This window comes from Molossus molossus, unplaced genomic scaffold (genome assembly GCF_014108415.1).
Source record: "Molossus molossus isolate mMolMol1 unplaced genomic scaffold, mMolMol1.p scaffold_m16_p_12, whole genome shotgun sequence".
NCBI lineage: Eukaryota > Metazoa > Chordata > Mammalia > Chiroptera > Molossidae > Molossus > Molossus molossus.
This window is the reverse complement of record NW_023425347.1, coordinates 8896969-8969057: the sequence shown is the minus strand read 5'-3', so window position 1 is coordinate 8969057 and position 72089 is coordinate 8896969. Positions and strand designations below refer to the sequence as shown.

At 39.8% G+C, this 72089-nt stretch overlaps 1 protein-coding gene across 1 annotated transcript; it reads left to right on the top strand.

Annotated features, from left to right (window-relative positions):
• The first annotated feature begins 37496 nt into the window (after window positions 1–37496).
• ECI2 (enoyl-CoA delta isomerase 2) lies at window positions 37497–71005 on the top strand. The gene is made up of 10 exons (XM_036255812.1): window positions 37497–37544; window positions 42341–42503; window positions 45261–45359; window positions 45587–45775; window positions 47544–47613; window positions 63212–63314; window positions 64055–64175; window positions 68092–68181; window positions 69621–69764; window positions 70675–71005. The coding sequence occupies exons 1-10, from the start codon at window positions 37498–37500 to the stop codon at window positions 70828–70830; spliced, it is 1182 nt and encodes a 393-aa protein (XP_036111705.1). The 5' UTR covers window position 37497; the 3' UTR covers window positions 70831–71005.
• Window positions 71006–72089: the final 1084 nt, after the last annotated feature.

The window sequence follows — 72089 nt, the reverse complement described above, 5'->3', positions numbered from 1 at the left end:
ACAAACAAAAGTCCTGGACCAGATGCCTTCAGAGGTGAATTTTACCAAACGTTAGAAGAATTAACACCTATTCTTCACAAACTATTCCAAAAAATTCAAGAGTTGGGAAGGCTTCCAACCTTATTTTATGTATTAACCTGATTACAAAACCAGACAAAGATACTATCAACAAAAATTTTTGACTCAAAACCCTGATAAACATAGATGCAAAAATCCTCAACAAAATGTTAGGAAACTAAACTCAGCAATGCATTAAAAATATCATATGCCATGATCAAGTGGGATTTATCCCTGGAAAGCAAGTTTGTTTTAGTATCCACAAATCAATTAACGTGATGTACAACATTTTCTTAAAAGGATAAAAATTATGTGACCATAAAAAATAGATGCAGAAAAAGTATTTGACAAAATCCAGCATCCATTTATGATAAAATCTCTCAGCAGAGTGGAAACAGAGGAAATGTACCACAACATAATAAAAGCCATAATATGAAAAAACCACAGTTGCCCTGAACAGTTTGTCTCAGTGGTTAGTGTTGGCCTGTGGACCAATGAGGCTCAGGTTCAATTCCGGTCAAGGGCACATACCACAGTTTTGGTTGAAAACCCTAAAGATTCCACCAAAAAAACTATCAGATATAATAAATAAATTCAGTATATTAGCAGAATACAAATTAATATTCAGAAATTGTTTCATTTTTAAAATAAATTAATTTCTTTTTGTTACAAATATTTCTCCTTTTTCCCCCACTAATACCCCTCTCCCCTCCTTCCCTGCCCTGTCCGCAGCTTTGTTGTCCATGTCCATTGTTCATGCATACATGCATATAAGTTCTGTGGTTTATCTATCCCCGACCACCCCCTCTTCAAGGGATTGTCAGTCTGTACCCCACTCCCATGTCTCTGGGACTACCCCATTCCTCAGACTGTTATGTTCATTATATTCCACAAATAAGTGAGATCATATGATATTTGTCTTTCTCTGCTTGGCTTGTTTCGCTTAGGATAATACTCTCCAGGTCCCTCCATGTCATCTCAAAGGATAAGAGATCCTTCTTTCTTACAGCTGCATAGTACTCCATTGTGTATATGTACCACAACTTTTTTATCCATTCGTCTACTAATGGACACTTGGGCTGTTTCTGGATCTTAGCTATTGTACATAGTGCTGCTATGAACATAGGGGTACATATATTCTTTTTGATTACTGTTTCAGGCTTCTTAGGGTATATTCCTAGGAGTGGAATCACTGGGTCAAATGGAAGTTCAATTTTTAATGTTTTGAGGTAACACCATATTGTTTTCTATAGTGGCTGCACCAGTCTGCATTCCCATCAGCAGTGTACTAGAGTCCCCTTTTCTCCACACCCTTGCCAACACTTGTTGTTTGATGATTTGTTGATGGTGGCCATTCTGACAGGTGTGAGGTGATACCTCACTGTTGTTTCAATTTGCATCTCTCTGATGATTAGTGATGCTGAGCATTTCTTCATATGTCTCTTAGCCATTTGTATGTCCTGTTAGGAAAGGAGTCTATTTAGTTCCTCTGCCCGTTTTTTAATTGGGTTCTTTGCCTTCCTTTTGTTGAGCTATGTGAGCACTCTAGATACATATATTGGAATTAAACCCCTTACCTGATGTATCATTGGCAATTATGCTCTCCCATAGAGTTGGTTGCCTTTCCATTTTGGTGATTGTCTCTTTTGCAGTGCAGAAGCTTTTGAGTTGGATGTAGTATCATGTGTTCATTTTTTTCTTTGTTTCTGTTGCCTTAGGTGATGTATCAGTGAAAATTCTGCTGCATATGATGTCTGAAAGTTGTTTCCTATAGTTTCTTCTAGGATTTTTATGGATTCATGAGTCACATTTAAGTTTTTTATCTATTTTGAGTTTATTCTTGTGTACGGTGTAAATTGATGGTTTGGTTTCATTTTTTTGCATGTAGCTGTCCAATTTTCCCAACACCACTTATTAAAGAGGCTATTTTTCCCACCGTATGCTCTTGCCCACTTTGTCAAATACTAATTGAGCATATTGTCCATTTCTGGGTTCTCTATTCCATTCCTTTGATCTATCTGCCTGTTCTTGTGCCAGTACCAGGCTGTTTTGATTACAGTCGCTTTGTAGTATAACCTGAAATCTGGTAATATGATCCCTCCAACTTTGTTCTTTTTCAAGATTGCTGTGACTATTCTGGGTCTTTTCTTGGTTCCATATGAACTTTTGAAGTATTTGTTCTAGTTCTGTGAAATATGTCATTGGTATTTTGATGGGGATTGCATTGAATCTATGGATTGATTTGGGTAGTATAGACATTTTAATGATGTTAATTCTTCCAATCCATGAACAAGGTATGTGCTTCCACTTTTTAATATTTTCCTCTATTTCTTTTTTCAATGACCTGTAGTTTTCTGTGAATAGGTCCTTTATTTCTTTGGTTAAGTTCATTCCTAGGTATCTTAATTTTTTCTGCTGTGATGGTAAATGAGATTGTTTTTATAGTTTTTCTTTCTGTGAGTTCATCTTCCTTCTTCTGGAATTTTTTGAAAGAGTTGGAGAAGAATGGCTATTAGTTCTTCTTTGAATGGTAAAATTCCCCTGTAAAGCCATCTGAGCCTGGGCTTTTGTTTGCTGGGAGAGTCTTAATTATATCTTCAATTTCTTTTGTTGTTATTGGTTTGTTCAAGTTATCTATCTCTTTCCGGTTAAGTTTGGGGAGACTCTGTGTTTCTAGAAATTTGTCCATTTTGCTTAGATAGTCGAATTTGTTGTCATATAATTGTTCATAATATTTGTTATTGATCCTTTGTATTTCTGTGGTGTCAGTTATTATTTCTCCTCTTTCATTTCTGATTTTGTGTATTTGGGTACTTTCTCATTGAGTCAAGCTAAGGGTTCATCAGTCTTGTTTATTTTTTCAAAGAACCAGCTCTTTGTTTCATTGATCCTTTGAATTGTTTTTTGTTTTTGTTTTTTTGGTCTCCATGTCATTTATTTCTGCTCTGATCTTTACTATTTTCTTCCTTCTACTTGCTCTGGGATTTTCTTTTTGCTTGCTTTCTAGTTGTGAGGTTAGATAGTCTATGAGAAATTTTTCTTGTTTCTTGAGGTAGGCCTGTAGTGCTATGAACTTCCCTCTCAGAACTGCTTTCATTGCATCCCATAGATTTTGTGTTTTTGTGTGTTCATTTTCATTGGTTTCTGGGAAGTTTTTGATTTCTTCCTTGATCTCCATGGTAACACATTCATTGTTCAATAACATACTATTTAGTCTCCATGTTTTCAAATGTATTTGCATGTTCTTGTTGCAATTGATTTCTAGTTTCATGCCATTGTGATCTGAGAAGATGCTTGATATGATTTCAATCTTCTTGAACTTGGAGAGACTTAGTTTATGTCCTAACATGTGGTCTATCTTTGAGAATGTCCCATGTGCACTTGAGAACAATGTGAATTCTGCAGTTTTGGGGTGTAATTCTCTGTAGATATCTATTAAATCCATTTGATCTAGCATTTCATTTAGGGTCTATGTTTCCTTGTTAATTTTTTTTGTTTAAATGATCTATCCAGTGATGTCAGTGTGGTGTTGAAATCCCCAGCTATGATTGTATTGCTGTCGATTTCTTCTTTGAAGTCTTCCAGAAGATTTTTAATATATGTTAGTGCTTTTATATGGAGTGAAAATTTGTTTACCAAGGTTATTTATATCTTATTGCTACCCCAGCGTTTTGTTCCTTTGGTTGAAAGATTTTTTTTCATTCCTTCACTTTCAACCTATGTGAGTCTTTTGTTGTGAGGTGGGTCTCTTGTAAACAACATATGTGAGTCATGCTTTCTTATCTAGTCAGATATTCTGTGTCTTTTTATCAGAGTATTCAAACCATTCACATTTAAGGTGATAATTGATATGTACTTATTTATTGCCATTTTTGTTTAGTGTGGTTATATTTTTCTTTCTATTTCTTCTACTAATTACAGCAGTCTTTTTAGCATATCTTGCAGTGATGGTTTTGTGTTAATATATTCCCTTAGCCTTTTTTTTGTCTGAGAAGCTCTTTATTTGACCTTCTATTTTGAATGATGGCCTTGCTGGATAGAGTAGTGTTGGATTCAGATCCTTGGTTTTCATGACCTTGATTACTTCATGCCATTCCCTTCTGGCCTGTTGTGTTTCTGTTGAGAAGTCAGCTGAGAGCCTTATGGGGTTTCCTTTGTAGGTAACCTATTGCTTATCTCTTGGTGCCTTTAGGATTCTCTCTTTGTCTTTAATTTTTGGCATTTTAATTACTATGTATCTTGGTGTGGGCCTGTTTGGGTTTTTCTTACTTGGGGCTCTCTGTGCTTCTTGAATTTGAATGCCTTCTTCCTTCACCAAGTTAGGAAAGTTTTGTGTCACTATTTCTTCAAATATATTCTCTAATCCTTGCCCATTGTCTTCCTCTTTGGGGACTTCTATGATGCGAATGTTATTATGTTTCCTGTTGTTCCACAGTTTTCTTAAGCGATCTTCCTGTTTTTATATGTTTTTTCCTTTTTGTTTTCTGATTGGTTTATTTTTTTTCTACCCTGTCTTTTAATTCACTGGTCTGGTCTTCAGCTTCCTCTACTCTGCTGATTAGTCCTTCCAACGTGTTCTTCATTTCTGCTATGTCATTCTTCATTTCCTCTTGGTTGGTTTTCAATGTTTCTATATCTTAACTCATGGTGCTGATGTCCTTACTCATGCTGTTGAGCTTCCTCAAGATCATGGCTCTGAACTCTACCTCTGGTAATTTGCTTAGTTGCATTTCATTGATCTCATCTTTGATAGAGTCCTCTTGTTCTTTCATTTGGAATTTTTTTTCTTTGTTTCACCATTTTGGCTATCTCAGTGAGTTTTGGAGCCTGTTTGAATTTTTATTTACTAATAATGAACTATCAGAAAGGGAAATTAAGAAAACATTTCCATTTGCATCAAAAATAAAATATTTAGGAATAAATTCAATCAAGTAGGTAAAAGTCCTGTACTAAGAAAATTTGAAGACATTGAAAAAACAAATTTAAAAAAGATACAAATAAATGTAAGCATATACCATGCTCATGGATAGAAAGAATTAACATCATTCAAATGTCCATACTGCCCAAAGTAATCTATACATTCAATGCAATTTCTATTAAAAAAAACAAAAACGAAAAAAAACCAATGACATTTTTCACAGAACTAGAACAAATAATCCTTAAAATGTATATGGAACCACAAAAGACCCCAAATAGCCACAACACTCTTGAGAAAAAAAGAAAAAAATTGGAGGCATCATACTAACTGATACCAAAGTGTTGGCATAAAAATAAACACATGAATCAATGGAAGAGAAGAGAGCACCCAGAAATAAACTAATGCCTATATGATCAACTAATCTATGAAAAATGAGGCAAGAATTACAATGAAGTAAAGATAGTTTCTTAAATAAATGGTTTTGGAGAAATTGGACAGATACATGCAAAAAAAAAATGAAACTGCACTACATTCTTATACCATATATAAGAATAAATTTATAATTGATTTAAAACTTAAATGTAAACCCTGAAACCATAAAACATAGGCAATAAACTGTTTGACATTTTTTTCTTTTATAATTCCTTGGGTAAGAAAAACAACAACAAAAATAACAAATGGGACTATCAAACTAAAAAGGTTTTACACAGCAAAAGAAGCCATCAACAAAATGAAAAGACAACATGAAGAGAAGATACTGAAGAGAAGATACTTGCCAATGATACATTTGATAAGGGGTTAATATCTAAAATTTTTAAAGAACTCATGCAACCTAACACACACACACACACACACACACGAATACAATTTAAAAATGGGCAGAGAACCTGAATAGACATTTCTTCAAAAAAGATATACAGATGGCCAATAGACATATAGAGGCTCAACATCACTATTCATCAGAGAAATGCACATTAAAACTACAATGAGATCACCACACACCTGTCAGTATGGCTATCATCAATACATTAACAAACAACAAGTATTGGTGAGGATGTGGAGAAAAGGGAACTGTCATGCACTGTTGGTGGAATCGCAAATCATGCAGCCACTGTGAAAAACAGTATGGAGGCTCTTAAAAAAAAAAAAAATTTAAAAATAGGATTACATTATAACCCAGCAATGGTAAAAAAAACAAAAAACAAAAAAAACACTAATTCAAAAAGATATATGCACCCCTGTGCTCAATGCAGCCTTATTTACAGTAGCCAAGTTATAGAAGTGACTTAAGTGCCCATAAGCGGACAAATGGATAAGCAGGTGGGTACATATATACAATTGAATACTACTCAGCCATAAAAAATAATGAAAACTCACCATTTGCAACAATACTATGGAGATAGAGGGTATCATGCTAAGTGAAATAAGTCACATGGAGAAAGACAAATACCACATGATTTTACTTATATGTGGAATCAAAAGATTAAAAACAAACTGATGGTTGCCAGAAGGGAGGGGGGTTGGGGAGCTGAGTGGAAAAGATAAAAGGATTAAGTACAAATTGGTAGTTACAAAATAGTCATGGGGGTGTAAATTACAGCATTGGGAAATATAGTCAATAACATAGTAGTGATTATGTATGGGGCCAGGTAAATACTAGAACTATTGCAAGGGGGAGGGGTCATATTATAAATTATATAAATGTCTAGCCACTATACTGCACACTTGAAACTGATATAAAATAATACTGACTATCAACTGTACTTTTAAAATAAAAATAAATACAGTGGAACAGAACAGAGAACCCAGAAATGAACCCAAGGCAATATGCTCAATTAATATTTGACAAAGATGGCAAGAGCATACAGTGGAATAAAGACAGCCTCTTTAATAAATGGAGTTAGGAAAATTGGACAGCTACATGCAAAACAATGAAACTAGACCATCAACTTACAGCATATACAAGAATAAACTCAAAATGGATAAAAGACTTAATGTGACTCATGAATCCATAAAAATCCTAGAAGAAACTGTAGGCAACAAAATTTTAGACATCATATGCAGCAGAATTTTCTGATATATCACCTAAGGCAACAGAAATAAAGGAGAAAATGAACACATGGGACTACAGCCAACTCAAAAGCTTCTGCACAGCAAAAGATACAATCATCAAAATGGAAAGGCAACCCACTGTATTGGAGAGCATAATTGCCAATGATATATCAGATAAGGGGTTAATTTCCAATATATATAGAGTGCTCATACAACTCAACAAAAGGAAGACAAAGAACCCAATTAAAAAATGGGCAGAGGAACTAAATAGACACCTGTCCAAACAAGACATACAAATGGCTAAGAGACATATGAAGAAATGCTCATCATCACTAATCATCAGAGAGATGCAAATGAAAACAACAATGAGGTATCACCTCACACCTGTCAGAATGGCCACCATCAACAAATCATCAAACAACAAGTATTGGCGAGGGTGTGGAGAAAAGGGGACTCTAGTGCACTGCTGGTGGGAATGCAGACTGGTGCAGCCACTATGGAAAACAATATGGTGTCACCTCAAAAAATTAAAAATTGAACTTCCATTTGACCCAGTGATTCCACTTCTAGGAATATACCCTAAGAAGCCTAAAACACCAATCAGAAAGAATATATGTACCCCCATCTTTGTAGCAGCACTATTTACAATCGCTAAGATCTGGAAACAGCCCAAGTGTCCATCAGTAGACGAATGGATCAAAAAGCTGTGGTACATATACACAATGGAGTACTACGCAGCGGTAAGAAAGAAAGATATCTTAGCCCTGGCCGGTTTGGCTCAGTGGTTAGAGCGTCCGCCTGCGGTCCGGAGAGACCCGGGTTCGGTTCCCGCTAAGGGCATGTACCTCGGTTGCAGTTTGTCCCCGGCCCTGGTTGGCCTTATGGGTGGCAGCCACTCGATGTGTCCCTTTCACATCGATGTTTCCCTCTCTCTCTCTTCCTCTCTCTCCCTCCCACTCTGTCTGTACAAAAAATGGAAAAATGTCCTCGGATGAGGATTAAAAAAAAAAAGAAGAAGAAAGAAAGATATCTTATCCTTTGAGATGACATGGAGGGACCTGGAAAGTATTATCTTAAGTGAAACAAGCCAAACAGAGAAAGACAAGTATCATATGATCTCACTTATTTATGGAATATAATGAACATAACAGTATGAGGAATGAGGTAGTCCCAGAGACATGGAAGTGGGGTACAGACTGACAAACCCCAGAAGAGTGGGTTGTGGGGGAGAGATAAACCACAGAACTTATATGCATGTATGCATGAACAATAACATGGACAACAAAGCTGGGGACAGGTCGAGGAGGGATGGGGAGGGAGGAATTAGTAGGAGGGGGGAGAAACATCTGTAACAAAAATAAATTAATTAAAAATAATAAAATAAAATAAAAATAAATAAATAAAAATTAAGAACTCTTACAACTCAACAATAGCAATTCATTAAACCAAGAAAAATTATAAAGGACAAACACATGCTATGTGAATGTACAGAAAGATTTTTCCCATTAGGCAGACCTCACCCCCTAAACTTTAAGAATAGCAAGAATTAGCAGCCAGAGTTATTGGTTAACCATTATATTGTGTAGTTAACAATTGCATTGTACAGACCCTAAACTGCTTGCTCCCTCAGGCATAAAGGCTAACTGCAGATATCTGCTTCTGTATGTGCTTGCTTGCTCACAAACCTTTAGCCCAATTTTTTAACAGGGTCTAAGACAACTATATAAGCAACCCTCCCCCTAAGCTCGGGGCTGCTCTCTCCGCATAGGATGGGACAGTCGCCATGTGGCTAATAGAGCTCTCTTAATTTGAACCCAGTTCAGAGTCTGAGTCTTGTCTGTCTCATTGGTCTACAACACTTCCAACTTATATTAACTAAGAGTCTGGAAATGTTAACTTTAACTTCCATATTAATACCCCCAGCCTCTTATTATTTAACCTCGCCCCAAGCCCCTTATTCCAGAAAACCAAAGCTTATTGCTCCGGCCAGGTGGAACAGTATCCTGAAACCCCCACCCAAACCTAAACAGCCGCTCAAGGAGAAGAACAACTCTCGGAAAAACCCCAGCCCCGACCAATCAAGGACTACCCTGATTCCTTGACGGGGCACCCACCCACCCCATCCCTAAGTTTAAAAACACTTAGTCTGGCCCTGGCCAGTTTTGCTCAGTGGTTAGAGCATCAGCCTGTGGTCCAGAGAGACCCGGGTTCGGTTCCCGCTAAGGGCACGTACCTCGGTTGCAGTTTGTCCCCGGCCCTGGTTGGGTGGTGTGGGTGGTGACCACTCGATATGTCCCTTTCACGTCGATGTTTCTCTCTCTCTCCCTCTCTTTCACTATCTGAACCAAACAACAAAAACAAAAAACACTTAGTCTGTACAAACCGGCTGCTGCGCTCTACTTGGAGGCAGCCCGGCAGGTGTTTTCCTCAATAAACCTGCACTTCCTGGTTACTCAGCACCATCCCATTCTTATAAGGGGGTGGGTTGCTTATATAGTTTTCTTAGCCCCTGTTAAGAAATTGGGCTAAGGGTCTGTGAGCAAGCAAGCATGTACAGAAGCGAATATCTGCGGTTAGCCATTATGTCTGAGGGGTAAGCAGTTCTATTTGCACAATATAGTGGTCAGCTCCGGCTGATGCCTATCTCCCTCCTATCTAGTTCCTGTAATCCTCTTAGGGTTCAGGGCAAGGTCTACCAGTTTTCACAGTACTTTAGCTGTATGTTCTTTTGTTTTATTGCCCTATTGTCTGTCCTTCACATTCCCCACTGGTCTTGGAGCTAATTCAAATCCGTGAATCTAGATAAGTGTCTTCAGTCTCTTCTACCATGGCTGGTTTCTGGTAAGGAGTGCTCAGGACCATAAGCTTAACAGTCTGCATTCTTTCCCTAATAAATTGCATTAAGCAATTGATCAGAATTGGGCCACAGGTTAACATTAAAGGAGGAGAATTAAGAGGCCTGAAAGAGCAGTGAGCCATGGGGACCAGTCAAATAAGTCCTCATACCAATTCTTGGGGGCTGAGGCTGACTGGGCTTTTTCTCTTTTGCTCAACCGCTTTCTGACCAGGCTTAAGCTTTCCCTAATAACACCAGAGTGTTACAGGTTTATCCTAAGGCTAAACAGAGAAGAAATAAACCTGTGGAATAATGTTAGCAAGAATACATAAGTCTTTGGTTCCAACGGGAATGACACAGAGAGTCAGTCCTGAGGCGCAAGAAAACCAAGTCCCGAGGGGTGCAGTTAGGACCCAAGTCTCTTGTGACGAGGGGCTTAATGGGGTTAGGGTGGTAGTGTCCCCGCATAAGTCCACATAAGGGGAAGAGCTTAGGTCGTAGTTGCCGATGATGAAGCATGTCCCCTGTCCTTGTAGGACTCCGAGGGTCAGGAGAGGGCTCGTACCTTCATAGCAGTGGCCACCCTTGAGTGTATCTAAATTGGGTAGGTGCCTTACTGGTGATCAGAGTCAGGAAAGAGACTAGGAGGAAACCCTGGAGAGTTTTTTCTTCAAGGGATCCCTTGGTCTGCTGTAAGGCCCATTGCTCAGGTATTTGTTCAGGGTGTGCTTTCTTTACCTGAGTGTGGTGAATCCAAAATTTCTATCCTGCTACCTAAGAGTGGTGGGTGTAGTCAGGATAACAAGAAAAGGGCCAGTCCAGTGAGGCTCGAGGGAAGCAGGCTGATGTTTCTTGACCCAGACCCAGTCACCAACTGGGCGAAGTCATGCGGTGGTATCTGGGGTGTCTCTGGTTGGGGTCTGGCATCCTTTATTAGCTGTCAGGTCTGTTTTCTCAGCTGCTGGATTGCCTGTAAAGAGCTGAAAAGATTATGGTTTCCCAAGTTGGCTAAGACCTCATCCCCAATTTTAGATAGAATAGAGGAGGTTGGCCAAACATGATTTCAAATGGGGTAAAACCGTTAAGATAATGGGTACAATGCACACAGAGGGCAAAAGGAAGGAGCCTTATCCAGTTGTTGCCTGTCTCAAGGTGGAGTTTAGTTAAAGTTTCCTTTAATGACCTATTCATTCTCTCTACCTGAACTCAGGCCTGTAGGCACAATGCAATTTCCAAGTAATCTCTAAAGCTTTAGCTAATAATTTTGTGGTTTCAGCAATGAATGCTGGACCATTGTTGGACCCCAGAGCTAGAGGGAAGCCAAATCAGGGGACTGTCTCAGAGAGCAGTAACCAGGCTACCGTGGTTGCAGTTTCAGTCTTGGTAGGAAAAGCCTCAGTCCAGCTGGAGTAGGTATCTGTGAAAACAAGCAGATATTTATAGCCATATTGGCCAGGGGCGACCTCCGTAAAGTCAGTTTCCCAGTGGTCACCAGGTTCCTCGTTATCAGGTCCCAAGATCTGTTGTTTCCCGAGGGTGAGAGTTTACTTGGGCACAGGCAGGGCATCTCCTTATTTCAGATTCTATCCATCTGTTGCGATTCAGGACATAAAAGTCCCGGGCTATGACACTGGAAAGTTTAGTCTTGTCAAGGTGGGTGCCCTGAGGGAGCTGAGAGATCAGCTCTCGGCCTAGGGCTGCAGGCAAGAGGATCCTCCTGTGGGGGAGGAGCCTCCAGCCATGCAGCCCCTGGTTGCAGTTGAGCCTCCATCCAAGCCCTTCCTCCTCTTCAGTATAGGAGGGCCCCTTGGGGAGGCTTTTCCCTGGAAGGACAGGAAGGATCTCTAGTGGCCCCACGGGTCTTAGGGCAGCCTACTTGGCTGTCTGATTGGCGAAGGCATTCCCTTTACTTTCAGGGGTGTCAGAGTTCTGGTGGCCCCATCACTGGATAATGGCCACTTTTGTTGGTAGCCAAATGGCCTCTAGGAGGGCAATAATTTCTTCTTTATTTTTGATCTGTTTCCCTCCTGAGGTTAGGAGGCTCCTTTCTTGGTAGAGGGCCCCATGGACATGGGCTGTGGCGAAGGCATAACGGTTGTCAGTGTAGATGTTTACTGACTTGACTTTCACCCATCTTAAAGCCTGAGTTAGAGCAACTAGTTCAGCCCTCTGAGCTGAAGTCCCGTGCCCTAGTGCCTGGGCCCAGATGACCTTGTCTTGCGTGACTACCACTGCTCCTGCATATTGAACCCCTTTCCCAGATGAAGCTGCTCCCATCTGTATAGAAAACATGCTCTGGAGTTGGGAGAGGGTTGTCAGTTAGGTCGGACCTCAGGTTAGTTAGAGTCTCAAGAATGTCTGAGCAATCATGAAGGGGAGCCTGAGGGTCATTGTCAGGCAGCAGGGTGGCCGGGTTGAGGGCAGAGGTCTTCAGGAACTGGATTCAGGAAGAGTCTAAGAGGAGTACCTGGTATTAGGTGATCCATGTGTTAGACCTCCACTGGTCTGGAGGGCTCCTGAGGACAGCCTCAACAGAGTGTGCCTCAATTATCTGGAGGTCTTTCCCTACAGTCAGCTTGGATGCTTCTTTAACTAGAATAGCAGTAGCTGCAATGGCTCACAGGCAGCTGGGCCAGCCAGAGGCTACCGAGTCTAATCTCTTAGATAAGTAGGCAAGTGGTCTCTTCCAGGGCCTTAATGATTGAGTTAGGACCCCTTTGGCAATGCCTCAAGTCTCAGAGATAAAGAGCTTAAAGGGTTTAGTGATATCAGGCAGAGCTAGGGCTGGAGCAGACATTAAGGCCTTTTTCATTTCTCAAAGGTCTGTTGTAATGTTACCTTGGGTTCCTGGGGGCCTAATCTGTAGGAGCCCTGGCCCCCTCATTCAGTGTCTTCCAGGAGGATGAGGTCCTTAACTTTCTGTTGGGCCCCCCTCTTAGGGCAGTCTTTCTTCCAATGGCCATATTCTTTGTTGTAGGCACATTGGTTAGGGTCAAGAGGTGGCCGAGGTTTCTGTGGGGCTTGTCCTGTGTTTTTAGGCCTATTTTCCCGTTGTTCTTTCCAATTATCCTAAAGAACGACTATGACTACCTTTGTGACTCTTTTGGTATTAGCCTTTCTGGGTAGTCTCTGGTGTTAATTACTCTCTGAGCTATTTCAACTAACTTGCTAAGATTCTTTAAAACCCTCTAATTTCTGGAGTTTCTTCCTAATGTCTGGGGCCAACTGGGTGACAAAGGCAATATTAATTTCCCATCTATTCTCAGGGGCCCACGGGTCTATGGGAGTAAAGAGACAATAAGCCTCCATGAGATATTCAAGAAAAGCCGCGGGGGACTCTCCCATGTTCTGAACAGTCTCACTTACCTTAGACAGATTAGTTGGCTTTCTAGCAGCTCCATGGAGGCCCCGAAGTAGAGATCAACAATACTGGGTTAAAGCCTCTTTACCTTGATCAGTGTTCGGGTCCCAATTGGGTCGAAGGGTAGGGAGGTAGGCCTATAGTTGGCCAGATTCATGAGGGGTTGGTCGTCTGGCCCAAGGACAGAGTTTGCTGCCTCTCTGTGGATCCTGTCCCTCTCCTCGGAGGTGAACAGGACCTGCAACAATTGCTGACAGTCATTCCAAGTGGGCTGATGGGTATGGCAGACTGTCTCTAGGAGAGAGATCAAACCTTGGGGTTTATCAGAGAAGGAGGGGTTCGGGTGTTTCCAATTATACAGATCACTAGTTGAGAAGGGGACATAGACCATGAAGGGCCAATTCTGGTCTCCATCCAGTGGTGGAGCAACCTGACGGAAAGGCAGGATGGCAGCCCAGGAGTCTGGCGCCTGCAGAGGAGGGTTATAAGGGGTGCCGCCACGTGTATGGGAAGGACTGAGTGGCTGAAGGGCTTCAGCCTCTCTGGCCACGGAAGCGGCGGGTGGCAGAGATCAATAAGGGGGTGGCCTCAAAGGGTCAGTGAGAGGGTCTTCTAGAGGACCTGAAAGAACAGGGTAAAGCCTCCTGGAGGGAGTAGGAGCCAAGGGCTTCTGAGGTTTCTGCAGTGGCTGCGCAAGTAACATCTTCTTCCTATTAGGGCAAGAACATTTCTTATTATAATTAGGCTTGTCAGTAGCTACATCAATCCAAACATCAGTGTAAGGAGTTTGGTCTGGGTGTCCAGGAGTCCCATAGATGATGCCTTGAACTACAAACAAAGAGCCTAAATCAAAAGTGCCCTGGGCACTGGCCGGTTTGGCTCAGCGGTTAGAGCATCAGCCTGTGGTCCAGAGAGACCCAGGTTCAGTTCCCGCTAAGGGCACATACCTTGGTTGCAGTTTGTCCCTGACCCTGGTTGGTTCATTCAGGAGGCAGTCACTTGATGTGTCCCTTTCACGTCAATGTTTCTCTCTCTCTCTCTCCCTCTCTTTCCCTTTCACTCTATCTGAACAAAAAATGGAAAAATGTCCTCGGGTGAGGATAAAAAAACAAAAGTGCCCTGGGAGGCCCAATCGACCCAGAACGTGGGCCACTCCAATTCGCACAAAGTGCGCAGGGATCCAGGATCCACCATGACATCGTGACCTGAGGTGCACTTGGATAAATCTGAGAAGTTATCAAGAAGGCATTGAAGAGGGGTCTTAGGTCCTGAAGGTCCCTGACCCATTTTGAAGGACACAGGCCCACACAACACAGAAATACAAAACACAAAAGGACAAACAAATAAGACAGACAAAAAGCCATGCAAACTGAACCAGGGCCAACAGCGACATCTCATTATGGCCCTGGGGCAGGGTCTCTATGCTGCGTCCAGCAGATCTACTTCCCCTTACTCTGCAGAGTTTTCAGAAACAGACTTACCGAGGGATGTCCTGTCTGCTGAACCAAACCTGGGCCCAGGGTTTCCAGATGCTCTTTAGATGGAATTTGGAGTGGAGACAATTCCAGGGCAGAATGGCATCCGGGGCAGAGGAACGTCTCTCCGAGGCCTTCCCCTAGACCGCCCATTTGCTCCAGGGATGGACCTGTCTCCCGGAGTCTGAGGAGGTCAATCCGCAGGAAGGGGGGACCTCATTTGTCAAATCTCACTGGGGCCTCCAAATGTTGTAAACCAACGAGACAGACCAGACTCAGACTCCGAACTGGGTTCAAATTAAGAGAGCTCTATTAACTACACGATGACTGTCCCATCCTACGCAGAGGAGAGAGCAGCCCCGAACTCAGGGGGAGGGTTGCTTATATAATTTTCTTAGCCTCTGTTTTAAGAAATTGGGCTAAGAGTCTGCGAGCAAGCAAGCATGTACAGAAGCAAATATCTGCGGTTAGCCATTATGTCTGAGGGGTAAGCAGTTCTATTTGCACAATATAGTGGTCAGCTCCAGCTGATGACTATCTCCCTCTTACCTAGTTCCTGCAATCCTCTTAGAGTCCAGGGCAAGGTATACCAAGTGGGAAATTTTTAACTACAACTTTTCACAGTACTTTAGCTGTATGTTCTTTTGTTTTATTGCCCTATTGTCTGTCCTTCACAAGATGAAGCTTCCTGCCTCTGGCCATACAGCTCACCCCTGTATTGCTACCACCATCTACCCACCACCCCTCCCCAACACACGCTTTATTGCAAAGTCTCAATTTTGCATGTGATAAGCCTATACAGGCATACCTTGCTTTATTGCCTTTCACTTTATTGCACTTTGCCATATTGTGGTGGGTTGTTTTTTTTTTACAAATTGAAGGTTTGTAGCAACCTTGCCTCAAGCAAGTCTATAGGCACCATTTTTCCAACAGCATTTGCTCACTTCATGTCTCTGTCACATGTTGGTAATTCTCACAATATTTTTTTGTTTGTTTTTTAATCCTCACCCAAGGATAATTTTACATCTATTTTATACAGAGTGGAAGGAGGAGAGAGAGAGAGAGGGGTGGGGGGAGGCACCAGTGTCAGAGAGCCACATCAGTTGGTTGCCACCCGTATGGCCCCAGAAGGGTAGGGACAAACTGCAACCGAGGTACCTGCCCTTGGCCAAAATCGAACCCGCAACTCTTTGGTTCTCATGTAGACACTTTAATCACTGAGCCAAACCGGTCAGGGCTCTCACAATATTTCAAACTTTATTAATAGTAGTAATATATTTCTTATGGTGAGTAATAAAGTATTTTTAATTAAGGTATATACATTGTTCTTTACACATAATGCTATTGCACACTTACTAGACTATTCTAGAGTAAATATAACTTTTATAGGCATTGGGAAACCAAAAAATTTGTGACTCACTTTGTTGCAATATTTGCTTTATTTTGGTAGCCTGAAACTGAACCTGCAATATCTCTGAGGTATGCCTGTATATAATTTAAATAATAATTTTGAAATATTTTACCTCCAGTGGAAATATATTCTGCAGATTTTCTCATGACTTGCTTAGAACATTGCCCCTTTCCCTTGGAAGTTAGAAGGGATTTGTCACTCAGAACCATGATTTCTAGATTTGACAAATATAAATCTAGGGGGCTTCCTGCAGTCTGAGCTGCACCGAGGCGGATTCCATCTGATTCAGATCCAGGCGCCAGCTCCTCCTGATGATCAGCTCATACTGTTTGCACCACCTCCTTAAAGACTTCTGCAGAGAGTTTTAGAATTTGTTTTACTTATTTTTGTTTATGGTGGGTCATTCCTTATTGAGCATTTCCCCAGATTTTTTATACTTGTCCTAGCCCCAGTGTTTTATTAGTTTAGGAGCTGATTCCATTTGAGAATTTCCCAGGCTATTTTACTTCCCTCCTGTTCCCTCTGGCTGCAGCTTTCCTCCACCAAACACATCACTACTCAGCAAGCTGAAGGCTGCTGCAACCACACAGATTTCTATGTTCCCCTGGGCTCCTTTTGCCTCAGAGAAGGAAGAAATGACTCTACAACCAAAAGCTGCTTTATCAAAATATCTTGCCTCTGATCTCTTCTCCAAATTTCTTTCAGCAAGAAGAGAATGAACCTGACAATGTACTGGATCAGGTAAGAGCATCTGAAACAGTGCTGAGAAGACAGAGGGCACATTGTTTGTTCTACATCTCTGTTATTCCTCACTTTCTCCATTAAGGCACCTTTCCAGGAAACGTTTCCAAGCAGCAAGAAATCTCCTTGTGTTTTACAATGAGAACCTAAAAAGGAACGAGAATTTCCCCAGCGGTGTACTTCTGTCCAGGTGAGTTTGAGCATTGAACATCTGTGCTCTGAAATGGAAGTGTGTCAAAGACCTGCTGTTTTCCTGATACTTTTAGTGCCTTGAAGAGGTTTGGAGTGGGAGAGCAAAGTTGAAGAACAAATAGAGTCAGCTTTGGTATTGAAAATAAGACTGGGGTGGTGTTAAGTTTCTGAGGCAGGGGATGTTGCTTCTCTCTGGAGCTCTGGGAAGGGGCTCTTTAAGTAACATGACTACTTTCCTGTGAGGGAGTGATTCAGCAAAAACTCCAATTGTTCTCTTACCTCTCCAAGCTCTGGATTCTCCACACAGTTCCAGTCCAATCCACCCTCCCTCTCCATAGGCCGATTTTTGCAGATATCATTTCATTAAAGACTCCAACATGAGATTATCCATGTGGCCCCTAAATCTGACAAGCATCTTTAGAAGAGGAGAGACACACGGGGAAGGAGGAGAAAGCCTGTAAAGAAGAAGACATGGATTAGGATTCTGTGCCCACAGCTAAAGAACACCTGGAACTCCCTGAAGCTGAAGGAAACAGAAGGATTTTCCCCTCAATGCTCTACAGGGAGTTTGTCCCTGCCAATACCTTGATGTGGAACTCTGGCCCTCCAGAAATGTGAAGAAATAATTTTCTGTTGTGAAGAAATAATTTTCTGTTGTTTTAAGCTACCTAGTTTGTATGGCAGCCCTAGGATAAGGAAACCCAGGTTCTTCATCTGAAGAATGATTTTTTTGGATTACCAACTTCAAACTCCTTTCACTCCATGGCACCATGCTCAGTGAAATTTCTAGAAAAGAAACAAGAATAAAATGTTAAATTACAAATGTGGGAAAAAAGAAAGAAAATAAGACTGAATGCTTTCCCACCACAAGGATCGAAGTCAACACCTCTGTTGAATTTCTTTATCAACAACTGGGACTCGGGGCTGAGCTCTGACTTTGGGAGTCAATGTCCTCCAGGGATGCCTGGACAAATCTCAGAATGAGAACTGATATAAGTGTAATTTTCGCCAGACCAAACCAGTCTTTGGACAATCAAGGACCTGGGTGACAATCACACCAGGATTTGGCCCCAGTAACTACCTTCACCAACCCAGTTATCCTTCTCACCTGCTCCTTATGAACTCCATGTTTCTTTTAGCTATTTTTGCTTTTTACTTTTCAGAGGATTCTTTATCATCTCTTATGCCTTGCTGGGCCTCTCCTATTCTTAAAATTCAAGAAAAATTGCCTTAAATTATTACAGGTCTTTCAGCCAAAGCGTGTCTAGCTGGCCTTGAAGCACTGCATATGTTAGACCCCTTCTGGCTCAAATGTTCTGAAAGGGGCAGGAGAGAATACAGAGAACTAATCATAGTGGAGTACTAACCATAGTTATAAGAAATGTTAATCATCCTTGCTCTGTTAATCTGATTGCTTTGTTCTGATTAAAGAAAGCCCATTCTTACCTAGCTGGAAGTTGTAGGCCTTGGGAGTTTATTTCAGGAAGGCTGTCCATTCTCCTAATCTGAGAACAAGAAGAATTGCTTGACATCATGGAAAGATCAATGACCTGGTGGTTATCAGAGCAATGGAACTCCAGAGGTTACTCACAGGGTTATAGGAGCATTGGAACCCCACAGGGGAGATTCTGGCAACCACCTTTTGCAATCCCCCAGCCTGTATTCCTTCCCCATCATTGTAATTGCCTGTGACAACTTTACCTAAATTTTTCTTTCTTTTCTTTTTTTTACCCGCCCTTCCCCACATAGCTACCCTTTAAAAACAGCTGGTTAGTGAGGGGGCAGTGCAGAGCAGATGACCGACTGCTCTCCCATACTGCCAGCAATATTGAAATACATGTTTATATATGATTTGACCTTGTCTCTGGTTAATTGGCTCAAGTAGTGACAGGGAGCCTGGACCCATTTCTTGTCTGGTTTCAGTTCAAGTTTTCAGCTTGAACATAAAAAGTCCAAACTAAAAACAGATAGGGATCATAGGCTAGTAAAAGAGTAAACACACCATCAAAGGCTATACTATAGAGGAATGGGTTGAGGCCAAGGACTGAGTTAACAGCAGACAGCTCTAAACTGGATGAGGCTGATGTGATTATTTGAACCCAAGGGAAATCTGACAACTTAGTTGACAAGGCTCATATAGAGGCAAGGCAAGAGTGCATGGTGCAAAAGGCACAGGTCTCTGAACTGAGTATCTGACAGCGCCTCCTTTGATGGTCTCTAAGTAATATAGGCTGTGGTCAGCCTCCAACAAGGCTCTGATAAATCAGATTAATAAATCCATCAACTTAGAAATGTCAAGCACTGCTGGAGTGAGAACACCCATTGTGCATGTAAGACCATCCCTTGATAATGCAGGCCAGTTTTCTAAACCAGAGTGCTTGTCTTCCAGCTCTCTCTGACTCCTGAGTGCCCCAGAATTAGGACACTGCATTTGTCAGAACATTTTTGTTTGTGGATAACAGAACCCTGACTGAGAATAATTTAAGCTATTATTGAGAAATTTTGATATTTTAAGTTATTAAAATAATTAAAAATTTATTGGAAAGCACTAAATGCATCACTTGATCCAAAAAAGGGTTGACTAGCTAGCTATAAGAAAAATGGGGATATAGTTGGGTTTCAGGAACATTTGGAGTCAGAGTCTGGATGTTCCCAGGACTCTTCATCATTATTTGTGCCTTCCTTCTGTGGGCTCCTCTCTCCCTGCTGGATAGATTTTTCCACAGGGCAAGAAACATAGAGGCCAACCCCTGAGTTCCATATCTTGCTGTTCTTACCTCCACAAAAACTCTGTATCTCACTGACAATTCAAGACAATCCAGGGAAGGACTCTCATAAACTCAGTGTAGCAGTGCACCCACCTGACCAATCACTTGTGGTCAGGGACTCCACTTAGCCCTCCCATAACACAAAGTGACTATAAGAGGCAGGGAAGAGAACTCCATGGATATGGCAGCTCCCAAAAGAACCACAGAGTTGGAGTATAGGAGCGGCCATTCACAGAAGAAGGAAAGGGACTAGGTATTCCATAACAGAGATGGCCGATGCGAGTTCAGAAAATCCTTCACCTTGATAACTCCCATTTTCTGTCAAAGCTCAGCTCAAAAAAACTTTCTTTGTTCTCTAGTCTGGATTAAGTGTCCTGCCTATGTACTACATGGGACCCAGCACATGTATCTACCTCTGTACTGAGTTTCTGATCAATTGCTTGACTCCCTATCCCAGACTATAGTTTTCTTGAGAATACAACTGTAGCCATACATCTTTGCATTTCTAATACCTAATCTAGTGCCTGGCATATGACATGCTTTCCAGTAAAATTTTTTTACTAATAAATGCATCAAAGAAACAAAAAATAAGGGCTATTACAATGGTGATGGGAGAGAGGCTACACACCAACTAACTATAAAACGGCTCTTGGGCAATTTGGTGCAGAAGAGAAAACACTTGCCCTGGCCAGGTTGGCTGTCGTTAGAGCATTAGCCTATGGACCAAAGAGTTACAGGTTCAATTCCAGTCAAGGGCATATACCTCGGTTGCAATTTGGTCCCTGACCCTGATCGGGGTCATGCAGGAGCCAAACAATGGATGAGTCTCTCTCGCATCAATATTTCTCTCTCTCTCCCTCTCTCAACTCTGTCTGGAAATAGATGGGAAAATATCCTCAGTTGAGGATTTAAAAAAAAAAAAAAAGAGAAGAGAAAACACTTAAGAAGATCCTGGGGGCAACATTGCATACCAGCCCAGAGCAACCACAGGTGCTCACAGAGTCATCAAAAAGTAGCTAAATTTTTTTCACTTTATGTTGTTTAATGAAGAGAATTGATATATTTTTCAAATGTTCATTAAAATGGTGAAAAAAATAGTCCTGGCCTGTTTTGCTCAGTGGTTAGAGCATCGACCCATGGACCGAAGGGTCTCAGGTTCAATTCCTGATCAAGGGCACATACCTGAGTTGCAGGTTCAATCCCAGGCCCTAGTTGGGGTGTTGCAGGAGGCAACCAATCAATGTGTCTCTCTCACATTAATATTTCTATCTCTCTATCTCTCTCTCTCTCTCTCTCTCTCTCTCTCTCTCTCTCTCTCTCCCTCCTCCCCTCCCTTCCACTCTATCGGGGGGAAAAAATATCAATGGAAAAATATCCCCAGGTAAGGATTAACAACAGTAAAAAAAAATGGTGAAAAAATAAACATCCATTTCCTTGATTTCTGTGAAATTGGGCTTTTCTGATTCTCTTCTCTTTTAATTTTTATTTTTGTTGTGTTATTGGTTTGTTTGTTTTTAATATATATTTTTTTATTTTTTAGAGAGAGAGGAAGGGGGAGAGAGAAAGAAACATTGATCACCTGCCTTCTACAAGCTCCCTGCTGGGATTGAGCCTACAACTGGGGCAACTAGGAATCAAATGGGGACCTCTCAGTCCATGGAGAGATGCTCAATCCACTGAGCCTTACCAGACAAGTGAAAAACAAAACTTAAAGAAACTTCCACTGTTCCAACTGCAAATTTTACATAAAATCTGGGGGCACCATAGTTAAAAACAAATTTTAAAAATTTCTTTTATTTGTCCGGCCAGTGTAGCTTAGTGGTTGAGTGTAGACCCATGCACCAAGAGGTTGTCTGTTTGATTCCCAGTCAGGACACATGCCCAGGTTGTGGGCCTGACCCTTAATGGGGAGCATGCAGGAGGCAACCAGTCAATGTTTTCTTTCATCGATGTTTCTATCTCTCTCTCCTTCTCACTTCCTCTCTCTCTAAAATCAATAAAGAAAAAAAAGTTAAAAAATAAATAAATAAGTAAAAATTCCTTTTACCTCATTAAGTTGGGCCCTTTAAACTAGATTATGCATAGATAACACTAAATAAAAGAAGTTTCCTCTTATGAAGGACTATGTTGTATGTGTAGTCATGAGTCCCAGTTTGGTTTGATTCTACTGAAAGAGTAAGCTCAGTGCTTGTAGAGCAGGTCCTCTCAGACTGAGGAGGCTGGAGAGACATGACATCCTAAAGAAAGAGAGTTCCAGGCAAAATCTTGTTTTATAACAATGTCTCAATAGTCAAGGTGTAATTTTTTGTCTGTTGCTAGACTTTTTTCTGGCTCCACCAATGGCGGAGTTGAGTTAAAGTTGATTTCTGAGTGCTAATATTGATATAGGTAAGAATAATGCAAAGCTTTGTATTTTTTACTAGGAAAATAAATATTTTTGGTATAAGTGAAGAACTGAGTATATATAAACCAAATTAATTAAAGCAGAAGAATTTAATAAGCATTTTAAGGAAGACTCATCATCCAAATAAGTTACATGTGGGCAGCATATAAGTGGTTCTATCTCCCTGCAGTACAACTTGGCAACACATAATGCCTGTTTTGAGATACTGTATATACTTTGAGCCAGTCATCCATATTGAGAAATATATTGTAAGGAAATAAACATGTAAGTCACAAATAGTGGCTAAAGATAGTCTCACAGCCCTTTTTATAAAAAGGAAAACAAAAACTTATCCCAAATGTCAAATGACAAGTTGCTTATTAATAATCAATAGTACATCAATACAATGAAATATTATTTAGCAAATAAACAACAAAGGCTTCTTAAGTAAATTACAGTTCAGCCTTTCATTTAAAAATGATTTGTGGGAAGAATAAAACCTTCTTCTAAACAAGATGGAATGAGTGAGACCAGATTTTCATGAAACACCTGGGGGAAAAAAGAACAAAATACATGTAACAATTGTTTTTAGGCATGGGATAACAGGCAGCACAAGACAATTATCTAGAGAGAAGGGGAAAAAATTAAGTGATGCCTACAATTACTCTCAGCTTACTGCTTTGAGAAATATTCCAGACCATGGCATAGAAAGGGGGAACTTAGTCAGAACTTAGTGATTTCTCTGCGTTGGGAGGCCAGGAATTAATGTGCAGGTGGTTCTCCCAATGTAGATGAACATGAGGAAACTATCTAGGGTCAGAGAAATAATTCCCCAAAAGAATTAGAAGTGAACATGAGGAAACTATCTAGGGTCACAGAAATAATTTCCCAAAAGAATTAGAAGAAACAACCATCAATGATCACACTGAGGTAGGAATAGTGCTTGCTCCCACCATGCAGAGTAGAAAACATTTTTTTTCCTCACCAAAGATACGCTTTTTAAATTTTGTTGTTGTTGTTGATTTTTAAAGAGAGAAAGAGAGAGACATAAGAGAGAAACATCAATCGGTTGCCTTCCAGCACCTCAACCAGGGATTAAACCCATGACCTAGGTATGAGCTCTGACCAGGAATTTAACCTGCCACCTTTTGGTTGCCTTCCAGCACCTCAACCAGGGATTGAACCCATGACCTAGGAATGAGCCCTGACCAGGAATTTAACCTGCCACCTTTCGGTTATGGGGTGATGCTTCGACCAACTGAGCCACAGTAGACAGGACTGGAAAACAATTTAATTAGCAAAGATTGGGTACAGTACTCAGAAAGGTTTTGACTTAATAGTGAGGAAAATTAATGCTGGAAAATAAAGACTAAACACTGATCATCCCTTAAAAGCAATGTCAAAAAAAGTGTTTCTTTGACACCTTAACCACATTCCAGAACAAAGTTTAAGAATATTTATAGAAATGTAAACATATCCAGCACCCATCAGGGTAAAATTTACAACATCTGGAATCCAATTAATATTTAGCAGGCACACAAAGTAGTAAAAAAATACAACTCATTATGAAGAGAAAAATTCATCCATAGAAATTAACACATAAGACTTCCGGTCAAGACGGCAGCGTAGGTAATTTTGGTATCACGTCCTGCCACAACTGCATCAATCACAACTAAACTACAGAACAACCATCATTCAAAACCGCCTGAAATCAAGCTGAATGGAAGTCCTACAACTACAAAATTAAAGAAGCAGCCCCATCGAGACTGGTAGGAGGGGCAGAGGTGGTAGGGATGGCCCCACACCCACGTGTGGTGGATAAAAATCAGAAGGACCCCTCAGCTGGGAAGATCCTCTCTGAGGAGTAAGGGGTACCCCTCCCGCACAAGGCTCCCAGCTCAGGGTTCCAATGCCAAGAAGAGAAGTCCCCATCACTTCTGGCTGTAAAATCTAGCAGGAACTGAGGCTGAGGGAGGCTGAGACTCTGGTGCCCCAGGCAGCTCCTCTTAAAGGGCCCACACACGAACTTACTCGGACTTGCACCCTCCAGGCTCCAGCATTGAGGAGGCAGCTAGAAAGGCACCAGAGACATATGGGGAAGAACTGAGTTGTTTTGCATTGGGGTAAGGGCTGGAGAAGCAGCATTCTCCTTGACAGACATGCTGGCAGAGATCTTTATTCCTTTGGTGAGCCCTTCCCCCATGAGACTGGCAGATGGCAGCCATATCTGGGACACCAGAAACCTGGCTCACCCTGTTTGCCCCACCCTGGTGATTCCCCGAGGCCCTGCCCCACCTAACTTTCAGGCCCACCCAAGCTGTTACCAGTTGTTTTACCATAGAAATGGCCTGTCTTGAATCCTGCTTTAGATTTTCCTAAATTCTCTCAAACAAGCAGCATCTGGTCTCAGCAAGCCCCACACCACTTGTTATGTGGTCCCAGGCCAGGGAATAGAAGCAGCCAGCCTTGGTTCACAATGTGGCTTTTTCTGGGCACCTCCAAGCCCAGCACAAGAAGCAGACATCTGCAGACCGCTTTGTAGCTTATGCCTGGTGGCCCTGGGTAGAACACAGGCAGTGGCCGATCTTGCCCCAGAGCCAGCACACCCAATGGACAGCTTCAGAACACTGCAAAGCACCACCACCAAACCACCTCAACAAGTGACACTCTCAAGAAACGGACTCAGTGGGTACCAGAGCCTTGCTGAAGTAAATCTTGCTCTGTGGGGTGGGCCCCTGCATAGCTGATCATCTAAGGTAGTTAGGTCAGTGGATAGTGGGCACAGCCAGTCCTTGCAGCTGATCAGCCTGAGTAAAACCCTGTCATTGATGTGCCAACAGCAATTGAGATTCAATTACAACAGAAGGGTGTACAGTCCACACGAGAGGTATACCACAAGGGCCCACCTTGGAGACGAGAGAGGCTGTGCCACTGGGCCCTACGGGACACCTATTACAATAGGCCATCCTAAGAAGCCCAAGAGACATAGCAACTCTATTTAATACATAGAAACAAACACAGGGAGGCAGCCAAAATGAGGAGACAACAAAACATGTCTCAAATGAAAGAACAGAACAAAACTCCAGGAAAAGAACTAAGGGAAATGGAGATAAGCAACCTAACAGATGCAGAGTCAAAAATATTGCTTATAAAGATATTCAATGAACTTAGTGAGAACTTCAGTGAAGTTAGTGAGGGTCTCAAGAGCATAAAAAATGACCAGTCAGAAATGAAGGGGCACTAACTGAAATAAAGAATAATTTACAGAGATTCAATAGTAAAGTAGGGAAAGCCAAGAAGTAAACCATTGATTTGGAATATAAGAAAGCAACAAAACACCCAATCAGAACAGCAAAAAGGAAAAAATTCCCAAAAAAATGAGGATAGTGTAAGGAGCCTATAGGACAATTTCTAGCATACTAACATTCACATTATAAGGGTGCCAGAAGGACAAGAAAGAGAACAAGAAATTGAAAACTTATTGAAACAATAATGACAGAAAACTTCCCTGACTTGGTGAAGGAAACAGACATACAAGTCTAGGAAGCACAGAGTCCCAAACAAGATGAACCCCAAGAGGCCCACACCAAGACACATCATCATCAAAATGCAAAAGGTTCAAGATAAAGAGAGAATTTTAAAAGCAGCAAGAGAGCCCTGGCCTGTTTGGCTCAGTGGTTAGAGAGTTAGCCAGAGAGTCCTGGGTTTGGTTCCCGCTAAGGGCACGTGCCTCAGTTGCAGTTTGTCCCCGACCACGGTTGGGGTCATTTGGGTGGGAACCAGTCGATGTGTCTCTTTCATGTCGATGTTTCTCTCTCTCTCTTCCTACCTCTCTCCCTCCAGATAAATGAAAAAAAAAAAAAAAAAAAAGAGCAGCAAGAGAAAAGCAGTTAGTTACCTACAAGGGAGCTCCCATGAGACTGTCAGCTGATTTCTCAAAAGAAACTTTGCAGGACAGAAAGGAGTGGCAAGAAATACTGAGTGATGAAAAGCAAGAACCTACAACCAAGATTACTCTATCCTGCAAAGCCATCATTTAGAATCAATGCACATATAAAGAGTTTCCCAGACAAGAAAAAGCTAAAGGAGTTCATCACCATAAAACCAGTATTATATGAAATGTTGATGCCCTGGCCAGTTTGGCTCAGCAGTTAGAGCGTCAGCCTGCAGTCCAGAGAGACCCGGGTTCGGTTTCCACTAAGGGCACATACCTATCAAGAACTTGGGAGACCCCAGGCCCAACCAATCAAAGATGACCACATCTCCTCGGCTGAAGACCACCATCCCCCCAGCCCTAAGTTTAAAAATCCCTAGTCTGTACAAGCCTTTTCCTACTCTCTCCTTAGAGGTAGTCTGGCAGGCTAATTCCCAATAAACCTGCACTTCTGGAGACCCTGCACCACCTCGTTCCACCTCGTTCTTACAAAAACTAAACCAAAACACATCATAATCAAATTACCTAATACCAGTGATAAACAGAATATCTTAAAAGCAGATAGAGGAAAAAAGACACATTATATACAGAACAAAGATGAAGATGACGGCAGATTTTTCAACAGAAACAATGCAAGACAGTGAAGTAATATGTTTAAAGTAATGAATAAAAACCTTCTGTCAACCTATATAATTCTTTATCCATCAAAAATATCTCTCAAAATGGTTATGCAAATAATATAATAAACATACAAAAATTTTCAACTGTTACAACTACCACACACTCAGTTACTTAAAACAAATTTAATATCTTATAGTTTTGGAGGTTAGAAATCCAAAATCTGTCCCACTGAGCTAAAATCAAGGTGTTAGTGAGTCTGCATTTTTTCTTGAGAATCTGTTGGAAAATCTTTGCCGTTTCCAACTTCTAGATGCTGCCCTTATCACTTCAATCTCTGTTTCCATTGTCTCTTTTCTTTTATTTATTTATTTATTGTTATTTATTTTTATTTTTTGGATTTTTATCTATTTTTTATTTATTTAATTTTATTTGTTTCTCCTTTTTTACCCCATTGACACCCTCCTCCCCATCCCCCCACCCCGCCCCGTCCCCGGCTTTGTTGTCCATGTCCATTGGTTATACATACATGCATATAAGTTCTGTGCTTTATTTCTTCCCACCCCCCACCACCCCCCCTCTTCTGAGGGTTGTAAGTCTGTACCCTACTTCCATGTTTCTGAGTCTACCCTATTCCTCAGATTGTTATATTCATTATATTCCATATATAAGTGAGATCATGTGGTATTTGTCATTTTCTGCTTGACTTGTTTCACTTAGGATAATATTTTTCAGGTCCCTCCATGTTGTCTCAAAGGATAAGAGATCTTTCTTTCTTACAACTGCATAGTACTCCATTGTATATATGTACCACAACTTTTTTATCCATTCATCTACTGATGGACACTTGGGCTGTTTCCAGATCTTAGTGATTGTAAATAGTGCTGCTACAAAGATGGGGGTACATATATTCTTTCTGATTGGTGTTTCAGGCGTCTTAGGATATATTCCTAGAAGGGGGATCACTGGAAGTTCAATTTTTAATTTTTTGAGGTAGCACCATATTGTTTTCCATAGTGGCTGCACCAGTCTGCATTCCCAACAGCAGTGTACTTGGGTCCCCTTTTCTTCACAACTTTGCCTTGATGGTCTAGTTTCATTGTTTTGCATGTAGCGGTCCAATTTTCCCAACACCATTTATTAAAGAGGTTGTCTTTACTCCACTGTATGCTCTTGCCACCTTTGTCCAATATTACTTGAGCATATTGCCTTGGGTCCATTTCTGGGTTCTCTATTCTTCTTCACTGGTCTATCTGCCTGTCCTTGTGCCAGTACCAGGCTATTTTGATTACAGTCGCTTTGTAGTATAACCTGATATCTGGTATTGTGATCCCACCTACTTTGTCCTTCTTTTTCAAAATTGCTTTGGCTATTAAAGGTCTTTTTTTGGTTCCATATGAACTTTTGAAGTATATATTCTAGTTCTGTGAAATATGTCATTGGTATTTTGATGGGGATTGCATTGAATCTATAGATTGCTTTGGGTAGTATGGACATTTTAATGATGTTAATTCTTCCAATCCATGAACAAGATATGTGCTTCCACTTTTTAATATCTTCCTCTATTTCTTTTTTCAATGTCCTGTAGTTTTCTGCAAATAGGTTCTTTACTTCTTTGGTTATGTTTATTCCTAGGTATCTTAATTTTTTTTCCCACGATGGTAAATATGATTGTTTTTTTAGTTTCTCTTTCTGTGAGTTCATTATTGGTGTATAAGAATGCTATCAATTTCTTGACGTTAATTTTGTATCCTGCTACTTTGCCAAATTCATTTATTAAGTCTAGTAGATTTTTCATGGAGTCTTTAGGGTTTTCTATGTATAATATCATGTCATCTGCAAATAATGACAGTTTCACTTCCTCCTTTACAATTTGGATCCCTTTTATTTTTTCTTCATATCTGATTGCTGTGGCTAAGACTTCCAGTACAATGTTAAATAAGAGTGGTGAAAGTGGACATCCCTGTCTTGTTCCTGTTCTTAATGGAAATGTTTTTAGTTTCTGCCCATTGAGTATGATGTTGGCTGTAGGTCTTTCATATATGGCCTTTATTATGTGGAGATGTGATCCCTCTATTCCTACATTGCTGAGTGTTTTTATCAGAAATGGATGCTGGATTTTGTCGAATGCTTTTTCAGCATCTATTGATATGATCATGTGGTTTCTATTCTTCATTTTGTTTATGTGGTGTATCACATTTATTGATTTGCAAATATTTTACCAGTCTTGCATACCTGGAATAAATCCCACTTGGTCACGGTGAATAATTTTTTTGATGTATTGCTGGATCCGATTTGCTAGTATTTTGTTCAGGATTTTGGCATCTATGTTCATCAGGGATATTGGCCTGTAATTTTCTTTCTTTGTAGTGTCTTTTTCTGGTTTTGGAATTAGAATTATGCTGACCTACTAAAACAAGTTTGGAAGTCTTCCTTCTTCTTGAATTTTTTGAAATAATTTGAGGACAATGAGTGTTAGTTCTTTTTTGAATGTTCAGTAAAACTCCCCCATGAAGCCATCTGGGCCTGGGCTTTTGTTTGCTGGGAGAGTCTTGATTACCTCTTCACTTTTTTTAGTTGTTATTGGTTTGTTCAAGTTTTCTATCTCTTCTCAGGCCAGCTTTTGGAGACTGCGTGTTTCTAGAAATTTGTCCATTTTGCTTAGATTGTCAAATCTGTTGCCATATAATTGTTCATAGTAGCTGTTAAGAATCTTTGGTATTTCCGTGGTGTCAGTTGTTACATGTCTGATTTTGTGCATTTAGGTTCTCTCTCTTTGTTTCTTGGTGAGTCTAGCTAAGGGTCCATCAATCTTGTTTATCTTTTCGAAAAACCGGCTCTTTGTTTCATTGATCCTTTGAATTGTTTTGTTTTTGGTTTTGGGATTTTTTTGGTCTCTATGTCATTTATTTCTGCTCTGATCTTTACTATTTCCTTCCTTCTACTTGTTCTGGGGTTTTCTTTTTGTTTGATTTCTAATTCTTTAAGTTGTGAGGTTAGACAGTCAATTAAAACTTTTTCTTGTTTCTTGAGGTAGGCCTATAGTGCTATGAACTTCCCTCTCAGAACTGCTTTTGCTGCATCCCACAGATTTTGTGTTGTTGTGTGTTTATTTTCATTGGTTTCCCGACGTCCATTGTCTCTTTTCATGACTCTGACCCTCCTGTCTCCCTCTTTTAAGGACGCTTATAATTACATTGGGCCCACTCATACAAATTGGATAATCTCGAATTTCAAGATCACTAAATTAGTCATATGGCAAAATCCCTTTTGCCATGTAGATAACATATTTACAGGCTTTAGAAGACATATTTCATATGAGGGAGGCACAATCACAGACACAGGGAGTATGGTCAAAGGATAAAAGCAAAAACAGGAATTATAGAAGAAGGGAGAGACACGGCAGAAGACAACCAGTCTGTAAACATCTAAACTGTTTAGTTAGGAAATGTTTATTTAGTTTGAGTAATCTGTCCTTGAGCAAGATGACTAAGGGATTGGAAAGCAAACAAACAACTTTAGTTGTTCCTGGATTTTCCAAAAACCTTATGCATTGAGCTCTGCAATATAGGTGACAGGTTACCCATGTTCTTCCTGAGGATCATTATCTTGATTAGGTCAGGTCTGCACCAATTCTTTCACTATAACTTTTCTGATATCATAATAATTAAACAGTCACTTAAATTTTTTTGTTGTTGTTGTTAATCCTCACCCGAGGATATTTTCCCATCAGTTTTTAGATAGAGTGCAAAGTAGGAAGTGAGAGAAGAAGAGAAACATTGATGTGAGAGAGAGACATTAATTGGTTGCCTTCCACATGACCCCCACCAGGGCCGGGGATTGAACCTGCAACCCAGGTACGTGACCTTGACTGGGAATCAAACCTGGGACCCCTCAGTCCACGGGCCAACACTGTAACCACCGAGCCAAACCAGCCAGGGCAGTCACTTTCATATTTTTCCTTTTTTTTTTTTTTGTCACGTGCCCCTAGTGAGAACTGAACCCAGGACTCTCTGGCCTGCAGGCCGACGCTCCAACTGCTGAGCCAAACCGACCATGGAACTTTAATATTTTTCAAAGAGCTAATTCAAGCATGAATTTTTGAAGACCAACAGTCTGAGATTATATTTGCAGTAATAATGTTTTCCACTAATTTAACTAATATTACACCATTGCTGGAATATACCCTATTCTCTCTTACGGCTGGAAGTTTTGTTAGGCATTTACCTCTGCCATGACTGCTCCTTGCCCATCTCACCTATGGAAATCCTGCCCATACTCCAGGGCCCTGCTCAAATCTCATCTTTCATAGATCTTCTCAGAACACATCATTAGTTAGGGGGGAATCCTCACTGTCTCTTTTTCACTTCCCTTTGATTGTACCTTAAATTGTACACACACAAAAACTGCCTGTACTTTAGATAGAAATCGATCTGAGCTCATTGGAAATCTTAAAACCAAAAACGCTGTCAATATGCAGATGAGATCTGAAGCAGCTGGCTCCTTGGCAAGGCCAATGTGAGTGACTCTCTGCTGCAGCCTAGCCCAACAGCCCCTGGGACCCAAAGTTAGCTGGGTGCTCTACATCTTCACAGAAGCCCTCAGAGGAGGTGTTTACTGCAGTGGCACATTTCCACAAGCCACAGGGCTTTCAGGCTACTTGCTAATACTTAAACACTAACAATTTAACTTACTTATTTTTCTCCATCTTACAGTATATGGGAAGCTACTGAGGATAGGGATACTGTCTTGTTCTTTTTAGTCTTTCTTAGCACCAAACACAATTGGGTGCTCAAGAAGTGTGAATTTAAGTTTTAACTGTGATTTATTACCTCCATTTGGAAGTCTAATATGCATATAACATTTGCATCACATTATAATATTATATAATTATTACAGTATATTATTTCATATGCACCTTAAACTTAACATGTCAAATGGATGCTTCATTCCCACTCCATTCAACTGTTCTCCTGGTCTTCAGTTTTATCTAAATAGTACCACCATATCTTTTAAGTCAAACTCCTAGAAGTTATCCTTGATTCTTATCTTTTCTTTGTATTTCTTATCTATCCCTCCATCCATCCTAAGGCCCTGTAGGTTATCCCTCACAAATACCTGCCAAATTGACCTACTTCTCTCCATCTTCACTGCTCCAGCTTGGTTCAAACTCATCTGTTATCTGTAAAAACTACATTGACTGCCCTCTCCCCCCAACTACTCTTTTCCTTCTCAACCTATTTTCTAACATGGAAGCCATATTGATCTTATCAATATATCTTCCTAATTAAATTTTTCCAGTGTCTCCTCTTTATTTTTTTTAATTCTCATCCAAGGATATTTTTACATTTATCTTCAGACAGAGTGGGAGGGGAAGAGAGAGAGAGAAATATTTATGCAAAACACATTGACTGGTTGCCACCCACACGACCCTAACTGGAACCAAGGATGAACCGCAACCAAGTTATGTGCCCTTGGCTAGAATCGAACCCTGGACTCCTCAGTCTACAGGCCAAAGCTCTAACTGCTGAGCCAAACCAGCCAGGGCCAGTGTCTCCTCTTTAATCTTAGAATAAAATCCAAGCACTGAACATAACTACTAGGTCCTAAATGATTTGGTCATTTTCTACTCTTCTTCCTTAGCTTTGTCCATTCTCCCTACCAACTGCTAGTTTAAAGTCACATTAGTCTTTCCCTTGTTCCTTGAATTTACCAAGCTTCTTCCTGCCTCAGGGCCTTGGCACTTGTTTTCTCTTCTTGGAACATTCTTTTTCAGATATTTACATATGCAGTTTTTTGTCATCATTCAATAAGATTGAATTCACAACCAACAGCATTACAACTCTGGCCTGAAAGATGCTTGTCAAGCACATGTATTTTCTCCATAAGGCATGTCACAGCCTTCTTGCACTTAGGTGTGCTAGGCAGCACTTCAGCACTATGCTTGGAGGCAGTGATATCACCAAAAACACAAAAATATAGAAAACCTAACACTAAATAGATCATGAAAAGTACACTTGTTTACAGTATGAGCGAGAACAAGAAAGCAAAGCATCACCTTGTTGACCTTGGCTGGGAACATGTATGTAGAGAGAGACTCAAATTTTTCTTTTTTTGTTAATCCTCACCCAAGGATATTTTTCCATTGATTTTTAGATAGAGTGGAAGGGAGGGAGAGAGAGAGAAAGAGAGAAACATCCATGTGAGAGAGACATATCGATTGGTTGCCTCCTGCACCACCCCCACTAGGGCTGAGGATCAAACCTGCCCTTGACCAGGAATCAAACCTGTGACCCAGGTACATGCCCCTCACTGGCAATGGAACCCACGACCCTTTGGTTCACAGGCCAATGCTCTAACCACTGAGAAAACCTGGCTGGGGCAGAGACTCAAATTTTTCCATTCCCTGTGCACTTCTGTGAATAACTGCTGAAGGCCTAGAAGCATCATTTTTGAGGTTACAAATATACTTCAGCAAGTAGGTGAATGCTCACATACAGAATCTGAGAATAATGAGTATTATCTATGCCTCTTTAAAGTCTTAACTTGGTGATTTAAGGCTAGAACTTTTAATTTACTTCTTTCGTATACAGAACGGAGAGGCCAGGTCACCCTTGCTGGTCACCAAGGGTGCCATCTGCTCCAACACCTGTGGATGCCATTCTGTTCTTTCTAAGCCTGGAATCAATGTGTGTTATATAACATTGAGTTTATATAATAAACTCATAGCTTATTATTTTTTGTGGCTCACCTTGGTTAATATTTGCTGTAGCCATTGTTCTTGTTCTTTTCTAAGCACTTGGACAGGTTGTAAATTAAGCTCTGGTAACAAGTAAAAGTGGAATGACTTTGGGAAAAAACAGTCATTTCTTACACAATAATATCTATCCATTTTAATCATTCTCAGAGGGGGATGCCTGAGAGAGATTTCTTTGCTAGAGAAGAATAGTTGAAAAATAATCCTTGAGAACAAGGTGGGCTTAGGGTTTGTACAACACACACACACACACACACACACACACAAATGTGGGTAAAATAGCGTTGGGTGAATGAACAAATCATGCAGGTATAGGAAACTAAAGCTGAGGTGATACCGTGAGTCAAATGTTTACTTCTGAAATGTCTTTCTTCTCCAAATTATAACAAGTAAGAATAAGAAAGAACACTCAAAAGCACATAATATTCCAAATATTATTTTAAATTTCTCTGACATGCACATATACGACTATATAAGAAGATGATGCAAAGCCTAATGGGAGGGGGGAACAATTTGGTAAAGAAAACATAATAGTAGCACAGGTTTAATTGATCTCCAGCAGTGTCATAGAACTAAAGCCAGAAGCTGTTATGATACAGAACACAAGACACAGACTAATACTTTTCATGACTAATAGAAGAACACATCACATATTTTCTTTCAGAAATTTATACAGTTAATTAATATCATAAGTTACCTTAGTACCACTTTTTCTAGTTTGTGTGCAGGAACCTGACGATGGTCCAGTTCCTTCTCTTAGAGCTATCCTCATTGGAAAAGAAATATTTCACAGCACAAAAATACTGATTTATGCCCAGCTGGTATGGCTCAGTGGATTGAGCGTAGTTCCATGGACTGAGAGGTCCCAGTTCGATTCCCAGTTGGGGCACATCCCTGGGGCAGGCTTAATCTCCATTAGGGGGCATGAAGGAGGCAGCCTGTCGATGTTTCTCTCTCACATCGATGTTTCTGTCTCTCTTTCTCTCCCTCTTACTTCCTCTCTCTCTAAAATCAATAAAGGAAAAATATTTAAAAAATACTGATATATTCCTTCTGACAACTTAATAAAAAGGTGGCAATTTACTCACAACGTATCATCAAATGTGAAAAAACATGGTCTAGATAGAAACTTTCAACAGCTCATTCACCATTTCACACACATTCACAGAATATTTTATATCAAGCGGTGTGTCAGGATATGAAAAATGGAGTTTACTGTAAGGGTAGAATTCCTCCAAGGGTGTGCCCTTGGGTGACTAATGAGACATATTATTAACCAGCTGTATCCATAGTGACACAGGTACTATGAAAAAGAGAAGACTTGCCCTAGCCAGTTTTGCTCAGTGGTTAGAGCATTGGCTCGCGGTCGAGAGAGACCCAGGTTCGGTTCCCGCTAAGGGCACGTACCTCAATTACAGTTTGTTGGCCCTGGTTGGGTTGTACAGGAGGCAGCCACTTAATGTGTCCCTTTCACATCGATGTTTCTCTCTTTCTTCCTCTCTCCTCCCACTTTATCTGAACAAAAATGAAAAAATGTCCTCGGGTGAGGAAAAAGAAAAGAGAAGCCTGGGGAGATTACAGGAGCTCAGAAGGATAGAACATACCCAGTGGAAGGTCAGAGGAGGAGGCTTCCTGGATAAGGTAGTGCCTGAAATGAGAGAACATGGAAATACAAAGATTTAGAGAACCGGAGCATCTCAAGTTTATCTGAAGTGGAAGGTTCAAGTGTGAACCTTGGTGAGAGATGAACCGGGCAGGTAGGCAGGGGCCAAATATTAAGGGCTTTATTGGTCAGGCTAAGAAGTTTGCATTTGTTCAGAAGGCAAAGGGCCCACTACAAGATTTTCAATCATGAGGGAAGAATTATGAGTGTAGTGTGAGGTTTACAATTTAGGAAGATCAGTCAGAAAGCAGGGGGAGAATGGACTGCAGATGTGGAGCTGAAGTCAGAAAAACTGATAAGTAGATGTTTTGCAACTTAAGTAACGATAATTCAAGTAATAGTAATCCAAACACAATGAGAGCCTGAATTAGGACAGTGGTAAAAGGAAAAGAGAGAAAAATGAAGAAATATTTAGGAGACAGAATCACTAGGACCTGGAAACTGATAGAAGTGAGGTATCAGTGAGACAGGACTCCAGGATGCTTCCAGGTTCCTAACCTGCACTGTTAATTGAACAATGGTGCCAAAATAGTTACTCATGATTGAATATGACAGACTTTTTATATGTTGTATTAACAGTATCTGATGATATTTAAATATCAGAAATAAAAATAATTATTATGACCAATAGGAGTGTCACAAATGGTAAATTCTATTCTGTGATCTTAAAAAATAAACATTTAGGCCCACCACTAAGCACAACACTGTGAAGTGGACACCTTGGCCCCAAAGAGTCATTACAGCAAGGACAGCTCCTCCTGGGAACCTGTGACCACTCAGGGGGTCTGGGACTCTCTGTACAGACAACAGCATCAACTCCCATTCTAGGTAGACCCCTCCCAACATGCAATACTCTAAGACAGTATCTAACTGAATAGGACATTGCGCTCCCAAGGCCTTCATTAGTGCGAGGGGAGCTGATCATATTATAGGGTGGAAATTAGACTTTTGTCTTTTTTTAAATTTTTTTATCCTCACCCGAGGACATTTTTCCATTTTTTGTTCAGATAGAGTAGGAGGGAGGGTGGGAGGGAGGGGGGGAGAGAGGGAGAGAGAGAGAGAGAGAGAGAGAGAGAGAGAGAGAGAGAGAGAGAGAGAGAGAAACATCGATGTGAAAGGGACACATCGAGTGGTTGCCATCCACACAACCCAACCAGGGCGGGGGACAAACCGCAAGCGAGGTACATGCCCTCAGCAGGAACCGAACCCGGGTCTCTCTCGGCCACAGGCCGACGCTCTAACTGCTGAGCCAAACTGGCCAGGGCGAGGGTGGAAATTAGACTTTTGGATGAGGTCTTGACTGGGCTTCTGCATTTCTTACTCTTATCAGAAAGCATTTCATTCTGAGGCTATAGTAGGAGTATATGATTACACTAGCAAATGGATAACCAGACACACCACTTACATCTTCAGTGGCTCTCCACTGCTCTCAACACAGAATGCAAAATCCTGAGCATGGTTACAGAGATCTTCATGCTCAGTTGGATCATCTAAGCCACTCACAATGGTTCCCTTTTACTGAGAGCTGGTCTCTTTATTCACCCATAAGACCATGGTAACCATGTGTAAATGGCATATCCTGGACTCCTGGTAACAGTTTAATAGACCAAGGTGGACCCAAAATGAATTCTTTGCCAGAATGTCTGTCTCCGCAACCATCTCCCCTCACTCAAACACTGCCATCTAATGGGTTTTTAGTAAAATGACTAGTGTATTTCCATTACCTCCAAGGGTTACCTAAGTGAGCCTGGGAGAGGGGTCAGGGTCTTTGAGAGACTCAGCTCAACCTACCAACCATCACCTTGTAATATCTGGAAAAATATTTAGAATAAGTCCAAACTGTTCTACTTGGCCTTCAATGTTGCCCCCACCGATACTATTACCCAGATCTGCCTGGTGCACAAATAATAACGGTCATCAGCACGGGATAATAAAATTACTTGGGACTTCGACTCTGAGCACTGGGTGGAATCAAGACTTTGACCATTTGCAAATCTCGGGTGTTTGGGAAAGTCACCCAATTAAAGTTTCTGGTCTTCAATTTCCACACCAGCAAAACCAGGTAATGACGTACGGCGTTCTGCTCATCCACTCCTCCAGGAGCCCAGCCCCCTAGCACCTGCCCCGCCCCGGCCTCGCCCTACCCTACAGCCTCCGGCCCCCTCCTCACAATCGGCTCTTCCCCGCCCTCGGCCCTGCCCCATCTCCCCAGGCACTCCTTACCCCTCCCCACCCTGCCCCGGCCCGGCCGGAACCTATCTGGTTCCCTCCCGCCCCCAGCTCCGCCCCGCCCTCCGAGTTCCGCCCACTGCCCCGGAATCAGTGGCTGGGATGGTTGCGAGACTGGCTCCGCGCTGGTGTCTGCGTGCGCTCCGAAGGTAAGTACTGAGCCGGACACCCAAGGTCCCCCCCCATGGGACGCCGCCGGCCTTGCGGGGGTTGCAGCCTGCACTTCTCTTGTTATTTTGTGTCCATTGCATCCGAATTATGCCTTTACTCTGTTATGATTTTCCGAGAGAGTTACATCAAATGCCCTTCTGAAACGCGCACCCTCCTCCTCTGCTGGGAAGGGTCAGGAGGGCCCCTTCGGGAGGCCGGAGCTGCTGTCCTCTGTCCGCGCGTCACCCAGGCAGGCGGGCGTCCCGGCAACTCGGGCCTTCGCGCCGCCACACTTACATAAAACATCTGAAGCACACTGTTATTTGCTGAAAGCTGTAGAGACACAAGCCATTGTCGTCAATGTGGGGTCCAACCAACTATTTGCTTTTTGGAGGATACTTCTGCTGTAATGCTAAATGGTGGGGTACACAAACCATGTGAAAAACCAAACAGGAATCTATCCGTAGGAAACAAAAAGCCCTGGAACATGGTGGTTGCCTTGAGGTAATGGAGTTTCGAGTGATTTTCCCGATTTTATATATTAAACTCGTGTTTTGTAATTTTAGAAACTTTAAAATAAATAAGTTTGCATTATATTTTGTGAGAACTTTCACTTTTAGGCCTTATATGGGCATTAAAAAAATTGTTTTTTTCCTTTAGTGATTTTTTTTTTGAGAGACGGAGGGATGGACCATCGATGAGAGAGAACTGAGAGAGAACATTGATTAGCTGCCTCCTGCATGTCTCCACTGGGGATTTGGCGCACAGCCTGGGCATGTGTCCTAACTGGGAATCAAACCAGTGACCTCTTGGTGCATGGGTCGAAGCTCAGCCACTGGGCCACACTGGCCAGACTCTATGGACATTTTACATTTTCCTTTCGTTTTCTGCTTGGAACTTGCCAGATGCCAAATTCATATAGGATACAGAGTTTTTCTGGCGGGTGGGGGGGAATCAAATATTTAATATAAACTTCTTGAAAACAATTTTATTGAATTACACACTAATATGTCAAAATTTGAACCTAGACTTAATCATACTCTTTGAAAGTTATATTATTGCAGAGGAGGTGATACAGTTGCTGTATTGGGGCTTTATTTGTTGCTGCAGTCCAGCTGCAGCAGTATCCAGGGGGTCCGGAAGGTGGTAAGGCGTCTGTGGTGGGAGACAGATGACTGCATGACTCAGAGGAAGTGTGACACTGTTCCAATTTATTGCAAGTTTCTATATGCTTATATACTATATTGACATAAATTTAACATTTGAGGTTAAAGAAGCAGGGAGTTACATTCCATAGTACCAGGATGTTAGTTTCAATTTTTATCAGCATTAATTTATAACTTTTTGTGTTTATAGATACAAAGAAGGGAGTAGAGTAACCTGTAAGGTGAGGCAGAGTTTTCTATAGGCCTTTTGTCTGAGATTAATAGTTGACCTTTATATAAAATCTAGTTCTGGGTTTTTAGATTTACCTCCCTAACTCAGGACAACATTTCTTATAAAACATATTCAATTGCAATGATCGAGACTTCTTTTGTTCCTTTGTGCGTAAACACCAAGGGGGACCTTGGCATACCAATCGTTCCATGAAGGCAAGCTTGCATAAGGAACATGTAGTCCGTCTTTGTTAACTATTCTTATTCTATCTTCATTATATACTCCTGTAAAGGGCAAGGGAGGGTCAGGAATCCTTTGTATACTTCTAGCCCCTTTAGGTGGGTACCATAGTTTTCCTTTTATCCAATAAGCTATATAAGGAAACTCTTGAGCAGTGGGTAGGGGTCAATACAATTTACTTTTATTCTCTTGAAATACTCTTTCTATCTGGGGAGGAGGCACAGGAGTATAAGGTGCCTCCATTAGTTCTATCTGTCACAATTCATCCATGAATTATTTATTAGGGACTTTTGGGGGGAAATGTTTTACCTAATTGAATTAGTAAATTATTAAGACAGTCTGGACATGCAGTGTTGACTGTTTCAGGGAAAGCTGGAGTTTCTTCAGAATTTATTTGAAGAGGCATGATTTCAGATATCTTATTTATTATTCCCAGGTTAGTCATATAGTAGAATAATAATTCCCAATATTATAATTCCCGTAATACCGATTAATCCCACCCCCATGCTACGTCCTCTTCCTAGAAGATGCATTCCTTGAAGCTTTCTTCTCCATATCCGGACTTTGTCAGACAATATGGTTGGAAGAGGACGTGGCAATTTGTAACTATTATTTTAATCATCTTTGATGCCTTTAACTTTGTTATTCTAGATCATCATTGTGAACATTCATTTTTTGCTTGTGACCACAATATTGTGCACTGAATTGTCCTCTTCCCTCTGCTAACTGTGTGTTTAAAAACTTACCTGGCTGTGTTTGCTGTTTCTGATGGTGGCTGGCTACTTAAAACATCATGGGGTTAATGATGTTAATTCTCCCAATCCATGAACAGGGTATGTGCTTCCACTTTTTTATATCTTGCTCTATTTCTTTTTTCAATGACCTGTAGTTTTCTGCGAATAGGTCCTTTATTTCTTTGGTTAAGAATTAACATCATTAAAATGTCCATATTACCCAAAGCAATATATAGATTCAACACAATCCCCATCAAAATACCAATGGCATACTTCACAGAATTAGAACAATTACTTCAAAAGTTCATATGGAACCAAAAAAGGCCTCGAATAGCCACAGCAATCTTGAAAAGGAAGAACAAAGTTGGAGGGATCACAATACCAGATTTCAGGTTATACTACAAAGCCACTATAATCAAAACAGCCTGGTACTGGCACAAGAACAGGTATATAGACCAGTGGAACAGAATAGAGAACCCAGAAATGGACCCAAGGCAATATGCTCAATTAATATTTGACAAAGGTGGCAAAAGCATACAGTGGAGTAAGGACAGCCTCTTTAATAAATGGTGCTGGGAAAATTGGACAGCTACTTGCAGAAAAATGAAACTAGACCATCAACTTACACCCTACACTAGAATAAACTCAAAATGGATAAAAGACTTAAATGTAAGTCATGAATCCATAAAAATCCTAGAAGAGACTGTGGGCAACAAAATTTCAGACATCATACGCAGCAGAATTTTTACTGACACATCACCTAAGGCAATAGAAACAAAGGAGAAAATGAACACATGGGACTACATCAAACTCAAAAGCTTCTGCACAGCGAAAGATACAATCAAAACGGAAAGGCTACCCACTGTATGGGAGAGCATAATTGCCAATGATATATCAGATAAGGGGTTAATTTCCAATACATATAGAGAGTGCTCATACAACTCCACAAAAGGAAGACAAAGAATCCAATTAAAAAATGGGCAGAGGAATTAAATAGACACCTCTCCAAACAGGACATACAAACGGCTAAGAAACATACGAAGAAATGCTCATCATCACTAATCATCAGAGAGATGCAAATCAAAACAACAATGAGGTATCACCTCACACCTGTCAGAATGGCCGCCATCAACAAATCATCAAACAACAAGTGTTGGCGAGGGTGTGGAGAAAAGGGGACTCTAGTGCACTGCTGGTGGGAATGCAGACTGGTGTAGCCACTATGGAAAACAATATGGTGTCACCTCAGAAAATTAAAAATTGATCTTCCATTTGACCCAGTGATCCCACTTCTAGGAATATACCCTAAGAAGCATAAAACACCAATCAGAAAGAATATATGTACCCCCATCTTTGTAGCAGCACTATTTACAATTGCTAAGATCTGGAAACAGCCCAAGTGTCCATCAGTAGACGAATGGATAACAAAGCTGTGGTACATATACACAATGGAGTACTACGCAGCGGTAAGAAAGAAAGATCTCTTATCCTTTGAGACTACATGGAGGGACCTGGAAAGTATCATCCTAAGTGAAACAAGCCAAACAGAGAAAGACAAGTTTCATATGATCTCACTTATTTGTGGAATATAATGAACATAACAGTTTGAGGAATGGGGTAGTCCCAGAGACGCAGAAGCGGGGTACAGACTGACAATCCCCTAAGGAGTGGGGAGGTGGGGGAGGGATGAACCACAGAACTTATACGCATGTATGCATGAACAGTGGACATGGACAACAATCTGGGGAAGGGGCAGAGAGGGAGGGGAAGGGGGAATCGGGGGAAAAGGAGAAACATCTGTAACAAAAATTAATCAATAAAAAATAAATAAACAGAAAAAAAAATCATGGGGTTAGGAGTGAGTCTATGTCTGCACAGCTGGTCTTCACTGTTAAATCAGTGAGTGCAGAGGCTGTTTCTGGGCCTTGGGACACAAACTATGAAATTCTTTCTGTGCACTTTACCCCCTTGGTCTCAGTCCCCTGCTCTCTTCTACCTTGTATGCCTGTGACAAAATTTACATGGCCCTTTGGGCTCAGGCATACCTTGTTTTATTGTGCTTTATTGCACTAAACAGGTGTTGCATTCTTTTTACAAATTGAAGGCAAGACCCTCCACCAACAAAAAGATTACAACTTTCTTTATTATGAAACTCACTTTATTGCTGTGCTCTGGAACCAAATCTGCAGTATCTCTGAGGTATGCCTATATTTAACTTGAATTGCTAAAAATAAAGTGCTGGATAGTAGCTTCCTTTACTGTCATTTTTAAATTACTACATTTAGCTTCTGTGCTGATTTTCCTATATAGGGATCATTTTGGAAACCACTAACTATTTACAGCCAGATTTCTGGGACAAGTATAGGGAAAATATTTATAAAGAAACATAGCATTTTGGTATATAAGGGTTGGGAATAATTAGAAATCATTCTGCCTGTTTGCAGTCCTCTGCAGGTCATTGGTTTCCCATCACTTCAGTTGCACATGAGTGGGATAGCAATGAGAGCCAGTCAGGAGGACTTTGAAAATGCACTGAATCAAGTAAAACTGTTGAAGAAGGATCCAGGAAATGAAGTGAAACTAAAACTCTATGCACTGTATAAGCAGGTAAATAAATGCCTAAGGTCTGATATAATTTAGAGACGTTTTGAACAGATAGCTCCTCAAATAGATATGCTGTATGTTTTATTAAAATTCATCTTTAATATTTTTAAGGTTTGTATTGCTGCCTTTCATTTAAAGAGTGTATTACCCTACAAATAAAATGCCAAAGTGAAAGAATAAGTATTTGAGATTACAGAATTGCAAGGGTACAGATTCAGGCAACAATCCAAATTATATCCCAATTACAGGGTGAAGACGGGATTTTTATGAGAAAAGGAAGGGAAATGATTACATGAATAGAGGAAAGAAATTTCTATTGCTGTTGACAAGCTGAGTTACTGTTTCTGTCTTCAGAAAGAGTGCCAATCCTTCTGGTCAGGGTGTCTCTTTTCTGTTAGTTTTACAAATAATTGCTTTTGCAATTCAAAAACATTCCAAAGGTTCAAGGAGCAAGATGTGCAATCAGTTCCTCTGCAATGATTGATTTGGCTCTATTTTAAAATGGCACCACTTATGGGAACTTCTCACAGGTGTGTGTATACGTATGTTTGTATGTTATACTTTCAACCCCTATTAAGGCAAAAAGTAACCCCTCAGCATCACTCTAGAGGAAAAAAGACTTGAAGGATGTAACCAAATGTGTACATCTTATTTGGTTGCTGATTAGAATAAATCAACTGAAAAAGTTATTTTGAGAAAATTGGGGAAATTTGAATATAGACTGGGTAGTAGGTGATACCTGGAAACTGTTGTTAATAGTATTATGGTTATATAAGAAAACGTTGATTTTTTTTTTTTTTTTTTTAGAAATGCATACTGAAAATGTAAGGGTGAAATAGTATGGTGTTTGAGATTCACTAAAATAAAACAAAAGAAAGAAAAGGATGAAGGAAGCAACTATGGCAAAAATGATAGTTGTTGATTGATGAGTGTTGGGAATTCATTATAATATTTTATTTTTGTATATGTTTGAAAATTTTTACAATAAAAATTTTAAATGTGCACTGGCCAGTTTGGCTCAGCGGTTAGAGCGTTGTCCTGCGGTCCAGAGAGACCAGGGTTCACTCCCCGCTAAGGGCATGTACCTCGGTTGCAGTTTGTCCCCGGCCCTGGTTGGGTCGTGCAGGTGGCAGCCACTCGATGTGTTCCTTTCACGTCGATGTTTCTCTCTCGCTCTCTCTTCCTCTCTCTCCCTCCTGCTCTATCTGAACAAAAAATGGAAAAAATGTCCTCGGGTGAGGATATAAAAATAAATAAAATAAAATAATTTTAAATGTAAGTTTTTAAGTTGCAATGTCTAAAGACTACTCTGGGAAGTCAGCCCCTCTGGACTCCTGTGTGTTATCTGTTTCTCTCTTCCTGTGATCAGTATGAGCCTCTGCTACTTTCATATGGGTGTGTATAGCAAAGAATTTTAATTTGCCCAAAAAGATGTCTAGCCTTTGCCCTTTGCTTCTAGACAGGATTACCTTAGATTACCTAATATCTAAACCCTTGAAATGTCATGTGTCATAGGAGTGTCTGCCTGCAGAATCTAACTGTAATTTAGAGTGGGACTGGCACACGATAGTAACAATGTGATTTAGAGTGGGGCTTCAGTTACATATTCAATGGTGATGGAGCTCCCAATGAAAACTCTGAACACTGAGGCTTGAGTGAGCTTCCCTGGTGGGTGATATACATCAATTCCGGGAAAGGTACACTGTCCTGACTCCACATTGAGGGCGAAGGGGTGTTCTTCCCCAGACTTCACCTTATGCTTCTCCTCCCTTGCTGATGTTAATCTGTCTTTCCTGGCATTACACTGAAATCGTGATAATAACAGCTTTGAGTGAGTTCTGTGGGTCATTGTAGCAGATTACTGAACCTGGGGGTGGTACCAGGAGCCCCCCGACCTTGCATTTGGCATTAGAACTAGAAGTCTTGGACTATGTTGTCTCTGATTTCTGAGTTGGCTAACTTGCAGTTACTTTTGTCTGTCTTTGGACAGTCTTAGTTTCATTTACTGCCTTTGTTTCTCAAAGGTCTTCTTTCCTCTTTTACCTAATTATGCTACATAATTTAACATTTTAAATGTGGTTATTAATTGGAGTTTTAAATTGCCATTTCTGAAAAGTAGGTGACTAGGATATTTTATTCATCTTAAAACACTCACTCCACCTACCTTCAAACAAGTAAAGTCTAGTTGCTTTTTGCTTTCTACTTGCATGTCCTTTGGTTCAGTTTCCTAAGGGTCAGTTGCTCTGATAGCCCCAGCTACAACTCTGTTGCTCAGTTATCAGAAATCCTCTACTGAATTAGTCATAGTTTTTTGTATCTTTGAATGGACTTTCAGAATATACTGTGGGTGTCTAAATGTATGTTGGGCTAAATACGTTTGAAGATTGTTTGCTTGAATATTTTAATTGTATGTGAAAAATGTCATCGTCAATTTAAAACTAATGAACCATTAGAATTTTCGAAAAGGGCTTTCTCACAACCTTTATCTTGCAGTTTTTTCATATTTAGGCTGTTGTAACTTATTTTAGGGATTCATAGCCAATGGCACATTTTATCCCTCCAGGCTTTTTTCTATTTATTGTTTGTGCATTTTTAGCAACAGCATCAAAGAGAAGGAAAGTTCAAATCAATTTATGTACCTATGAAAGTATTTGGGACGGAAGGCACATTCATTCTAGTTGTGCATTTTATGAATCTTAAATTTTAAGGCTCCAATTTACATGGACATTTGGCTAAAAATTGCTCCTCTCCTTTTCACAGGCCACTGAAGGACCTTGTAATATGCCCAAACCAGGTGTATTTGACTTTATTAATAAGGCCAAATGGGATGCATGGGATGCTCTTGGCAATCTGCCCAAGGTAAATTTGTTACTTTACTTTTATTTTACTTGCTGTACTCCTAAAGGAATTTGGGTGTTTCTCATTATCAATTCTTTATAGAATAAGACTTCAAGATCTTAATGTAACTCTTGAATCAGAACTTCTGTTCTTTCTCCATTGCAAGGTACTACTTATTAGCATAGTATGTTTCTCAAGATGCTTATTTGTTGACCATGGGCTTAAGTTATTTGTCATCTTCTCTTTAGGAAACGGCCAGGCAGAACTATGTAGATTTGGTGTCCAGTTTGAGTTCTTCATCTGAGTCTTCTAACCAAGTGCAGCCTGGAACAGACAGGAAACAACAGGAATATGAAAACCTGGTGGTGACCTCTGAAGATGGCATCACAAAGATCACATTGAACCGGCCCACCAAAAAGAATGCAATCAACACTCAGGTGACATTACCTTCTCTAGATTTCTCTCCCCGCCCCCCATCTATTATCATCAAAAACTATTATGTTTCAGCATCATTCCTGTTTTTGTAAGATCTCATTTGATTTGTGCAGGAAGATTAGTAATTGTGGGCTACTTCTTCATACAACAGAGCTAGGCCTTCATTATTTAGAATTTGTGAGTTTCATGTAGGTTCTACATGCCCAGATGGAACTACAATTTTCCCAATGTTGGAAGCACAGGTAAATTAATATAAATGAAACATACATTAATATGAGAGAATGTACGTAGAGGTTCCCTAAGGTTGGTGTAGACCATCCCCAGAAGTTTCCTCGTGTCACTTAGGCTTGAGAGTGAGTACTGCTCTACCTGCCTGGAGCTTTGTTTTGTAGAATTAGAGGGAGAAAGGAGAGAAGGACTCCGTCTTAAATCGATTATAACCTATCTCTGCTTGAAATGTGCTACTTCATAAAAACAACTTTAGTCTTTGAATTTGTCACTGAATTACAATGATAATAAAAATAAGCACATTAGTTCTTTTCCCTTGAAAAAAAATTATAGGGAGTTAATTGGAAACTTTATGAGAGGGCTGTAACCCTTTTCATTGGGTTTATCATCTACATCGTAGTAGAAAGAGCATACTAAGTTAGTTTTTAAGAATTTCATAAAGTTGGATATGTGCCATTCAATTAATAAAACATTTGGTTCTCAACCAGTTTTTCCTTTTATCCTGACTCATTTCTTTATTATCATGGTAATAATAATAAATACTGGCTACTCTTTACAGAGCTTAATATGTGTCAGCCCTTTCCACAAATAGGTTTGTTTAATCCCCACAAGAAGCCTACTCTTATTATTTAACAATAAAATAATTGAGTTAAGTGGTAACCTAATTGTTCAAATTCACATAACAAATATGCAGGAAAACCTAACTTGAAACCCTGTTGTATCCATCTCCTAATCTTGGCTCTTGCCAGTTACCCTGTCCTGTTGTGTCATCATAACTATAATAATAATGGAATGACTTCCTCATTCCCTCCCTCAGTGGAAATGATTTTACCTTTATTCATATATTTTGAAAAGTTCATACATTTTTTTCTCAGTGTCTATGTATCTGTAGGTATCAGTCCTCTTCATCATTCTTTCCCACATTCAAGTCTCACCTAAGATAGTAATTATGCCTGTTTTAAATGCGTTAAAAGCTATAACAACTACGCATCCAAGATTTTCAGATGCTTTTTATTTAAAATATTGGGCCTATTGTCTTTCACTGTCTTTACAATATCTTGGCAATCCCAGCCTTTTAACATCATTAACATTTCCCAGACTGACTACCTGGGACACTCGTGCTCTTTCTTGATGTTGCAGTTGAAAAACTGCTTTGAGGAAATCTTTCTCTGACCGCCTCCCATCATATCCACCCTAGCTAAATATCAGCGCCTTCTCTGAGCTTCCTGCTACTTTGTACTTTCTACCCATTTTAGAGCAAACCTTTCTATTCCAAAAGCTTGTCTTATTTGTTCACTTTTGGAAAAAAGTGGATATATCCCCCAGCATCTACTTAGTACTTGGTACATAATATAAGTAATTGTAAAAGGAATGAAAATCCTTTCAAGTGTATTGGGCTGGCCTTTTGATTATTTAAATACAACCAACATAAACGTTTGGCATTTTGCAGAGTGTAGGCTTGCAGACTAGCATTTAGGGAATCTACTGGGTGATGGTTGTGATTTTCAGGGTCCTTTTTCTCATCTTCCTCCTTTCATACAGATGTATCAAGAAATCATACTTGCACTTAAAGCTGCAAGCAATGATGACTCAATCTTAACTGTTGTAACAGGTAAGACATTTTCTTATATATATGTATTTTTTTAATAGGAGAACATTAAAGTTTAATACATGCGCGTGGGGAATTCACATAGACATGAAAAATCCATGAAAATTCTAAAGACAGTCAGGCAACATTGGATATATAAGACACTTTGGACAATGGAAAAAAGGGGTATGATGGGCTATTAGATTTCAGAAATAAGATGAGTGATTTACATGTAGTTGAGGAAGAGCAAAACTTCTCTTGGATTTCTTTTTTTTTTAATCCTCACCTGGGGACATTTTTCCACTTTTTTTTCCGATAGAGTAGGAGGGGGAGAGAGAGAGAGAAACTTCGATGTGAAAGGGACACCTCGAGTGGTTGCCACCCACACGACCCAACCAGGGCCGGGGACCAACTGCAGCTGAGGTACACGCCCTGGCGGGAACCAAACCCGGGTCTTTTTGGACAGCAGGCCTACGCTCTAACCACTGAGCAAAACTGGCTGGGGCTAGATTTCTTAATTAAATTTCTATTTTGGGGGATTTCCTACTAGGTAGGAAATTGAGTAGTATATAAGTTCTAAGATCTTTTCCAGTACTAAGTTACTCTAATGCTTAAATATATGAAAAATGTAATAGACACAAAATTGATATCTGTAAAAAGTAGATACAAATTGGTAAGAAAAGTATTATTGGTACTAAAATTGAGTATTTACCAAAGGGAAAGGTCTTATAAGAAAGATAATCTTTGCAGCATTACTTTTAGTTGTAAAGATGTCAAAACATTCCAAATATATTGCCATAATAAAGTAATAAATTATAGAACATTCACTAGACTGTATATTGTACAAGCATTTAAATTTTCTTTTCTTTAGTGGTTTATTGATTTTTATTGATTTTAGTGATTTATTGACTCAGTGGTTTATTTATTTTTAAAGAGAGAGGAAGGGAGAGGGAGAGAGGGAGACAAAAATCAGACAGAGAACATCAATTGGCTGCCTCCTACATGCCCCTTACCGGGGATTTGACCCACAACCTGGGCATGTGCCTTGACCAAGAATCAAACTGGCAACCTCTTGTGTATAGGTCGATGCTCAACCACTGAGCCACATCAGCCAGGCTGCACAAGCATTTAAAAATATTTGTTGGTCTTTACAAAATGTTTAAGATATAAAAAGCATTAAAAATTATATCAGTACTGTGATTATAACCAGAAAATATAATGGATGCCCATGATGCCCATGGACCTAGGCTGATGAGAACATGGAAAATGAGTCATTGGATTTGCTCTGACCAGTTTGACTCAGTGGTTTGAGGGTCGGCCTACACCCAGGTTGCAATTTGTCCCCAGCCCTGATCTGGTCATGCAGGAGGCAACCAGTCGATGTCTCTCTTCCCCTCTCCCTCCCTTCTGTTCTATCTGAAGATAAATGGAAGAAAATCCTCAGGTGAGGATTAAAAAAAGAAAAGAATGTCATTGTATTTGGAAGGGGCACTATGATGCATAGTGGGGACTCAGATCGACTTGAGAATAAATTCTGGATTCACTCCTTACTACCTGTGGGTGACCTCTGCTTCTGAATGGAGAAGACAGTGTTTTACTAACCCCAATGAATGGTTTAGATGATGACATGAGATAATGCAGGTAAGGAGCAAGGCACACAGACACTTGTTAGAGAAGTCGCTATTACTGTTTGTAGGCATGGCCGAAGCAGGAGTGATTTTATTTTTTAATTTTCATTAAAATTTGTAAAATAAAGATTACCTAGAGATATCAGAGAGCTTTCAGTAAAAAAAAATAGAGGGGGAGCCCTCGCTGGTTTATCTCAGTGGTTAGAGCATCAGCCCTAGCACTGAAGGGTCATTGTCAAGGGCACACACCTGGGTTGCAGGTGTGATCCCCAGCCCTCGTCCAGAGGCAACCAATCCATGTCTCTCTCTCACATTGATGCTTCTCTCTCCTCCCTCCCCGTCTCTCCCCCTCCCCCTCCCCGCTTCTCCCCCTCCCCCGTCTGTCCCCCTCCCCCTCCCTCTCTCCTCCGGTCCCCCCTCCCTCCCTTCCTGTCTATCTAAAAACCAATGGAAAAATATCCTCAGGTGAGGATTAATAAAAAAATAAATCAATAAATAAAATTTAAAAACCAAAGAATCTGGAAGATACATAACAAAACTAAATCTCTCCTTGGAACCCGAATCCTGCTCCCTAGAAAAATTCAGTTTTCCTTGATACCTTCCAGAAAGTTTCTGTGTATATACAAGCATGTGTGTGTGTGTGTGTGTTTTCTTCCACTTTAAAAAAAGGAAACATATGATATACCCATATAATACCCACCTTTCTTTCTTAACATTTCCTGAAAAATTGTTCCACCAGTACATACACTTTTAAATTTTTATCTTCAGGACTACAAAGTATTAAATTATTTGGATTTCATCATTTATTTCATCATTCTACTATTGATGACATATAGATTGTACTTAGTCTCTTGCTATTGAAATGGTGTTGCAGTGAATTCCCTTGGATGTATGTCTTTCAACTAACGTGCAAAATATCTATAAGCTATATTCCTAAAAGTAAAATTCCTGAGTTTAATAACAATGATAATAATGGTTAATATTTATATGATACTTCCTGTTTAGCAGGCACTCTAAGCACCTTAATTCTTTTAAACTTTTCTTTCCATTTTTTAATTTTTCTAAGCTTTCTCGTATCAACTCCATGAGGCTAGGCCCTATTATTACTCTAATTTGTAGTTGATAAACTGTAAAGATTAACTTTTGATAAAAAGTGCTTTTACTAGTTATTTTCTATATATTCTCCACTTTTGGTTTCTATTTCCTCTTTGATCTAAGCATTACATAATAATAGTTCCTTTAATTTCCAGAAAGTTTTTTGGGGGTTTCCATTTCTGTTGTTAATTCCTAACTTATTATAATCAGAGATTATCAGTTTTACAAATTTTACTTTTTTAGAATCTATTAAAATTTAGTGTATGGCTAAAATTTAGTGTATGGATGGCTATCTATTGAAATCTGTCTTGAAGATAAAGAAGTAAAAAATGACCATTTTTGTATATCATCCAGGAGCACTTCAAAAGTAAGTTCTGTGCTATTTGAAATATGTGATAATGTACAATATAATAAATCACATGAACATTTTTAATTAAGTTTATTCTTTTTTTTTTTTGGTATGTGCCCCTAGTGGGAACTGAACCCGGGACTCTCTGGTCCACAGGCTGACACTCCAACTGCTGAGCCAAACCAGCCGGGGCAGTAAGTTTATTCTTTTAAAAACTTTTTTAATCCTTACCCAAGGAAATTTTTTTTTTTTTTTTACGGAGAAAGAGAGAAACACCTATATAAGAGAAAAACATCGATCAGTACTCTTCCGTATGCATCCCAATCAGGGAATGAATCCGCACCTGTTTGGTGTATGGGATGATGCTCCAACCAGTGGAGCCACCCAGCCAGAATTACTCTCTTTTTTGTTGTTTATTGTTAATCCTAACCCAAGAATTTTTTCCCATTGATTTTTAGATAGAGTGGAAGGGAGGGAGGGAGAGAGAGAAGAAACATCAATGTGAGAGAGACATATCTATCGGTTGCCTCCCACACAACTCCAACCAGGGCCAGGGATTGAACCTGCAACCCAGGTACATGCCCTTGACTGGGAATCAAACCCACACTTTGGTCCAAGAGCCAATGCTCTAACCACTAAGCCAAACCTGCCAGGGCTGTTTTTTTTTCTTGATCATCACCTGAGGACATTTTTACATTCATTTTCAGATAGAGCAAGAGGGAGAGGGGGGAAGAGAGAGAGAGAAACATCGATGTGAGAGAGACACATCAACTGGTTGCCACCCACACAACTCCAACCAGGGCCAGGAACAAACAGCAACCAAGGTACATGCTCTTATCGGGAACCGAACCCAGGACTCTCTGGTCTGCGCACCAATGCTCTAACCCTTGAGCAAACCGACCAGAGCCAGAGCTTTATTTTAAAGGTTTAGAATTTAAAATATCAGTTGGACTTACCTTTCTAATTTATATTATTTTGATTCCCCAAATTTTGTTTTTTCTTCTAATGACTCTCTTGGACTGAAAAAAATGAATTAAAAGCCTCTATTACTATTGTGTTTCTTTCAGTCTCTCCCTTGTGTCCAAAGGGGGGAAAAAGCTTTTGCTCTAACGCAGGTTTTTATCTTTTTTTTACTAATTTATTTTTGTTACAGATGTTTCTTCTTTTTACCCCATTGACTCCCTTCTCCTGATCCTGCGCCCCCCCTTCGCCCCCAGCATTGTTGTCTATGTCCACTGGTTACACATACATGCATGTAAGTTCTTTGGTTTACCTCTTCCCTCCACCTGCCCCCCCAACCATCCCTCTCTTCTCAGGTTTGTCAGTCTGCACTCTACTTCTATGTCGCTGGGTCTATTTTGTTTATCAGCTTATTTTGTTCATTATGTACTACAAATAAGTGACATCATGTGATATTTGTCTTCTCTGATTGGCTTACTTTGCTTAGCATAATTTTCTCCAGGTCCCTCCATGTCATCTCAAAGGATAAGACATCTTTCTTTCTTTCTTTTTTTCTTTCTTTCTTTCTTTCTTTCTTTCTTTCTTTCTTTCTTTCTTTCTTTCTTTCCTCACCCGAGGACATTTTTTTTATTATTATTTTTTGTTCAGATAGAGCAGGAGGGAGAGAGAGGGAGAGAGAGAGAGAGAGAGAGAAGCATCTACGTAAAAGGTACACATTGAGTGGCTGCCACCCACACAACCCAATCAGGGCCGGGACAAACTGCAACTGAGGTAACGTGCCCTTAGCGGGAACCGAACCCAGGTCTCTCTGGACCGCAGGCCAATGCTCTAACCGCTGAGCCAAACCGGCCAGGGCGATCTTTTTTCTTATAGCTGCATAGTATTCCATTATATATATGTACCACAGCTTTTTTATCCACTCATCTATTGATGGACACTTGGGCTATACCCAGATATTAGCAATTGTAAATAGTGCTGCTATGAACATAGGGGTACATATATTCTTTCTGATCGGTGTTTCAGGCTTCTTAGGGTATATTCCTAGAAGTGGGATCACTGGGTCAAATGGCAGATAAATTTATAATTTCTTGAGGAAACACCATAGTGTTTTCAATAGTGGCTGCACCAGTCTCCATTCCCACCAGCAGTGTACTAGAGTCCCCTTTTCTCTAACCCTCACCAGCACTGTTGTGTGATGCTCTGTTGATGGTAGCCATTCTGATAGGTGTGAGGCGATACTTTATTGTCATTTTAATTTGCATCTTTCTGAAGGTTAGTGACGCTGAGCATTTTTTCATGTGTCTTGGCCATCTGTATGTCCTGTTTGAAGAGGTGTCTATTTGGGTTCTCTGCCCTTTTTTTTTTAATCCTCACCTGAGGATTTTTTTTTATTTTTTATTCAGACAGAGTGGGAGGGAGAGAGAGGAATACAGAGAGAGAGAGAGAGAAACATCGACGTGAAAGGTACACATCAAGTGACTGCCACCCACACGACCCAACCAGGGCCGGGGACAAACTGGAACTGAGGTATGTGCCCCTAGTGGGAACCGAACCCAGGTCTCTCTGGACCGTAGGCCGACGCTCTAACCACTGATCCAAACCGGCCAGGGCTCTGCCCATTTTTTAATAGGATTCTTTGTCTTCCTTTTGTTGAGTTATGTGAATACTCTATATATTTTGGAAATTAACCCATTATCTGATGTATGGTTGGCTATTATGCTCTCCCATACAGTGAGTTCCTTTTCCATTTTGATGCTTGTTTTTTTGTTTTTTGGGTTTTTCTTGTTTTTGTTTTTGATGTGAAGCTTTTTAGTTTGATGTAGTCCCATGTATTACTTTTTTCCTTTGTTTCTCTTGCCTTAGGCATTGTATCAGTGAAAATTCTGCTGCATGTGATGTCGGAAATTTTGTTCCCCTCATTTTCCTCTAGGATTTTTATGGATTCACAAGTCACATTTAAGTATTTTATCCATTTTAAGTTTATTCTTGTATATGATGTAAGTTGGTGGTCTAGCTTTTTTTTTTTTTTTTTGCATGTAGCTGTCCAATTTTCCCAACACTATTTATTAAAGAGGCTGTCTTTACTCCATTGTATGCTCTTGCCACCTTTGTCAAATATCAATTGAACATGATGTCTTGGGTCAATTTCTGGGTCCCCCGATCTGTTTCATTTATATATCTGCCTGTTCTTGTGCCAGTACCAGGCTGTTTTGATTACAGTGGCTTTGTAGTATAACCTGATAATCTGGTATTGTGATCCCTCCTACTTTGTTCTTCATTTTCAAGATTGCTCTGGCTATTCGGGGTCTTTTTTTATTCCATATAAACTTTTGGAGTATTTGTTCTAGTTCTGTGAAATATGTCATTGGTATTTTGATGGGGATTGCATTGAATCTTTAGATTGCTTTGGGTAGTATGGACATTTTTTCTTGTCTGATTGCTGTGGCTAAGACTTCTAATACTGTGTTAAATACAAGTGGGGAAATTGTATATCCTTGTCTTGTTCCTGTTCTAAGGGAAATGCTTTTAGTTTTTGCCCATTGAGTATGATATTGGTTATAGGTTTGTCATAAGTGGCCTTTATCATGTTGAGATATGATCCTTCTATTCCCACTTTGCTTAGACTTTTTATCAAAAATGGGTGTTGGCTGCCCTGGCCGGTTTGGCTCAGCAGTCGGAGCGTCGGCCTGCGGTCCGGAGAGACCCGGGTTCGGTTCCCGCTAAGGGCACGTACCTCGGTTGCAGTTTGTCCCCGGCCCTGGTTGGTTGTGCGGGTGGCAGCCACTCGATGTGTCCCTTTCACGTCGATGTTTCTCTCTCTCTCTCTCTTCCTCTCTCTCCCTCCTGCTCTATCTGAACAAAAAATGGAAAAAATGTCCTCGGGTGAGGATAAAAAATAATAATAAAAAAAAAATGGGTGTTGGATTTTGTTGAATACTTTTTCAGCATCAATTAATATGATCATATGTTTTTTATTTTTCCTTTTGTTTGTGTGGTGTATCACATTTATGGATTTACAAATATTGTATCAGCCTTGCATCACTGGGATGAATCCCACTTGGTCATGGTGAATAATTTTTTTTAATGTATTGCTGGATCCAATTTGCTAATATTTTGTTAAGGATTTTGGCATCTACGTACATCAGGGATATTGGCCTGTGATTTTCTTTCATTGTAGTGTCTTTATCTTATTTTCGAATTAGAATTATGCTGGCCTCAAAAAATGAGTTTGGAAGTCTTCCTTCTTCTTGAATTTTTTTGGGATAGTTTGAGAAATGGGTGTTAGTTCTTTAACTATTCGGTAAAACTCCCCCCTGAAGCTGTCTGGACCTCGGCTTTTGTTTGCTGGGAGTTTCTTTATTACATCCTCAATTATCTTTTGAAAGAACCAGCTCTTTATTTCATTGATCTTTTGAATTTATTTTTTCAGTTTCTATGTATTTATTTTTGCTCTGACCTTTACTGTTTCTTTCCTTCTTCTTGCTCTGGGGTTTATTTTTTATTTACTTTCTAGTTCTTTAAGTTGTAAGGTTAGAAAGTCAACTGGAAATTTTTCTTGTTTCTTGAGGTAGACCTGTAGTGCTATGAATTTTCCTCTCAGGACTGCTTTCGCTACATCCCATAGATTTTTTGGTGTTGTGTGTTTATTTTCACTGGTTTCCAGGAAGTTTTTAATTTCTTCCTTATCTCCTTGGTAACCCATTCATTGTTTTTGTTTTGTTTTTTTTAATCCTTACTCGAGGATATTTTTCCATTTTTGTTCAGATAGAGTGGGAGGGAGAGAGAGAGAGAAACATCGACATGAAAGGGATACATCGAGTGGCTGCCACCCACACAACCAATCAGGGCCTGGGACAAACTGCATCCAAGGTATGTGCCCTTAGCGGGAACTGAACCCAGGTCTCTGGACCGCAGGCTGACACTCTAAACGCTGAGCCAAACCAGCCAGGGCAACCCATTTATTGTTTAATAACATCCTATTTAGCCTCCATGTGTTTGAATGTTTTTGTTGTAATTGATTTCTAGTTTCATGCCATTGTGATGCTTTATATGATTTCAATCTTCTTGAACTTGTAGAGACTGAGTTTGTGTCCTAACATGTGGTCCATCTTTGAGAATGTCCCATGTGTACTTGAGAAGAATATGAATTCTGCAGTTTGGGGGTGTAATTCTCTGTAGATATCTTTTAAATCCATTTGATCTAGTGCATCATTTAGAGTCTTCCCTGGCCGGTTTGGCTCAGCAGTTAGAGCATCAGCCCATGGACTGGAGAGTCCCAGGTTCAGTTGCAGTTTGTCCCCAGCCTCAGTTGGGGTCATATGGATGGCATCCACTCGATGTGTCTCTCTCACATTGATGTTTCTCTCTCTCTCTTCCTCCCTCTCTCCCTCCTGCCCTACCTGAAGATAAATGCAAAAATGTCCTCGGGTGAGGATTAAAAAAAAGATTAGAGTCTGTTTCCTTGTGAATTTGTTGTCTAGAGCAGTGGTTCTCAACCTGTGGGTTGCGACACCTTTGGGGGTTGAATGACCCTTTCACAGAGGTCACCTAAGACGATGGTGTTACAAACCGAGACACCACTCCTCTGTCTCCAGGGGGGTCCGCCCACATGCAGATATGCCAACATACAACATGAGGAACTGTATTAAAGGGTCGCAGCATTAGGAAGATTGAGAACCACTGGTCTAGAGGATCTATCCGGTGATGTCAGCGGGGTGTTGAAGTCCCCTGCTATGATTGAATTGCTGTTGATTTCTCCTTTGGAATCCTCCAAAGTTTTTAAATGTATTTTGGTGCTCCTATATTGGGTATGTACATGTTTACCAAGGTTATATCTTCCTGTTGGATAAATCCTTTCAATATTATGTAGTGACATTCTTTGTCTCTAGTTATGGCCTTCATTTTGAGGTCTATTTTATCAGATATGAGTATTGCTACCCCAGCTTTTTTTCCCTTTCCGTTTGCTTGGAAATTTTTTTTCCATCCCTTCACTTTCAGCCTATGTGGGTCATTCGTTGTGAGATGGGTCTCTTATAAGCAGCATATATATGAGTCATGCTTTCATATCCATTCTGGTACTCTGTGTCTTTTGATTGGAGCATTTAATCTATGTACATTTAAGGTTATTATTGATATGTACTTATTTATTGCCATTTTTTGTTTATTCTGGTTATGTTCCTCTTTCTATTTCTTCTGGTTATTACAGCAGTCCTTTTAACATTTCTTGGAGTGCTGGTTTAGTGCTAATATATTCCCTTAGCCTTTTTTTTTTTTTTTTGTAGGTCTGGGAAGCTTTTTATTTCACCTTCTATTTTAAATGATAGTCTTGCTGGATAGAGTAGTCTTGGATTCACATTCTTGTTTTTCATTACCTTGATTACTTTACGCCATTCCCTTCTGGTTTATAATGTTTCTGTTGAAAAGTCAGCCGATAGCCTTATGATTTGTTTTAGGTAACCTGTTGCTTATTTCTTGCTGCCTTTAGGATTCTCTCTTTGTCTTTAATTTTTGGCATTTTAATTTTTATGTGTTTTGGTGTGGGCCTTTTTGGGTTCTTCTTACTTGGTGCTCTCTGTGCTTCTTTAACTTGTATGCCTTTTTCCTTCACCAAGTTAGGGAAATTTTATGTCACTATTTCTGCAAATATATTCTCTAACCCTTGCTCATTTTCTTCTTCTGGGACTATGATGTGAATGTTGTTACATTTCATGTCCCATAGTTCTCTTAAGCTGACTTCCTGTTTTTTAATTGTTTTTTCTTTTTGGTTTTCTGATTGGGTGATTTTTTTTCTACCCTGTCTTCTAATTCACTAATCCGGTCCTTGGCTTCCTCTATTCTGCTGGTTTTTCCTTCCCATGTGTTCTTTATTTCTGCTATGTCATTCATTTCCAGTTGGTTGATTTTCAATGTTTCTGTATCTTTACTCATGCTGTTGAGCTTCCTCGTGATTATTACTCTGAACTCTCCCTCTGATATCTTGCTTAATTCTATGTCATTTATTTCTTCTCTTGCCAAATTATCTTGTTCTTTTATTTGGGATATGTTTCTTTGTTTCACCATTTGGGCTGTCTGAGTGGTTTTTGAGCCTGCCAAATTTTCCCTGTGGGTGTTGTTCCGCTGGTTGTGGCTCCCTCTACTGGGTTTGGATGAGTGTGGGAGGATCCATGTTAAACACCTCTGTCAAGTCTTACTTTCCTGGGTATATTTACAGGCCAATGAAAGGTTCAGTAATCCTCTAGCTCTCTCCTGGAGGCTATTAATTTCAGTTACTTGATGAGCCTTTGATGAGCCTGGATTTGTAGCCCTCAGCTGAATGAAAAATCCCTCATGTGTAAGAGGATTTCCAGTGAGTGGGCCATCTGCTTGCTATCAGACTCAATGTTAATGAGTCTCAATTTGCATTTCTCTGGCCTGGCCTGTTGGTGTTGAATTCCTGAGGGAGGAGCCATTGCTTCTCCCCTGGGCTCAAGGAAGGGGCTCTTTGAGTAACATGGCTACTGTTCTGTGAGGGAGTGATTCAGCATGAAACTCCTGTTGTCCTCCCCTAAAGCTCTCTCCTGAGCCAGGAGTCCCAGGTGCTCTCCACTCAGTTCCAGGCTAGTCCATCCTCCCTCTGCTGGAGCCCAAGGAGAGTGGCTATAGCTGATTTTGGGCTTTTTAAAATCCTCGCTTTCTCAGCAGGGATCACTTACAGATAAAACAGCCCTCCGCTGCTGTTTGTGGGCTCTCAGCCCACCCTCTCTTGCCTCCATGGTTCCTACCATGCTCAATTTGGCATTCTCTTTCTGTCCCTGGTTATACGGGTTCTCTCCAGCTGCTTTTCAGGTTTTTTGCTCCGACAATTTGTCTTTATTTTAGTTGTAATTTCAGTTTGGTCCTGAGAGGAGATCTGTGTAGCTTCCATTCACTCCACTGCCATTTTTCCTCCTCCACAATTTTTTATCTTAATAATACTAAAAGATTTATGGTTAGGTCTTCACTGTGGAGTTTTTCCTTAATTACCAAATGACCATCAGCTCATTTAATGCTTTTTGCCTTGAAATCCACATTGTCAAATAATATCATAACACCTGCTTCAGTACTATTTGCACTTGTCTGTAAACCTTTACTCATCTTTTAACTTTATGCTTTTCTGAATTATTTTTTATTGGCTGTTTCATATAGCACATATTTGGGGTTTTCTCCTTTGATCCAGTCTGTGTTTTTGTTGTAAAGGTACATTTACCTGTTAGATTTGTGTATATAACAGACATGTTAGGCTTTTGTTCTGGCATCTTACATGCTTTCTATCTATAATGCTTCCTTTAATTGTTATTTTTTTACTTCATGGTCTGTGTTTCTCTTGTTCTGCTTAGTGTGTATTTTATTTCTCCTAGTTGGGAATTTTTTTACTGTTTTAGGTAATTACTTTTATATCTTTATGTGGTACACATAAACATCTCTATCGTGTATTCCATTTGGACAGTATCTGTTGTTTGCCTCTATGAAAGGCGAGAAAGTGCGCATTAAATTCTTCACATCCCTAAATCTCTCTTCCAAGTGTATAATCTGTTAAATAGACCTCCATTACTTTCTAGCACTGAATATTGCTGGGGTGAAGTTTGAGGCTACCATTAATTTTGTTTTTTGTCCTTTAAGATCTTTTTTTTTCTCTAGATGACCGTGGATATTTTCCCTTTTTTTTTTATCACTTTTTCCTAAGCAGTGTGCATCCTTTTTAAACTGATTATTAAGGCCTTATTTTAAGTTTTCTTAAAAGAGAGAGATAGACTTGAGAGATGGAAATGATCATCATAAAAAGTTTTTTAGAAAGTTTTATTGCTCATAAAATTATTAAAAATACTATTTATGACACTATTTGCTCCTAGTAGAAATGGGGGAAAACGAGGAACAATTATATTATGTAATAATACTGCTGAAATCAGGTATAGCTCTTTGCTTCTCACTACCCTTCATACGACTATGTGAAGCCCTACAAAACAAACATGTCCTTTGAATCTTTTCTTTGAAATTGGCCTTTGAGCCCATTCCAGTGTGATCTCTATTTTTACTTAGGTCTCCACTGACTTTTGTATAAGTAAATCCATAGACATTTTTCAGGCTTTATTTGACTTTCCCTCCTTCTAAAGCTCTGTCTTCCCTAGGCTCCAGTACCACAGCCTGCCCATGATTTTCCTCCTGTCCCTGGTTGCTCGCTCTGATCTCCTTTGCAGATTCATCTTCTATATGGCCATCAGATGGGAGAGTTCCTACAGGTTTAGCCCTAGGCACTCTCCTCTTTTCACATTATGTTCTCCCTGGACCTTCCCATCTAGGTTCATACTTCAACAAACATCTATATGCCTGTGATTCCCTTGTTGGTATCTTCAGTCCAGGATGTTCCACAAAGCTCCAGACTGATGTACCCACCTGGCACTTCCTCATGGGTGTCACTGCCCACATCTCTCTGCCTGGATCTTTATGAGTGTTCCAAATCACAGTGGTGGCTCTACATCTATCCTATTATGTAGATCAGAGTCCTAACATTCATTATTGATTCTTGTCCCTCCCTCACCTCTTGTGTTCAGTCTCATTTCACTTTATCAGAATCTCTAGAATCAATCTTTTTTTTTTCTATCTTCTCTGCACTAGTTCAAGCCACCATGGACTCAGTCTGACCTGAAGTGAGCCCATATCCAGTCTCTGTGATCCCCTTTTGCCCTCATCTTTCCCATGCCCAGTCCAATCTCCTCACTATATTCAATATAATATTTTTCCAAATAAAAATCTATTCTTCCCCCATTTAAAAGTCTTTAGTGGCACCAAGGCAATTCAGTAGAGAAAGAAAAACCTTTTAACAAATGGTACCAAACCAGCTACATTTCCATGTGAAGGAAAATAAAATAAACCTTAATCCCATCTTACACCATACACAAAAATTAATTTAAAAGTTATCTAAGCATAAAACCCAGAAACATAAACCTTCTAGAACAAAACAATATCTTTGTGACCTTGGGGTAGACAGATTTCTTGGACAAGACAACAAAAAAAGCCTTAACCATAAAAGAAACAATTTATAAATTAGACTATCAAAATTTAAAATGTCTGCTTATCAAAAGACAGTAGTAAGAAAATGAATATAAAGCCTTGGGCTAGGGAAAAAATATTTGCCATACATAAATCTGATTAAGGACTAATATTCAGAATACATAAAAAACTCCTATATCCTAGCCAGTTTTGCTTAGTAGTTAGAGCATCAGCCTGCAAACCAAAGGGTCACGGGTTTGATTCCTGGCAAAGGGCACATACCTGGGTTGCAGGTTCAATCCCTGGCCCCAGTTGGGGTCGTATGGAGGCAACCAGTTGCTGTCTCTGTCTCTATCTCTGTCTCTCTCTCTCTCTCTCTTTATCCCTCTCCCTCTTCCTCTCCCTCTCTCTTTTCCTCTCCTCCCTCCCTTCCACTCTGTCTAAAAATCAATGGAAAAATATCCTCAGTTGAGGATTAACCAAAATAAGTAAATAAAAATAAAAAATAATTTAAAATAAACTGGATAAAGACTTGGACACTTCATAAAAGAAGTGTAAAGATGCTCCATATCATTCATCATCAAAGAAATGCAAATTAAAACCACAATGAGATATGTCAACACTAGACTGGCTAAAAATCCAAAAACAGACAATACCAAATATTGGTGGTGATGTGGAACAACTGGAACCCTTAGATTTTTCTGATATGAAAACACTTTGGAGTATTAGTTGGCAACTTGTTATAGAGTTACACATCAGCTCTGTGACATGCCAATGCATGCCTGGGCAGTTATTCAAGATAAATTAAGGATATGTTGATAAAAAAAAAAAAAAAAAATCTTGTACAAGAGCAATAATGGTAGCCTACTTCACAGTAGCCAAAGACTGAAAACAACAAAATGTCCATCCATAGGTGGATAAATGAACAAATTGCTGACTATTCAAATGAAAAGCTGCTCATCAATAAAAGGAATGAATAACTGATACACAAGAACATGGTGAATCTTCAAAACATGGTTGAACAAAAGAAGGCAGACACAAAAAAAGTACATATTGTGTGATTCCATCTAGATAAAGTTCTAAAATATGCAAAACTATGGTGATTGAAGCCAGAGAGACTGGACAGGGATGGGTGGTATTATGCCTGGAAAGGAGCTTAAAGGAACTTTTTCTGGGGTGGTGGATGTTTTGGATTATGAGCACACAGGTATTTACAGTTATCAAAAATCATTGAACTAGGTACTTAAAACTGGTTGTTTTGCCCTGGATGGTTCGGCTCAGCGGTTAGAGCGTCAGCCTGCGGTCCAGAGAGGCCCAGGTTCAGTTCCTGCTGAGGGCACGTGCCTCGGTTACGGTTTGTCCCTGGCCCTGGTTGGGTTGTGCAGGTGGCAGCCACTCGATGTGTCCCTTTCACATCGATGTTTCTCTCTCTCTCTTCCTCTCTCTCCCTCCCACTCTGTCTGAACAAAAAATGGAGAAATGTCTGAGAGCCCACAGAAAAAAAAATTAAATTGTAATTTACATACAAAAACAACCAGTTTTTTTTTTTTAATCCTCACCAGAGGACACTTCCTCCATTTTTTTGTTCAGACAGAGTGGGCGGGAGAGAGGAAGAGAGAGAGAGAGAGAGAGAAACATTGACGTGAAAGGGACACATCGAGTGGCTGCCACCTGCACAACCCAACCAGGGCCGGGGACAAACCACAACCGAGGCACGTGCCCTCAGCGGGAACCGAACCTGGGCCTCTCCGGACCGCAGGCCGACCCTCTAACCGCTGAGCCAAACTGGCCAGGGCTATGTAAAATTATACTTTAAAACAAATAAAAAGACCTTCAATGGCTCTTCAAAGGAATGATCTCCAAAGCTTTGAATGCTATATCCTGCCTATCCTCATCCTACACCAGCTTCTTCCCTCTGACCTTTTCTGCTCTGGCACAATGGCATTTTTTTGAACCCATTATAAACACCAGGGTTACCCCTCCATAGAACCTTTGCATGCGCTATTTCGTCCACATGAATATGCTTCCCATACCTTTTTTCCTAGCTAACTTTGCCTGTGTTTCAGATCTCCATTCAGTTGTTCCTTCCTTAAAAAAGCCCCTCCCCTAAGCTCCCTAATTAAACCAGTCCCTGTTACATATATGTATATCATCGTCACGTACCTCTCCTGTGTATCATAGTTGCATTGCTTATATTTATTTGTGTGGTTTTTTTAATAATTTTTCTTTATTGATTTTAGAGAGAGAGAAAGGGAGAGGGAGAGAGAGACATTGATGAGCGAGGACATCGATTGGCCGCCTCCTGCATCCTCCACACTGGGGATCAGGCCCACAACCTGGGCATGTGCCCTGACCAGGATTTGAACTGGTGACCTCTTGGTGCATCGGTCAATGCCCAACACTGAGCCACACTAGCTGTGCTTATTTGTGTCTTTTAAAAACAATGTCTACTTTACTCACTAATCTGTAAATTGGGGCAAGAACCAGAGTTGGTTCATCAGTGTGTTTCCAGTGCTTGGCATAGAGCTTGGTACATAGTAATTATAGAATAAATGAATAGTGAGTTTGTTGATTTTATTTACAGGAAACGGTGACTATTACTGTAGTGGGAATGATCTGACTAACTTCATGGATATTCCCCCTGGTGGAGTAGAGGAGAAAGCTAAACAGAGTGCTGTTCTGCTGAGGTAAGCGTTTCATTTGTCTGCTCCCAGAGGGCTCATCCATATTCATCAAAGTGGTATTTAGTTGAACAAAAGTAAAACAAATACTTCTTGTGTCAGTGTGATCAGTTGTTACTTAGGACAGGCATAGTTATCCAGACTGCCTCTATCAATCAGTAGGCATTCATCTATCATTTTAACTTCTGTTACCTGTTCATCCTGCTGCTCTACATGAGGTTTGATTGGAAAGCATAAAAGTAAACTAACTGTAGTAAATAAAGTAAATACATTTCTCTCATATTGAGGCAGAGGAATTTAGCAAATTATCCTCCAGCCAGAGGAATGCATGACTTCCATGATTGCTGGTGATAGAAGACTTTGAAGTAGTATCCAAAAACACAGAGGATGTGAGGCTTCTATCTTCCTATCTTGTTGATCCCTACAGAGTCTCTGATTCCTTCTGAGCCGTGACATTGCAGCATATGCTCAGTCAGCCATCCTAATCTCTCAGTCTACAGCTACTTTACAGGCCTGACCTAACTGCCTAGAATATAAGATTTGAACCAAGATCAAATGATAGGGCCCACTCTGTGAGCTGCCATCAAGTGCCATTCAGATGGGTGTCCTGGGTGAATCTGGTGTGGCAAGACAGGGAAGCACTGCTGGGTAATAAGGAACAACAAATGTAGCCAGAACAGTTTGTTATTTCAGGGTACTACTGCTTTGGAACATTTAAACATGCTTTTGTATTTCTATTTCTGTAGGGATTTTGTAGGCAGTTTTATAGATTTTCCTAAGCCTCTGATTGCAGTGGTAAATGGTCCAGCTATGGGGATCTCCGTCACCATCCTTGGGTTATTCGATGCTGTGTATGCCTCCGACAGGGTAAGTTAGCTTCCAGAAACTTAAGAAGTAATGCAAGTAAAAATGAGATCCTGCCCTGGCTGGTTTGGTTCAGTGGTTAGAGTGTAGGCCTTTGGACCCAAGAGTGGCAAGATTCGATTCTCGGTCAAGGGCGCATACCTTGGTTGCATGTTCGATCCCTGGCCCCTGTTGGGGTCATGTGAGAGGCACCAATGTATGTGATCTATCATCTATTTATCTATCTATCTATCTATCTATCTATCTAATCTATCTAATCTATCTAATAATCTCCCTCTCCCTCCCTACCTCCCTTCCTACCTGCCACCCTATCTAAAAATCAATGGAAAAGTATCCTCGAGTGAGGATTTAAAAAAAAAAGAGAGAGATCTTTGGAATTTTCCTTTATTGTTGCTAGTAGTAAACAGATTGCTTATCATTTGTGGTTGAATGGACTTAATTTAAGTTTTTCCTAAAGAATTAATCTAACTAATTTGACTCGTTTTATTTTGAATTTTTAAGCTGAATTTTTCTAAACACTGACATTGTTGTGAACATTGTCTCAACTCTTTTAGCTCTGTATTTTTTAAATCAAATTAAACAACAATGATTCAATTTTCATATTATTCTAAAATAGTCTGGAGACCTTGAAAGCTTGTTGGGGGAGTGGAGAGGGGAGTGGCATCTTTTTAGTTTTATTTGATACTTTTTTTCTAAGTAAATGAATTCTGGAATTTATTTAGAATATGAATGAAGGTGACTTTCCAGCATTATCTACTTTCATTTCCTCCTTTCAGATAAGAAAACTGAAACTCAGAGACGTTACTTGCCCAAAACACAGTTCAGTCTTGTGTTCACCATTGAATTATATAGATTTTAATTTCTGTTCTTATTTCAGTAGCAATATATGTCACAGTAGAAAATAAAATTTTGAAAAATATAGAAAAGTACAAAGAAAAAAGTTAAAAATCATTTATTATCTTACCACTCAGAGATAACCAGTGCTAACATTTGAGTTATTTAGTTTAATTTAACCATACTCTGATTGCTGGAACCCTTGACTGTTTCCAGTTTTTGTCATTATAAGCAAAGATGTGATGAACATTCATCTTAGAACTTTTACCCTAGAACTTTTTTGTAGAACTAGTAACCACTTCTAGTGTTATCTGATTTTTGAATAACACTTACTTATATGATGGTAAGATGTGCTGGTCTGCAACCTGGAGGAAAACTTGTGGCTTTTACTACTGATGAGATTCCTGCTTGTATCTGGAGGTGTTTTCTCCACTAATAGACAGGACCATATAATAGGGTCCTTAACTCTTTGGTTGTATTTTATTGGATTCCATTTAACCAGATCAGGTATGTCTAATTCTTGTTAATAATTTTCCCATAATGGGGGCAAATGAAATTCTAGGAGCTACAATGCCTAACCTTTATAGGTGGAAGTTTCTCAAAGGCAGAAATCAATAGTCCTTGGTCACATTCTTTGTGCTAAATGACCAATTAATTGACCTGCTTTGAACAGGGGTGGCCTAAGGAATACCTGGACTGAATTTGGAGGTTTCCTTCTTCACTACTTAGAGGGAAAATATATCATATTTGAATCTTGTCCTGATTCTGCCACTGTATTCCAAACGATTGACACATTATCCTTTTAAAGATTTCTGGGATGTCCATCTTAAGATAAAAATTGGAATTAAAATTGAAACTAGAGAATACATATAGATGTTTAAGATATACTTGATATAGTTAGTATAAATATAAACGTATATTTTTAATGCTAAGAGAGTGCACCCAACTGAATTAAAACAGGTTTTAATTTTAAATTAGGGAAACACACAGAAGAAAGAACCAGTAAAGAGGAATTTTTTTTATAGAATTTATCATGACTAGCTAGCTTCGTGAGTAAATACCATATTAAATGTGGGTTAACATTTAACCCATATAACCAAACTATTCTTTATTATGGGTAATAGTTCCTGTTAATTTCTGTCAGCAAATGGTACATTTTCTCTGTGAATTAATAAAAAGATTGAAATCATAAAAATCTTTGAGTACTCACTGTGTACTAGGCACCCTATTGATGCACAATGTAATAGTCATTTACTGCACACAACAGTCCTGTAAGATAGATACTTACCCCCATTTTACAGATGAGGAATCTGTGGCACAAAGCAGTTAAGAAACTCCCAGAGTCACTACATAGTCTAACACCAGAGCATCAGACTAAAAACCCTTAAGTGCAGCCACTGCTCCATTTCTACATAATACTGATTTGTAGTAATGCTTATAAATAAGTTAAATACTGCTCATCGTCAGCTTTGTATGTACCTGTTTGTGGCCCCTTAGCTATGGTTTTCAGCTTTAAGGGTTTTTTGTTTTTTCAGTATCCTGCTATGTTCTTTAGGCTGTGACTTCTCAGTATATTTTCTTGAATAAGCTTTCTTTGGGGAGAGAAGATAGAGAAGACATCAATCACTTTTTACTTTATATTTTTATTATTTTGATTGATATGCTGCATACATTATATATTTATATCTAACAATATTCATTAAAATAAAAACACCATATCTGATTATGGGAAATGAAGCCTAAATATTCTGTTTACATATTGGCAGTATTCATCAAGAAACAGACAAATATTTCTGAAATGTAAAATAACTAAAAAAGATGTTTTTCAAATAACTAATATTGAAATAGTTTCTAGTATTTAAAGCCGATCAAAAAAAGAACCTCTGGAGCCCAGCCAATGTGGCTCAGTGGATTGAGCGTCATCCCATGGACTGAGAGGTCTGGGTTCGATTCTCAGTCAAGGGCATGTACTTTGGCTTTGGGTTCAATCTCTGGCCCCAGTCTAAGTCGTGTGGGAGGCACCCAGTCACTGTGTCTCTCTCACATTGATGTTTCTCTATGTCTCCCACTCTATCTTAAAAAATCAATGGAAAAATAAATATCATCTCGTGATATTAAAAATACAATTTAAAAAAAAGGTAATCTAACTTGAAAATAGTGGGCAAAGTACTTGTAATAGTTACTTCATCAAAGAACATATACAAATGACTAGAAGGTACATGAAAACATGCACATTATTAATCATTAGGGAAATGTAAGTTGAAATGATAGCAAGATACCACTGTATACCTACTAGAATGGTTAAAGTTAAAAAAAGGCTGATAATAAGATTTAGTGAGGATGTGGAGCACTTGGAACTCATACACTGCTGGTGGGGACATCAAATGGTACACCACTTTGGAAAATAGTTTAGCAGTTTCTGATAAAGTTAAACCATACATTTACCACACAGTCAAGCAATTCCACTTCTAGGTATTTACCACGAAAATTGAAAACATGTTCCTGCAGATACCTGTACACAAATGTTCGTAACAACCTTGTTTATAATAGCCAAAATACTATAAATAACACCAATGGCTTCAGCTGATGAAAGGATAAACAAATTATGACATGTCCATACAACGGAGTACTACTTGAAATAACAGTGGACAAACTAATAACACATACAACAACACAGTAATTCTCAAAAACCTTATGCTAGAGACAGAAGCCTACAAAATGACAAAAGGCTTTGCTGTGTATGATTCCATTTATGTAATTTTCTAGAAAAGTCAAAATTTTAAGGACAGAAAGATCAGAGGTAATTTGAAGGTGAGAGAAATGGATGACTGCAGAGGGACACATGGGAACTTCTAGGGGTGATAGAAATATTCTGTATCTTGATTATAATAGTGGTTACATAACTATATACATTTGTTAAAACTTATCAAACTGCATAAATTAAAAGAATGAATTTTGTGTATATAATATCATAATAATCTTTTTTTTTTTAAGTTTCTCAACTAAGTATTGTGAGGATATAGGCAAATAATGATTTTTTTAATCACATACAAAAATTTTCTTTTTACTTTTTTTATCCAAATAGGCAACATTTCATACCCCTTTTAGTCACCTAGGCCTAACTCCAGAAGGATGTGCCTCTTACACTTTCCCGAAGATAATGGGCCCAGCTAAGGTAAACTTTGGAACCCTTAAAAATAAATTTTGATGACTGATCTGTATTCCAAAAGTAATCCCATACTCTCTTCTTTCCCTCAATAATACAAAAAAAAAAAAAAAAGAGAGAGAGAGAGAAGCAAATTATCTGCTCTTCAACTCTTAAGAGTTTTAAATATGAAGAACTAGGCTATGGGAAATGTGTGGTGTGGGGGAAATTAGAAACTCTGAAGCTCCCCAAATCTGGGAAACTGGTCCTTCAGCTGGCTGCAGAGTGCCAGCTGCATTGCAATGGCACAAGGCCTCATCCTCCACAGCTGGGTGACCTTCTTCAGGTGAAGGACTGGGTCTATGCCCACCTCCCTTGATCTGCTAGTCTGGTTCCTCATTTCTTCATTTTTAAGCATCATCTACTGAAAGTCATACAATGACATCTTTACTTTCAGAATCATGTGAAGTACCAGCAGATGTGAGGTACCATGAGGGTTTCCCACTTCTAGTCACAAGAGTCTTTTTAGCAGCGTATCAAGGCTCCTAGAGTGGTTAAGTGGCTGCTCAGATCTATCACTATGTTTACGGAAGCATAACTGCCCATGCTTTGTGTGTATACATGGCTCCAAACAGATCGTGACAAGGTCAGAGACGGGCATAGGAAAAGGCTTAGCAAACATTCTTCAAGATCTGAAAGGGGAAGTAGTAACTGAGCCTTTTTTCATTGCTATTAGGGTTTTGTTATAAACATATATTTTTTTAAGACTCTTTATTCTGTCATATAGCCAGAATTGTTATAGAGATTTTAACCTTGAAACATTGGGCAGAACTAACCCTAAAGCTTAGAGCATTTGGCTGTGAAAGTCTTACTTTTCTGGAAGAGAAATTTCAAGTGTAGAGAAGGATATATACTTAGTGATCTCAGTTTTGTTAGAAACTAAATATTAGTCTATTCACTTTCCTTCAGTCAAATGAAAGTAATTTGAGTACCTGTGCAGGTAAAAGAAAACCATCAGAGCTTGACCACTGGGTAGAATTTTCAGGGAAGGGAATTTTGAAATTTAAGGACTCTAAAGGTCAGTTGACATTTCCTATGACTGTGACATCTTCTTTTTTTTAACAATTGTTTATAGTGTATAAAACAGAGAATTGTAGCTTCTGTGGGTTATAAAATCAGCATCTGCTTTAGGTCATTTCTAAATGGCTCCCTGCTGTTGTTGCCTCTCCAACATAGACACACGCAGAAGCAGCGACCCCTACAAACCTTCTAGAGAGCCTAAGAATGGTCTCAGTACATAGTTTGCAAACCATTGCCTATTGAGGTAATCAGTTTCTTCCTTTGAAAAATACTAGCAACCTCAAAAGACCATAAGTAAATTTCCCTATGTCAACTAAAAGCAATTCATTCTGAAGTTAACTGAACCTCGTTTCATTAAGTTACTTTCCTAGTCTTGCTTTTTATTTCAGGCAACAGAGATGCTTATTTTTGGAAAGAAGTTAACAGCAGGAGAAGCATGTGCTCAAGGACTTGTTACTGAAGTTTTTCCTGATAGTACTTTTCAGAAAGAAGTTTGGACCAGGCTGAAAGCATATTCAAAGCTCCCAAAAAATGTAAGCTTTTTTTTTTTTAACTTGTATAAACCATGGAAATAATTTATTTCCCTTAAGAAAATAAGCAATAAAAAAAAAAAAAAAAAAAAAAAAGCAAGATATAGCTTGGATGGCTTTATGTACATCTAAATTTGAGATTAAAAATTACCATAATAATGTTAGCAATACTGATTTTTACAAAACGTATCGGATAGGCATTTCATTCCTATGATATGAAGAAGGCATAGGGGCAATTCTTTATTGGGATAACTTTGAGGAGAATGATAGGCAATATTTGCCAAACACTGTCAGTGTTGAATCTAGGTGAGAAATCAGATAAGATAGGTTAACTTTTAGGAGATTCTTAATGTAGCACTTTCATTTATTTATTTATTTATTTATTTATTTATTTATTTTTTTATTTTTTATTTTTTTTTATCCTCACCCGAGGATATTTTTCCATTTTTGTACAGATAGAGTGGGAGGGAGAGAGAGGAAGGGAGAGACAGACAGAAACATCGACGTGAAGGGACACATCGAGTGGCTGCCACCCGCACGACCAACCAGGGCCGGGGACAAACTGCAACCGAAGTACGTGCCCTTAACGGGAACCGAACCCGGGTCTCTCTGGACCACAGGCCGACGCTCTAACCGCTGAGCCAAACTGGCCAGGGCGCACTTTCATTTTTATATGTGATACCTAGTGACTGGTTGCTTTTACATTTTGCTGCACAAAATGTGTTCCTGGAACCAGAAGCTTTGGTATCTATCTAGGGTGATTTGTATGCACATTAAAGTTTGAGAAGCACTCACTTATATTACACATGTATCTTAATGTCTAACCAGATTAAATGAACAGTGGAGAAACAATCAGAATTTTAGAACCACATTCTATTAGAATACACCTTATTGTTGGTTTTTGTTTTTTTAGGCCATGAAAATTTCAAAACAGGTCATCAGAAATATGGAGAAAGAAAAGCTACATGCTGTTAATGCTGAAGAAAGTAGTGTCCTCCAGGAAAGATGCCTTTCAGATGAATGCATAAATGCGGCCGTGAACTTCTTATCTAAAAGGGCAAAACTGTGATAGCAAAGCTAAGCATTCCAAAGGCAGGAATGTGCTATGACTTTGATTTCCAATACTTGAACTAAATGAACTTCACTGTGCCTTTTTTCAGTGATGAAATATCATTTATGATGATTATATTTCACTAGAGCCCTAATTAAAATAAAGCAAATTATGTAAAACAAGCTTTATAATTTACATAGGTTTTATGTTCCACTTCTTACTCATGGAAGCATGGGAGCCTCGTGGATCCACGGTCCTCTGAACCCCAGATTGCCACCCCTGCTCTCTCCATGTGCTGGCCTTGGTGACCCCAACTACCACTCCCACACTGCCCAGGAGCCAATTGATCATGTAGAATTTGATAAACCCTTACTAGTCATTCTCTACTGGGGTATATTTTTGGTTGGCATGGTGACTGGAGGTGTGTTTAGTGTCCAGTAACAAAACTGGTAACATCCTGCATGCCAGGGACAGTCGCACCCAATAAAGAATTTCATTCTGGAGGGATAGAAGGGGTGGAAAGAGATAAACCAAAGAACTTATACAACCAATCGACATAGGCACTAGGCTGGGGAAGGCAGGAAGGCGGGTGGGAGTGTGAGGGGGGTCAATGGGGAAGAAATGGGGACATCTGTAATACTTTCAACAATAAAAAATAAAATGCACATGCCACTATGGAGGGCTAACAAAAAAAAAAAAAAGGAATTTCATCCAGAATACCCATAGTGTTTTCCCTTCCTTCATTGAGAAACTTGCTAAGCCTGGCAGTTTTAGAGTTTCACATCTAATTTTCAATCCCCACACAAAATTACCCAAATCAAAAGATGCATTTTCAGAATTACAACTACTACCCAATATGAATTTTGTAGGTTTGTGGCATTTATCTTAAATCCCCACTGTGGAAATAGTTTCTTTCCTGCTAGGAATGCTGATGGACCACAGCAGTCTTGAAAAAGAAGGACAAAATAGGTGGGATCACAATACCGGATATCAGGTTATACTACAAAGGTACTGTAATCAAAAAAGCCTGGTACTGGCATAAGAACAGGCAGATGGATCAATGGAATAGAACAGAGAACCCAGAAATTGACCCAAAACATGCTCAATTAATAGTTGACAAAGGTGGCAAAAGTAAAGACAGCCTCTTTAATAAATGGTGTTAGGAAAATTGGACAGCTACATGCAAAAAATGAAACTAGAACATAACTTACACCATACACAAGAATAAACTCAAAGTGGATAAAAGACTTAAATGTGACCTGTGAATTGATAAAAAT

Bases quoted from the DNA above. Each gene is read 5' to 3' on its own strand.
- ECI2 (XM_036255812.1), top strand. From the start codon at position 37,498: ATGGTTGCGAGACTGGCTCCGCGCTGGTGTCTGCGTGCGCTCCGAAG. The intron at 37,545-42,340 runs GTAAGTACTGAG...GCCTGTTTGCAG, and splicing joins TGTCTGCGTGCGCTCCGAAG to TCCTCTGCAGGTCATTGGTT. The intron at 69,765-70,674 runs GTAAGCTTTTTT...TTGTTTTTTTAG, and splicing joins ATTCAAAGCTCCCAAAAAAT to GCCATGAAAATTTCAAAACA.